The sequence below is a fragment of the Ambystoma mexicanum genome, chromosome 5p (assembly GCF_040938575.1).
Source record: "Ambystoma mexicanum isolate Mex_15411 chromosome 5p, UKY_AmexF1_1, whole genome shotgun sequence".
NCBI classification, from domain to species: Eukaryota; Metazoa; Chordata; class Amphibia; order Caudata; family Ambystomatidae; genus Ambystoma; species Ambystoma mexicanum.
This window is the reverse complement of record NC_090930.1, coordinates 563,590,670-563,662,758: the sequence shown is the minus strand read 5'-3', so window position 1 is coordinate 563,662,758 and position 72,089 is coordinate 563,590,670.

The following is a 72,089-nucleotide window of genomic DNA, read 5'->3' as shown; positions in this document are numbered from 1 at the left end:
ACCTGTAGAATTTCCTCGGTAGCTGGCGACCTCGACTTTCTCCAGCAGGACAAAGTGGTCGATGATGATGGAGAGGGAGCCCTCTGTCAAATGTTAGTAGGCAAAGGCGGAGCTATTGTGGCTCCGGTCGTCAAGCAGCATGGCGTCAAGGTGTCCCTGCTTCTGGGTGACACACGTCGACTGGCTTCCGGTGCTTCACTTCAGGATTCTCGGTGGACCCCTTCTACGGTCGACAGCCTTTTCGGGACTGGCTTGCAGGGTAACTCGATGAAGATCAGCATGTTTTGCACGATGGTCCCTCGTAGCTTGGGGAGAGGTCTCCTAATCAGGTCCTCTCTCGGATCAGCCCTCAACAGACTGAACAGCTTTTAGATTTTGTTGAAGGGAATACAGTAGCAACTCTTCTTCTTTCAGCTGGGTTTCAAGGATGAGCTTCAAGTTTCAACTTCAGCTTCTGAACAAATTGGTAAGTGAGAGGTCCCATGATATACACATCTGTCCATCATTCACTCTGGTTGAGTCAGGCTCAGTCAGCCAATCACACAGAAGGGCATACATACAGGCATGCAGCCAATCAGGCTCACAGGCATTCAGGCTATTAACTTCCACCCAGACACCCATAACAAGGAATGTGGATTTGGGCAAGCACCCAGCCTTTCAGCACCCCACACTGCATTAATGTTTCAGGCAGGGCTGTCTCATTCATTGTGTAACACACACAGAAACCAGACACTCATAACATAGAATGCATATTGGTCACACACACTATTCACTCAGGTCCCACCCCAAGGGTGTCCCCACAAGAGCTTTAAGCCAGTCTCGCCCGGACCTTCCCACAATACCATGTGTGGTTCTTCCACCCAACAGCCAGTCAGAGGAAGGGATGGAGTCAGGGCTCCCCAGACCCTCGGGAAAACAAGGTAACATGCAATAGAAACCAAGAGGCCCCAGGGGCCATCTTGCCTCCTACCAGGAATCCACTTATTTCTATGGCACGGCCTGGGTATCCCAAAATGTAGGATACTCAGAGCACCTGTGACATTCAGCATGGAGCTACCACCAGCCCATACCCTGCTCTGTGGGCAAAACACAGGTGCCCTAAAACATACACTAGGGGTACAGGGTTGTACCCCCACCCATGGGTGCATTAAGGGTATCCCAAGGGTCTCTGTTCACCATGACCAACAAGAGGAAGAGCTGCAGTGCAAGGAGTCCCACTGGACTCCTGTGCAGAAAACAAAACAGAACATATGATGATAAGAGAGTACCGGACAAGGACATGGGGGCTATGTCTCTCCAATGCATTTCCAGCATCACAATACCTCACTCCTAAATTGTGTAATATGTATCCCTGCGTGTAATATGTATCCCTGCCAAGTAAGAAATAGTCTGCCTCCCCTCTTCCACTGCAACCATAACTATTCACTCTGCCATCTTCCTTCCATCAGATTCCATTCATGCATCTCTGAATCTTTCTTGATTATATTGTTGGTTCAGTGGTGAATTCAGTGGTGAATTTTGTTGGTGAATGTAACATCTAATTGTAATAACCCATTTAGTGATAAACACAATGATTTATAGCAAAACCTTTTCCTGGATCTCAACCTCTGACCCGTCAATACCATCAAAATACTCTGCTTATCTCCTTCAGCCTTATTAACCTTCAAAATCCACCTGCACCTACCCCTTGAGATATGTAACCAGCAGATCGAGCCATCTATAAACCATGACTATATAGAATCACCTTCCCCTGCTGTCTATCCTGCCTCCTGCACCCTTCTCTGTTTTCATCTGTAGCTAGCTTCACTGCAAGCAAAACACTGCCCTGCCTTCCCCAGAACCACCTGCACCTCCTGAACGTCAGATAATTCCCCACACAGAAGCCACTCACTGTAATGAACCGATCCTTTTAAAAAGGATCTTCGACCTCCTTAATAAATAACCCTCTTATGTGTCAATGAGTCACTTCCCGCCATGCAGCACAATAGACCCAGCATGCACAGAAAGTACAGCTGTCATTTCCAGGGTGCCAATATTTATTGTCCATTTTGATTGCTTTGATGGTGTCACTTGGTAATGTGCCCCCAAGTACTTCTTGTAGTTACCATATACTACTAATTTCTTATGTATTTCACGACATAACCTATGCACGGAACTATTATGTGATATAGCCACAATTTAACATACACATACTTCAGAACATACAGCTACATTTTAATTCTATTGCACAAATGTATAACTGGAAATCTTCACTGATGCTCCATTGATACCTACGTTGATTTGTATTTTTTTTTTAATTTTGTCTAAACAGTTCCATTGAAATGATCTATGCATTACTGTAGAATTAAAGCTATTCTCTGTATGTAGACGTCATTGACAGTTTCTATCTAGACATCCCTTATTTAAATGAATTGTTCTGAATTTTTTTCAGGTGGCCATACTTTTGGTGTTCCAATGTCCTGTGATTGCAGCTGTTTTGCGAAGGAACACTACAGTAACACCATGTTCCATTCAGATAATTCAAAGAGGCCAGTTGCTTAGCAGCAGAAGCTTTTTTGTACAAATTATTAGGATGAAACCACGTCAAGATTGCATTAAAATTAAAAGTTCTAGATTTTCTTTTTTATCCGGTAATGAGAGCTGAGGTGTTTTGAAACGTTTATAATATCACTGCATCTTCGTCCTTAAAATATGAACGACCAGTTGAAAGTAAAAAAAGACACGTTTTAGAAACAGAATGCACATATGTGCAAAGACTAAACATGTTGCTGATACAAAACATGCATTGCTATGTATTCTTCCCAAGTCTTCCTCTATGACCTTCCAAATATGTTGAAATCTTGTAAATCATATAAGACAAATATTCATCCTAAAATTAGAAAAGCTGAATTATATAATTTCAGCTGACTATTTACTTTAAAAGAACCTAGACCACTGCCTGTAATTTAAAAATATATACTTGTTATCAATAGCACACCAAATGTTTCCACCAATAGTTGAACAACTATTCTGCTGTTACAGCTCTGCTCTGGAGGTGGTGCTGTTGGGGTTGTTAAATATAGTAATATAATAAAGGAATGCTGGCGCATTTACAATACTGGTGAATTGGGTCGGAATAGGAAATGCTATATGTAGCGCATCAGTGGCATAGAAGGAACTATGCTGGATGTGGGGAGCCCTGGATGTGTGCAAAAATATTCTTTTTGTCTGGGAGAATGTCTTAAATATGTATCTAAGAAAGTGCAGAAGTACAGGAGCACAAAGGTACACCGCCGGAAGGATAATGGAGCGGATGTCCCAAAACACAGGCAAGAGTTTCACCATCTGGGAATACCAGGCTTGACCATTCAAAAGGTGGGTTCATCTTGCGGTGCCAATGGAGTATTGAGTACCTCCTAAATTTTAACCCAACATGGGAATTCTTCAGGTCAGGGAAGAAGGGAGAGATGGAACAGATCAGAAAGTTGGGTAAGGCAGTCAAAGGAGTCTGCAGATGGAACCACATGTGGAGGAGCTGGCACTCTGGCCTGATGATTCCTTACCAAGCTCCATCCAGTTGGGCCCTCTACCAATTCCAAACTGATCTTACTACGGTAGACTGCGTAACACCAAAAGCAAACTTGGTCCTGACAGCCTTAGAATCCAATCTGGAAATGGGTGGCTCCCAGTCGTTCCATATTCAAGCATGACGAAGCGGCAAATACCTATGATCCTCCTGGGCAAGCGAGGATGATTTTGCTTGGTATCTTTTTTGCTATCTCCCTTTGTTTGGTGGCATGACACAATTTTGAAGGTGCCCTTTATATCCACTTCTTGCATCTATTGAGCATCTACTTTTTAAAATCAGATGAGCTAATAAGGAAATTAGCAATGGACTATGACTTAGACAACTCAAGTTGTCTACAAGAACCCCCCAAAATCCGTGATGTTGCAATCACATGTTTTAAAAGGGTTCAAGTGGCTTCTAATAGAGTGTAACATCTGTTGGAATACTAACAAAAATCAGCCATTTTCAAGGGTTAGTATCATGAAAGCACTTCACCACAGCAATGATGCCAATAACTGTTGAATTGAACATACTTCAAACACCTGGACTCATTAGTCCCTAATGCCCCCCGGCTCACCAATCCAAAAATATGTTTCTTGTGTCTGGCCAAAATGCATCTTCTAACAGCACCACAATTCATGAAATTCCCAGCAATACAAAAACTACTATGGCTTACCTGAGAGATGAGGTACACGCTCATGAGCCAGGACATATATGAGCAATATGTAGTCCATTCCCTATCAGTCTTTCTGGACTCTCTAACTGCCAAGAATGTGTTACTTTATCATTCTGTGATGGTGGCCTCACCCCTCCCACACTTTGGTCAAACCATATATGAGGTCCTATGAAGGTGTTCCTGAGTTTCAATCCCCTTCTGTGCTTAAGAAAAACACAGGTTTGGCAGAAAAAGTCACATAACCACAGCGCTTGTATGAATAAATATAAAGAGTGCACATAGGCTGCAGGTCCCTGAGAGGTGTGGGAGTACTGCCAAGTACAACCCACTGTTGTGGAAACAATTAGAGCACGGGTAATTCTCAGTCGCACTGCGCCCAAGAGTGCAATATAGGCATGTGTTGCAAGTAATTGAAGAGAGATGTGGTTGTGGTTATAAGTCCGATGGACTACTTCCTTTCACATCACTTTGGCTTTTCGTGCTGTGCTGAAATTATCGCAACTGCGAAGCCGCGAGAGAGTTTTCTGGCACTGCCCATTCACTTTATCTTAGGTCCCATCTCCCATTTACAGCCGCAGATGAAGAGTCGGTTTAGACTCGAAACACGTGTCAGGCTACTTTGCAAATAAATCCATCGGACTTATAACCACATCTCTCTTCAATTACTTGCAACACATACCTATATTGCAATCTTTGGTGCAGTGCAACTGAGAATTGCCCGTGCTCTACCCTTTCTGTACTTACTCTCCTACCTCCTCTCTTGCAATGTGATAACATTAGAGCAGGGGAAGGTGCCCAGATACCTTTGGGTTTGGTGCGCTATATAAGAAAATAAAACCAACAAACAAACAAATGAAAATTGACAGACTCCTCCCTAGGTCTGCACCTCCCATTCTAGGAATAAGCAATTGTTGTCTACCCATTCCACTGTGTTTCAAGTGTTCTTTAAGGAGAGATTGTGGACTAAAGGGCATTGGAGATGTTCTCCAACTATTCAAAGTCCTGGACGGCGATATGCAATCCTTGGGACCTCCTCCCTACCCCTTCCAAGCAGTGATGTGCTATTTTAAGGTTTCATGGGCTCCTTTAACCCATGGATGTGGCTCTGCCAACTGTTATGTTATGTGTGTGTAAGCTTAATTTCCCGTAGTGTTACAGTTATATTTGTTCTTTCACATTATTTCACAATTATGTGGTGTGCATTAATTAAGATCCTTGCTCAAAGCAACATGACATGTGAATCGGAAGCTTAAAACACAGCACCGTAAGGAAGACATCTGTGAAATATTCGGGTCATCTTCCAGAAGGACTAGACAAAGACAGAACCAGGAGGCTATAAAATAGACCCACATAAGCTCTTGTAAGATAACATCACCCACACATTTTAAATGTGAATCCTGTGTAGTATTGCAGATATCATTTTTTAAATTTAATTAAAAAATCAAAAACACCAGGGCTTCTTCTCCCTCGCCAGATGGCAATCCGATACAACTACAAAGAATCCAAAACGGGGCATTCGGATTACTAATAGACTGCAAATAGACACATGCCTCACCCCAGCTACACTACACTGTGTCCAGATTTAAAGAGATGTCCCTGCTCCCATTGTTATACTCCCTGGACATGGAGCCTTGGGCGGAAAGTATAAGTGAGGAGCCGAGTAGTAGAGGGATCATGGTCTCCAGAAAGGAATTTAAATTAGGTCTATTTACAGATGATGCACTATTCTATGTTACAGACCCTCGCATATCTTTCCCACAAATCAGGGAGGCGATCCAAAAATATAGCTGCATCTCGGGCTCTAAGGTCAATCTGGAGAAATCTAATCCATTCCCAATGGGAAACATTTCAGGATAAGATATGCAGTATCTGAAAACACCCACCCCCACTTTCAGCATACAGAAACTGGGGATCAGATACTTGGGAGTTTATAAACCCAAGGAATTATCAGATCTCTACAAGAGTAACTTCCTCCCTTAAGGGGACAGGATTTGACGGGACATAGCGAGGTGCGAAACAAGAGCCATGTCCTGGATGGCTTGATTGAACTTGTTATCTGTTAACCGACAGTTTTGACAATAATCGACTTGGACATCAATTTCTCACAAACCTGGGCAGACAGCGGTTCCCAGCGAAGACAGCCAGCAAGAATGTGAAAGACCTCCCGTGAGAATCCTGCCTTTCCCTCCTGGGGAAGAAAAACCTGGATAGCAGCAAGGCTCCAGGCTGGTCGGAAGATGGATGCAGTTCCTTAGACGAGTTGACACGCAAGGGCGATGCGCATTTTATCTACGAATGAGAGACAGAACAGGTAAGTGCAACTGATAGGATGTTTATGAAGTACAGAGTAGGACAGAATGGGGGAGAGCAATTTACTCTAACTTCTGAAGGGAGCCAGCTACACTGAGTGTGGAAACTCCGATACTCGGGAGAGTCAGCGAATTGTTTCCTGGACAGCTTGATCGATAGCGGTTCTAAAGATGACAGAAAGAATAGCAAAGTAGAAACTGCCTTCTAGTGAACTCGTGGAGGGAGTAATGGAGGGCGAGAAAGGCAAAACTCAATGTCGAAAATGGGCAGAGCTCAATAGCCTTCTTGATATAAATTACAAAGGGATAGGAATGAACCGGGACTTCTCGCAGAGGAAATGATGAAGGAGCAAGAGTATCTACATGAAGAAAAGGCCAAGGAGGGAATGGAGCGCCGATAAGAGCAGTAGCGGCGCATTTGCTTGAAGCTCTTCCTTCCTTATCAGAGGTCACGTGATCAGTCATGGACATTACTTGCAAACGTGAAACAACTAGACCGCTGCTTTCAGTATGGGACAATAGAGCGTCAGCCGTCTTTGAAGTAATGTTCCTAAACTTAGCACATAATCTCTTACGCTGACACAATGACCAACGTTGGTAATGTGTAACAGTATGTCCCCTCCTCAGGGGAGGTGAACCCGGTTTTCCTGGGTGAAGCTGGAAAAATGTTCTCACCAATTTGGGGGCATGAACCCCCGAAGATGGTTCCCATGTCCTTTCAGATGGAGAATCACCTTTCCAGTCTATTAAGAATTGAAGGCGACCTCTCTGATACCTTGAGTCACAGATGTTGGCTACTTCGTATTCAGGTCCGACTTCTGTAGTCACTGGCAGAGGACGAATCTTAGTTGTCCGTAAGAAGCGACCTTTAACTGATAACTTAATCTGAGAAACATGAAAAACGGGATGTTTTCGAGACCAGGATGGAGGTAATTCTAGTTCAACCGCCAATGTTCCCACTAGGGAAATCACCTTAAATGGACCAAAGTATCTGGGAGATAACTTGGAAGGAACTAAATGTCTGGGAAGGAACCGAGAAGCCAGCCAGACCAAATCCCCCTCTTTAAGTGCAGGTAATTCACGGCGATGACGTTCCGCATACCGTTTAGCTCTGTCCTGGGATGCTTTAAGAGATAGACGAGCAAGCTGATGAACTTTTTGAATGCCAAAGATGAGACTATCCACTCCCGGGCAGCGAGAGGAAGGTGGAGTGATTGATGGTAGAAAAGACAGGTGATATCCAAAGGAACAATAAAAGGGGGTAGTCTTTAGAGCTGAGTGTTGGGCATTGTTATAGGCAAATTGTGCCAGCTGGAGCAACTCTAACCAATCGTCTTGGGCTGCGGATACAAAACACCATAGGTACCCCTCCAAAGTTTGATTCAGGCGCTCTGTCTGCCCATTGGTCTGCGGGTGATAGCCTGAACTGAGCGACCTTTTAATTCCCAACTCGAGACAAATGTTCTTCCAAAATCGAGAGGTGTATTGAGGGCCTCTATCTGACACAATAGTGTCGGGAAGGCCAATTCGGGAAAAGATTTCCGAGATAAAGATCTTAGACATCTGCGCGGCCCCGGGAAGCTTGATTAGCGGTGTAAAGTGTGCCAGTTTGGTGAAGTAATCTATAGTTACCATAATAATGGTATATAGAGAAGAAGTAGGGAGATCGACTATGAAATCTGTCGAAATCACTTGCCAGGGCTTGTCAGGAATGCGCATACTTGATAATAGACCATAAGGCGGAACCCGAAGGTTCTTGGACTGCTGGCAAACTACACATGCGGATACGTAGTCATGCACGTCATATTTTAGCGTTGGCCACCAAAAATACAGTGAGATCAATTCCAGAGTGTTTTGATAACCCTGATGTCCCGCAGCTCTGGAGCCATGGCACATTTACAAAAACTCTTTTTGAAGAGAAGTAGTTGGGATTAAGACTTGTTCCTTGTAAAAATAATAACCTTGATTCAAGATAAGTGGGTGGGAGACTGCGAGATCCTCACATAACTGTATGTTCTGAGTAGTTTCTTGCTTAAGAGTGAGAAGGAAGTCAGTAACCATGGCCACAAACTTTGCTCTCAGGAATAAAGGTTCCGGAGTAAATCTGTGAGAAGGAGAATCCTTGCGAGAGAATGCGTCTGCTCGTAGGTTTCGATTTCCCAGTAGAAAGATAAATTCAATTCGAAACAGCAGGAAAAAATGGGCCCATTGTACTTGTCAACTATTAGTAGTGTAGGCTTGCTGTAGAACTTTGAGGTTTTGATTATCCGTTCGGACCTCCACCAGCAAGGTTGCACCCAATAAGAGATGTCTCGACTCCTCAAAGGCTCTCTTTATAGATAATAGTTCTTTTTCGAGGACTGAATAATTCTCTTCAGAAGGGCTGAAAGTCTTTGACAGATATGCCACTGGTTTCTCTTCTCCTTGATCGGTCTTTTGGAGAAGCACAGCATCCAAGGCATGATGAGAGGCGTCTGTCTCTACAACAAATGGTCGGGATTGGTCTGGGGTGGACAGCATTTCGGCTGATGTGAAGAGACGTTTCAACTTATCAAATGCCTCTTGTGCCGTATCACCCCAGAAAAATGGGACTCCCTTCTTTTGCAATCTGGTGAATGGTAGAACAGTTTCCGAAAAACATGGAATTAATTTGCGATAGAAATTTGCGAATCCCAAAAATCGCTGGATCTCTTTTACTGACGTTGGAGGTGGGCAGTCTAAAATGGACAATACCTTCTTTGGATCCATGGATATTCCTTGGGCAGACAATACAAACCCCAAATAAGTGACCTGCTCCTGATGGAATTCACACTTTTCAGCCTTACAGTACATCTGATTTACCTGAAGATGACCCAAAACTAGATTGACATGTCGGATGTTCTCTTCCTTGATCATGGAGAAGACCAAAATATCATCAAGATATATTATAACAAAATGGAGGAGAATGGCTGAAAATAGATGGTCCATAAAGCGTTGAAAAATAGCTGGTGCATTAACTAGGCCAAACGGCATGACATGATATTCGTAGTGCCCGAATGGAGTTCGGAACGCAGTGTTCCATTCATCTCCGGGAGCGATTCTGATGAGGTAATAGGCACCTCATAGATCCAGCTTAGTATAGAAGGACGCTCACCGAACAGCTACTAAAATGTCAGGGATCAACGGCATCAGGTATTTGTCAGGAATAGTAATCTTATTAAGACCACGGTAGTCAATGCACGGCCTAAGTTCCTCTGAGTCCTTCTTCGTTATGAAAAATAATGATGCCCCAGCTGGAGAGTTAGATTTGGTGATCAGGCCGTTCTGAATATTGGACTGAAGGTATTCTTTAAGGGCAGTCTTTTCTCTCTGAGACAACACATACATACAACCAAATGGGATTGGCTGATCTGGGAGAATATTAATATGGCAATCATCTCTTCGATGCGGGGGCAGAGTAGGGAACTCAGGAGTCGAAAACACAGCTAGGTATCATTGGTGGCAATTGGGGATTTTCCTAATATGACTGATAGAAGGAACTCTCTGATAGCTGTCTGTCTCAGAAGGAATTTGTACTCCCACGGACGTCTGGGACAGACAATGAGAGACACAGTATTCAGAACCCAAAAAGAGAGTGCCTGCGGTCCAATTGATAAACGGATTATGAGTCCTTAACCAGGGAAGACCTAAAATTACAGGAAAATGGGCAGTTCTTATAAGATCAAACACTAAATCCTCCTTATGCATAGCTATTATACATGTTACAGGAATAGTTTGTTCTCAAATCGGTCCAGAGCTCAAAGGAGTACCATCGACCCCATGAATAGGAGTGACTAGTGACTTGGCTATTGTGGCAATTCCCTTCTTAGATGCCCACTTATCGGCCAGAAAATGACCCGCAGCCCCGCAGTCAATCAGCGCAGGGATGCCTTGTAATACGGCATTTGGGAGGACTATTGTCAAGGAAAGTACAACCTTGGCTTGTTCAACAGGGTTCATGTCTAGGGATAATTCATTCTTATTTGGGGAACTCTGACGGAAAATGCCTATGGTGGTTCCCCCTATGGTAGGGACTTGGCATTTCCCGACACCTGGGAATGTTTTCCGACGAGGAGGAACCACAGGACAATCTCTTAGGATGTGTGAGGAAGAACCACAGTACATGCATAGACCTAAAGTCTTCCGCCTTTCTCTATCACTGCTAGTTAGAGGGCCCCTCATTGAACCTATTTGCATGGGCTCTTCCGTTAGTACCGGTTTGGTACTGTTGGAGATAAAGTCTGTATGAGGTTGGATCCCTTCCCCTTCTTCCTCTCGTGATGACGCTCCTGCAGCCGATAATCGATCTGCATCGTAAGGGTGATCATGCCAAATTGGCCAGTCGAGGAACCTTAGACACCTCATCTTTGAATTCTTCGAAAAGGCCTCGTCAAATTAAAGTAAGAAGCCCATCATCGGGCCATCCTGTTGTGGAGGACAATTTTTTGAAGAGGGTAATATAGGATGTGAGATCCTTGGAGCCCTGCTTCAAATCAAGTAGCTTCTCCTGGGTGGTTACCGATATTTCTTGTTGACTAAACATGGATTTCTGACTATTGGCAGGATAAGAATCAAGGATAGTGTTACCCGAAGTAACTAAAGAGGTTGCCCACGCCAAGGCCGGACCCGATAAATGGGATATCAGGAAGCCAACCTTATCTTTATCTGTTGGGAAGAATTGGGACTTGAAAGTAAATTGTATCATGCAGCTATCACGAAACTCCTTCAGTTTGTGAGGATCACAGTCAAATTTGCCAGTTTATAATGTTGACGGGGGAGTTCCTGTAAATGCACGGGCTACTTGCAGCCTTAACTGAGCATTATCTTGTTTTAAAGTTTGCATTTCTAAGGACATAGACTGCATAGCAGCCCTGAGTTGTTGCATCTGTTGCTCCATTGTGAACGCTGTCTGCCCTGGCAAACTCTATAAAGATTGGGGCGTCGCTATCTGTTATCTGTTAACCGACAGTTTTGACAATAATCAACTTGGTTATCAATTTCTCACTAACCTGGACAGACAGTGGTTCCGAACGAAGACAGCCGGCAAGAATGTGAAAGACCTCCCATCAGAATCCTGCCTTTCCCTCCCTGTAAGTGACCATCAGGGAGGAGGAAGGCACAATCCCCAGGGAAATCCTCCTGGGGAAAAAAACCTGGATAGCAGCAAGGCTCCGGGCTGGTCGTAAGATGGATGCAGTTCCTTAGACGAGTTGAAATGCAAGGGCGATGAGCATTTTATCTACGAAGGAGAGACAGAACAGGTAAGTGCAACTGATAGGATGTTTATGAAGTACAGAGTAGGACAGAATAGGGGGAGAGCAACTTACTCTAACTTCTGAAGGGAGCCAACTACACTGCGTGTGGAAACTCTGAAACTCGGGAGAGTCAGTGAATTGTTTCCTGGACAGCTTGATCGATAGTGGTTCTAAAGATGACAGAAAGAATAGCAAAGTAGAAACTGCCTTCTAGTGAACTCGTGGAGGGAGTAATGGAGGGCGAGAAAGGCAAAACTCAATGTCGAAAATGGGCAGAGCTCAATAGCGTTCTTGATAGAAATTACAAAGGGATAGGAATGAATCGGGACTTCTCGCAGAGGAAATGATGAAGGAGCGAGAGTCTCTGCACGAAAAAAAGGCCAAGGAGGGAATGGAGCGCTGATAAGAGCAGTAGCGACGCATTTGCTTGAAGCTCTTCCTTCCTTCTCAGAGGACACATGATCAGTCACGGACATTACTTGTGAACGTGTAACAACTAGACCGCTGCTTCCTGTATGGGACAATAGAGCATCGGCCGTCTTTGAAGTAATGTTCCTAAACGCAGCACATAATCTCTTACGCTGCCACAACGACCAACGTTGGTAATGTGTAACAGAACTCCTTCAAGCTGAACCTACTCCCCAGATTAGTATTCCTTTCTCAAATGTTGCCAGTCAGGCTCCGACCACATTTTTTACAGACATTTTGCAAGGCCTTTATTAACTTTCTTTGGGCTAGGAAAAAGCAGAGAATAGCATATGATGCACTTACGCATCTTAGGAAAGTGAGGGAGTGTGCTTCCCAGACTCAACAACTTTCTATAAAGCTGCACAACTATGAACATTAGTAGACCATCTGGACCCACAATCCACCAAACCATAGGTCCACCTGGATAATGCAGTTTTAGACCCCATACCTGTAAGGGAGTGAATATGGGTCCCACAGAACATAATATTGAGATGAATACTGGTGCTGGTGGTATTGTGGTATATTTGGGAGCAGGGTCTGGTAAATGTTGCCTGACGTCCTGTCCTCACCACTAAGCTGGATATGGGCTCCACCTCTGAGAGACCTTATCCATGAACCCCTGGTGATGGTATGAGATGGGGCTGGTGATGGTGGGCAAGTGTGGGCAGGTGGGAAGTTTAAGCAGAACAACTTTGCAATAGGCTGCTGAACAGTACCCTGACAGTGTTTCCCTATATCCATTTGAAAGGGGTGGTATTGGCCCATAAAAGGTGCAGGGGGATTTGCGCAGAGTGCTAACCTCTTTCGGGAAACGTATGTTATCCAAACATGACACCAGAGGCCTGATTGCCTGCTTATAATTCAAGATATTAACAGCAGAGCCTAGGGTCCCTTTGCAGGTACCCACCCAATGGGGCAGAGAGACGGGGAGGAATTCTCAGAGGAAATCTGGGCCCAGGTTTGCTTTAAGGCATATCTGACCTCAACTTCCTTACAATATAGGTGCCCAATATAGGTGCCAGGAACTGAAAATACTTCATCACTGGCATTACCCCCTCCACCTACAAGTATTGGCTAAAATGTCCCCAGATGTAAGGGCCAATTGTTGGAGATGCAGACAAGGGGCCACTGACTATTGGCATGATATGATAAGGCATCTATTATGCACCTATACACAAGTGTTTCAAGCCGCAATGAGGCAAGGGAGGAGAAACAGAGGGAAGACAGACAATGATCCTACTATTCCAGGTGTCATTCAGATCGTGCAAGTGCATGGGAAGGGGGAAGGGGAAACGTGCGCGGGGGAAGGGGAGGGGACAGTGCAGTACATGGGACAATAGAATAAATGACAATAAGTAAAGTACGGCCAGCAGGTGGCAAGTGCAGGGGTAAAGGGTAAGTGCAGGTATCAGGTGTCAAGTGATGGTAGTGGGACTGTAGGGATACAGAAAACAGTCCCCAAGTGTGGGGGTTGCCAGGAGGGCAGTGCAGGTGTGTGACTGGTGGGGAGGAGACCTGGGCCAGGTAACCAGTGCAGTTTCAGTTTCAGCGTGGAAATCAGCAGGGGAGAGGAGGAGAAAAGGCAGAAGCAAAGAGAAAGGTGTTGAGGTGCTTCCAGCACCAGAGATGGTTCTCCTCAAGTTTCAGGGGGCAAGGAGGCTGTTCCAGGGGAGACCCCAGCTGAAAAGAGAGATCTACCGCTAACTTGTTGCTTGGAGAAGCGACTGACCCCAAGGGAGTTTGAGGTGGATCAGCAAAGAGCTTGAGAAGGAAGAGAGTTGAATGTATTGAGGCCCCATGCCCCAGAAGGCCTTGTGGACAATGCAGAGGGTTTTGAACTTAATCCTGGCAGCCACTGGGAGCCAGTGCACTGATTTCAGTCCTGGAGAGATACGATCCCTGGGCTTGAGGCCAAGGACAAGTCTGGCAGTCCTGTTCTGGATGAGTTGCAGAGGGCGTAGAGTAGAAGCAGGCAGACTTAGAAAGAGGCTGTTGCAATAGTCCAGCCTAGAGAGAACCGGAGCTCTGGAGACAGTGAGCTTCTGGGGGAAGGAGAGGAACAGAAGAATACCTCTGAGGAGGTTCAGCTAGTAGTGTGACATCAGAGATGTGAGGATCGAAGGAGAGTGTGGAGTTGAAGATGACCCCGAGGTTTTATAGCCTCACAGGTGGGAGTGAGCCAGTGAGTGACAGGAAAGGAGGGTGTGTGCCGATAAGGAGAATCTCAGTCTTACTGGCATTAAGGCAGATATCATTGGCGGCACACCACTCCTGGATGGTGGACAGACAGCCAGAGATTAGAGAGAAGAAGGGGTGGCTGAGGGTAGCCTGAATATGAGCTGAGTGTCATCTGTATAGCACTGGAAGTTGGGGCAGAGCGCAGCAAAGAGGTGGGCAAGAAGGGCCAAGTATTGGTTGAACAGGCAGAGAGAGAGGTTAGACACCTGGGGAACACCACAGGTAGAGATAGAGATAGAGGAGAGGAAGGACCCAAGTTGAACCTGGTTGGTCATTCAGAGAGAAAATAAGTCAGCCATGCCAGGGCCTGACCAGTGATCCCCTAGTTATCAGGGAGACGGTTGAGCAGGATGGCATGGTTGACCATGTCGAAGGCAGAATAGAGATCAAGTAAGATGAGGACACAGGGGGTGTTGGAATCAAGGTTGGAGAGCAGGTCTTCATGGATGTTCAGGAGAGCAGTTTCCGTGCTTCTGGCAGCTATGAAGCCAGACTTATGATCATGGAGACAACCAACAGGTTCAGTGTGAAGATTGAGCCTGGAGATGGCCAGCTTTTCCTAGAGTTTGCCCAGGAAAGGAGTGATGGAGATTGGGCAATAGTTAGCCAGGCAGGATGGGTCGGAAGAGGGTTTCTTAAGAAGAGGGTACACAAGGGAATGCTTCAGGGGGGGAGGGAAGACTCCAGTGGTGATGGAGTGGTTGCAGAAGTCGGCCAGGGCAGGAGCCACAGAGTCAATATGGTCCTTAATGGTTTTGGAGGAACAGTGAAGAACCTGTTTTGACGAGACTTTCATAGATCAGACTTGTCTAGAAACCTCATCTGGGGAGAACAGGAGAAAGGCAGAGAAGGAGGAAGGAGAGGAGACCGAAGAAGGGCCAGAAGAAGAGCAGAGATTAGAGGGAGGAAGGGGAGAGGCAGAGAGAGAGGACAGTGTGTCCTGAGTTTTAGAGATAAAATGAGAAGCCAGTGCCGTGCAGAGGGCCTGGGAAGGGAAAGCAGAGGTAGAGACTGCAGCAGGATTGGCCAGTTCCCTGCAGATTTTAAAGAGTTCAGCCGAGTTTTTGGATGCCGCAGAGACGCAGGCTTGGATGTGAGCTCTCTTCTTAGTGTGGACAGAGAGCTGGTATTGCCTTTGGAGCAGTCAGCAGGCCAGTTTGTCCGGGGTTGTACATGAAGCACGCCATTTCCTCTCAGCCACCCTGCACTTGTGTTTAAGGGTGACAAGGTCTGAGTCATACCAGGGGTTGCACTTGGCTTTGGGCTTCAGGCGGATCTCATGACATGGGCAAGAACATTGAAAGTGTCAGATATAGCAGAGTGGAGCATGGAAAGGGCTGTGTCGGGGTGTGAGTCAGCCAACGAGGGGGGAGGGGTGAGAAACTGGTGGCAATAGCCTCAACTGACACGTGCTTCATGGGTCAGATGACCAAGAAGGTGGGAGACAGTGATGGAGTTGGCTTTGCCTGAGGGATTGAGAGGGTGAGCTGGGAGGAAAGGATAAAGTGATCACTCCAGGAAAGAGGAGTGGTGAGAGGGATGGAAAGGGGGAGGTCTGAGGAGATCAGAACATCCAGAGTATGCCCTGCAGAGTGAGTCGGGCCAGAGGGGAGAATAGAGAGTGATATAGAGTCGCAAATGTCTCAAAAGAGTCCTGAGGATGGACAGGAAGCATCCATGTGGATGTTGAAGTCTCCAAGAAGGACAAGAAGGAGGAGTTGAGTGGTTGAGACCAGGAGAGAAGAGGAGAGGTCCACCCACTCAGAGATGAAGGAGGAGATCTGACCAGGTGGCCAATAGATAGCAGCCACAGTAAGGGAATAGCGAAGAGAGGGAGAGCCTGCAGATGAGGCATTCTAAAGAGGAGTAGGCCTGCGTAGGAATGACAGGTGCAGGAATCCACTCAGGGAAGATCAGGATTACACCCTCTCCGGAACGGTTGGACCTGGATGCAGAGAGGATCTTGTAGTCGTCAGGGAGGAGAGTGTCAAAGATTGTGACAGAGCTGGCCGTGAACCATGTCTCGGTGAGACCGAGGACATTGAGGTAAAGTTCCTCCAGAAGGCGGCAGATGTCAGAGGAGTCTTTGACAGCTGAGCGAGAGTTAAGAGTGGCAATATGGAGAAGGTTGTCATCCTTGAAAGACTTCCAGGGAGGGGTACAAATCAAAGGTACGCCCTGCAGAGGTGTAGAAGAAGCCTGAGGGGGGGCAGAAAGGGAAGGAGGAAAGGACAAGGTAGCCCAGGAGGAGGCAGCATGGGGAGGCGAAGAAGTCGTGGAAGGTGGAGAGGGGACAGCAGGAGAAAAAAGGAAATTGTTTAAGCGCGGGAAGCGTCTATCGAAGAGGAGAAGGTTGGCCCGAGGGCCTTGGACCAAGACGGTGCCATTCACATAAATATTGATGGTGGTCTTAGAGGAGTGGAAGGAGGCCAGGAGGGTCTCCCACCGGGTGCCACCCTTAATGGGAGAAGAGAAAAGAGAGAGCACAGAGACCATATGTCAGGTCCATAGGTCTGGTGAGGGAACGACAAAGAGGATGTCTGTAAAAGTTTGTCTGGAGGAGGCACTGGTATAGGTTTCACCAATAGGGAGGCCTGGGTTGGAGACCAGGATGTCCTTTTTAAACTTCTTCCTACCAGATTTAGTGAGGAGAGCAGGATAGTCGATAGAGAAGCAGTTAGAGAAAATAGGGGAGACAGAGAGCACCATAGAGTAGGTAGGGAGATGAGAGAATAGGACGGGAGAGGCAAGGGGAGAACACTAGGCAAGGACACTGGGCAGGGTGCAAGTAGACGAGACAGAGAGGCGACACACGTTGAACAGTTGGACAATTGAACAAGATAACAGATACTCAGATTTAAAAGACTATCACAATGCACTTTTAAAGACAGGAGAAAAAGACCCACCTAAGTTTGAGAGTCCTAATAGAGGGGGAAAAGGCCTAGGTTTCACAATGCAATCTTAAATACCTTCACAGTGCAATTTTACAGACAGGAGAAAAAGACACACCTAAGTTTGAGTGTGAGTGTCTGATAGGTGGACAGGGGTAGCAGGGTATTTTGTGGGTCAATCCTGGTGGAGGCTGGCCACTGGAGTCCCCTGTGGGCACCTGCAGACACCAGATGGAGCTGCCTCAATGGAGCCGCCCTTTGGCTAGGGGCCCTTAGCCGCATGGGCTGTCAGGCAGGGGGCTGACCAGGGAGGGTCAGTAAGGGTCACCAAGTCCACCAATCACGGGAGTGGGGCGTGAAGGGATCAAGGAAGTGGAAGCAACGGAGGGAGCAAGGGAGGAGGAGGGCAAAAAACAACAACAGCGCTGGGAACCGCAAGAGTTCTGGTGGAATATTAAAACCAAAATCAACCCACGGGGTGCACAAGCAAACACTACAGCAATTAAATGAAAAGGAGACCCAGGAAGGGCTCCTGCAGTGCTGTGCTTACCTCAGTGGTGGGAGTGTGAATTTGTTGTGAATTTCTGGACTGGAAGGATGTCCTATACTGGTCAGGGAGCTAGATGGAATCTCCTGCCTGCTCACCATATGTTTCTAATATTTGGAGTCAGTGAGGAGGAGGGGGCGCGATTGGCCACATGGCATGTAACCTACTGGTGAAAGCAAGAAGCTGTGTAGCTAGAAAGTGGAAAAGCGCAACAGCACCCACAAGTAAGGAGTGAGTAAGGAAAGCTTTGGAGATGTACAAAATGGAGAGCTTCACCCACATGCTGAATGAATCCAAACAGAACATAGAGGAACTATTGCTGCCCTTCTTGGGGAAAAATCGGACGTCAGATAAGATGCTGCAAAAATGAGTTTGCTTGTTTCGTTCGAACAGTACTAGTCTTTTCTTTTTCTTTGGTTTCTAAAGGAGGCAGGAGTTCGGGAGAGGGGTTGAGCAACCGTGTCGTAGAGACAGAAGAAATCTGTTGGTTACATGGGTCCTCTCCTCTTTGCACTTTTTACACTCTTTACACTCGACGCCTCTGCTCTTCAGTCACTAATCTCTTCTGTTGGATTCTTGTACCAACTCTTTGTGGATGACTCTCACATCTTCTTTTCTTGAACTCTCCATTGATCTCTCTATCAAAATGTCAAACTGTCTCTGCCATTGAATATGTAATGGCTTTGCACTCTTTGATGTTAATCTCTACCAAAGCAAAGGTACTCTTCTTCCCTGTCAAATACACTCATCTCTTCCCCTGCCTATCCAGTTCCCACCTGGATAGTGAATTCGAGCTAGTTGGGGCAATTGGCGGTGCAGTTAATGGTGAGTCTAAGTACTTGTAGTAATGACAGTGTTCCTGTGTAGGGTCTTGAGTTAAATACCATAATTGAGGCAATTTCTGGGGGTTTGCTAGATTAATTCCCGTATTCCTCTGTCCTCTAAATTTCAGAAATGATGTCTATGTGACACAGTGTAAATGGTGCTGATTCATGTATCTACCATTCAGTTACCTGGTATTCTGCAGGTAACTGATCGCTTTATATTTTGCATGTCTGGCGCACAATGTTGATGGGGGTTATTAATTAATGTGTTCTACAGAGTTGTTTTTTAAATGTTTTTAGAGGTGAAGTGAGGCCCTGAGAAAGACGAGATGCGTGTGGTGTTTGTCGAAACTTGTGTGTGCACCATCAGTGCCTTGTCAATTTGATGCCATACATAGGAGCATTGGTGTTGCCAGTTACAATAAGCCTCGAATATCAGAAGCTTATTATTGGTAGTAGGTTGCTACCTTTGGATGATAGTTGCCCATAAAATAATTTTGGTAATGACTGTGTGTGAGTGCTCCATCCTCTCGACTGCACCTCCATACCAGCCATATCATGCAACATATATATGCATTCCACTGATATTTGCACTGCATGGACCTATTTAGCACTTTTTGCAATTTAGGTTTTAGACGTGCTTGCTACAATTATGCAGCTTTATTTTTGAATATGTGATGTTTTCCTTATTGTACCAATGAAATATTGTTCCAATGGTATTTTTGAAAAGATATCACTGTTTACATGATTGTGCATCATGACATATTGGATTTAAGAACGAGGGACTTGCTGTCTCAGTGAAAAAATAACTGTTAATGATGTGTATGTATTTTTCCTATGAAGAGTGCTTGCTATACTAATATCCAGTTCCCAGCTGACACTCTCCCCTACTCGTCTTCAGCTAGAAACCTTGGTGTTATCTATGACAATTCTCACACCTTCTCTACTTTCATCTCAAAAACTGCAATGATGGCTCGTGTCAACTTACTGAATATTAGGAAAATCAGGGACCTCCTTCCTTTCAACATCACCAAGCATCTCTTAACCACTGTTGTATTCTCCAAACTCTACTACTGTGCCAGCATCCTCTTTTGTCTCCCCAAATATGCTTTCTGTCCTCTCAACAAGATCATTAACTTTGCTACAATGCCCCCTCACTTCACACCTACTTCATCGTACCATCACAAGTTTGGATGTCTGACGATGTAAGCCAGGACCAGATTAAAATGTCTGCTCTTGGTTCACAAATCTACCCACAGAAAGCCACCACTGTATCTATCTTCATCTATCCAACTCTACAAGCCTTCTCATAATCTCTGATCTGCTTCCTTGGCTACGCTTATGGTACCTCACCCTCCCTGTGCTTCCTCTCGCTTCCAGTCTTTCTCTCCTCTTGCTCCACTTAACGGAATTCTCTTGCCCTTGACATCCAAGAAACAATCCACAACAATGTGTTTAAAACCAAACTAAAAGCCTACCTCCTTGCTTCCGAGTTACCCTCTTTACCACCACTCATCTGCCTTCCAGCTAACACTTTTCCCTCACCTCTACTCTGCCCCTCACTTTCTACTGCCTCCACCGTAGCACTGCATCCATCATGGTCACATCCATAACACAGTTGACCGTACCACGTACCTGCATTTAGAAAGTCTATTGTCATGTATTGTCCCCGGTGACTGATACATTTGTTCCTCACAACAAACCAGTCAGAATGGCGCTCAGCCTCACCCCATTGTAAGAAGCTCACTACTTCCCATTAAATCTGATTTATTTTGTATTGTATGTTCTTTTGTAATGAGAAGAGCATAGTTCCTCCCTGTAAAAAATAAATAAATATAATAAACTTGGAATGAGCGAACCCTTTCTTTTTGAAACTATGCTAAAATGTCAATAAAATATGATTTACAAAAAAAAGAGGATCCGCTTCAAAACCCTATGCATCTCTCACCACTCCTACATTGGCAATGCAACAAAATCCCCAAGGGCACAGTTCAGAAACACCCATGCAATAGACTCACTAACCTCTTCTTCCTGACGTAATGTCCCCTTCAAAGCTCAAATGCCACATGACCAAAAAGAAACAACGGTCATTGAAAACATCCTACAAATCATCTACCCACTTCAAGAGCAAGCACATAATACCCTGAATACTCTCCCACCTTTTACCTTTACCTTTAAATCTACCCCTCACCTCCACTACTCTTACCCATATGTTGTATATTTCTCCATCACTGGTGGGTGTTATTAGGATTCCTGTGATGCTGCCCGACATGTTTGCTTCCCCATTGTGATTGTTGGGATTTTCTTCAGGGGCTGTGTGTGATAAGTTGAAAATGCATGGTGCCTATAACAACAAATGCATACATGTATTGCTAAAAGAAAGGAGGGGAGCTCTTTTGCAATATATATATATATATATATATATATATATATATATAATACAAAAGATAGATATATATATATATAATCTGGGTAAGACCTCTGTTAATTACAATATTACCTTGCAGGGCTTTCTTTCCAAAATACACTACAATGTTCATCTGGCGAAGATTAATCTATCAGTAAATGATATAATATGATATGATATGGCATTTGTAACGCGCCTATACACAAGTCAAACGCCATCAATTATTTAAGATGCCAGGGACCTGTCAAAAACAACACAGATAGACATGTGTTGAATCACTATGGTGTTACTGTGAGCTTGCCAGTGCCTACTGGTGTTACGGCACTCGGTGTCCGGTCAATTGGTCGACAACAAACTGGTTGACTGCAATTTGGTCGACACCATTTGATCGAATGCCAAATGGTCGAATTCTTTTTTTTTTTTTTATATGTGTTTTGTGGGTTTTCGTGTGGGGAAAAAAAAAAGAAAAAAAAGGGGGTTGGGGGGGGGATCCCCCCCCAAAAATAAACCAAAAAAGGGGTAAAAAAAAAAAAAAAAAAATTCGACCATTTGGCATTCGACCAAATGGTGTCGACCAATTGTCCTGTCGACCAAATGTTTTCGACCAATTGACTGGTAACCACGGCACTCCTATAAATGAGCGGATGCACTACTGACTTACCAGACACATTGTAGTTGTGAATGCCTGAAGTAAAACCAATCGATAACTGCTACTATGAAATGTTTATTTCATGAATTCAAAACAGTATTCATGTTTATCATTAGGGAGGGGACTGGCTATTTTTAAAGTCACTCATGAAAATTGGATGCATTTCTCCCTTGACAGTGAATTGCGTCATTGGGCCTCATTACACGGAAGGCGGTGAACCATGGCGCTACTAGCGCCATGGTTCATGCCGGTAAAATATCAGCACGGCCTTGGTGGAAAGGGGAATTACCGCCCCATTCCAAGGTTTGCGGAGCGGTAATTCCCCCTTCCACCATTGCCCTTCCCCATTCCCATTTTTGCCCCATAGGGCTCTATGGGAATAAGGGGAAGGCGCTAATTACGGTACCGCAAATTGCGGTACCGTAATTAGCTCCACTGGTCCCTTTGCGGGTTGGATTTTAACGCCTGCAAAAAGCAGGTGTTAAATTCCCCTACCCGCAAAGGGACCTCGTAGTAAGGCTGTAAGGATTTACCGGTACCGGTAAAATATCGCTACCGGTAAACTCTTACCGCCTACCGTGTAATGAGGCCCATTGTGTGCTGTTCTGCAGTCCATGTTTACAAGCTGCTGATAGAATGCATGGGCCAGCTATCACTCAAATAGGGGATCACAAGGTCTTCCTCGCAACTTAACTACTCCACAACCATAGAAAGTAGAGCATTCCATAGAGGTGGGATGTAGCTTGGATCACTTATGATATGATATGGCATTTATAACGCGCCTATACACAAGTGTTTCAAGGCGTGACGTGGCAATGGAGGGGGTACAACGGGTAGACAGACACAACTATCTTACTAGGCCAGGTGACATTGAGATCACGCAAATGCAGGGGAGAGCGGTTGGGAAATGTGCGAGGGGAAGGGGGAAAGGGCAGTGCAGTACATGGGATCAAACAATAAAAGAAGTGCGGCCGGCAGGTGGCAAGGGTAAGTGCCGACAGCAAGGGACCAAAGTACAGGTAGGGGGACTGTAGGGGTACAGATACAGACTCAAGTGCAAGGGTTGCAAGGGGGCAGTGCAGGTGTGCAACCGGCACAGAGGAGACCTGGGCTGAGATCAGAGGGTAGCCGGGTGACCAATGCAGTTTCAGTTTCAGCCAGGAATTCAGCAGGGGAGAGGAAGAGAGAAAGCAGAAGCAAAGAGGAAAGTCTCGAGGAGCTTCCGGAACCAGAGATGCTTCTCCTCAAGTTTCAGAGAGTCAGGGAGGGCTGTTCCAGAGGGAGGCCCCAGCCGAAGAAAGAGATCTACCACCAACTCATTGCTTGGAGAAGCGACTGACCCTGAGGGAATTGGAGGCGGTGGAGCAAAGAGCTCGAGTAGGAAGATATTTAAGAAGAGAGAGTTGGAGGTATTGAGGCCCTAGAAGGCCTAATCGATAATGAAGAGGATCTTGAATGTAATCTTTGCAGCCACTGGGAGCCAGTGCAGGAGAGATACGATCCCTGGGGTTGAGGCCAAGGACAAGTGTCGCAGTCCTGTTTTGGATGACCCTCTGAGAGTCTTAGAGGTTCAATTCATATTACCATAGGGACATCCCGAGTTTAAATTTTAGACATATTAACCAGTCATGCACCGCTTTTCTAATGAGGTATATACATTCACCATTAACCTTGCATCCCACTGGGTCTTTAGAAACCCTCCATATAAATCTTGCACTTGGCTCAGGAACCTTACTATTATTACGTGATTTCAATATTACATTTGAAATACCTAGTGTGCATTTTTTGTACTCCAAGTGTAACTTACTATATCTTGCATCTCATGTCGGTGGATTCGTCCTTACTACTGGTCACATCTTAGATCTTATTTTTATTATTTTGTATTTTTTAATGTGCATTTCTAAGGCGCTTATACAAGTAAATTGTTTACAAGGCACCAACAGGGCAACAGGGAGGGAACACGGGAATTAAAAGCAATTATAGCAATGAGAGATAGAGGTGGACCTTCTAGGCCTTGTGAGCATTCAAAACATGCAAGTGCAGAGAGAGAGAGTGGGTTACGGAGTAGGGGTAAGTGCCAGGTGTACCAAAGAGGGAAATAATACAGAGTAAGCAGCTGTTAACTGACTAGGTGAGAGTGGTCAGCTGCCAATAAATAAGTGCAGGCCTGTGGTGGCATAGACCAGTGGGTGCCAAGCAAGTGCTGGGAGCCGGCGGGGCTGAAGGCGGTTGGGTGTGGGAGGTCACGACCAGGAGTACACAAAAGGGCCCTGTTCACCAATCTCAGCAACTGTGGGGTTTAGTGAAGAAGGGAGGAAGGGAAGGAGGAGAGGAATAGGAAGGTCTTGTGGAGCTTCCGGAATTTGAGAAGATCTGGCTCAAGACGAAGAGTAAAGGGAAGGGTGTTCCATAGGAGAGAGCCTGCAGAGGAAAGAGATCACCCAAAAGCTTGCTGTTTAGCAAACCACTTGAATCACAGAGAGTTGATGCCAGAGGAACGTAAATATCTGGTCGGAGAGTATTTCATGAGAACCAGTTGTAGATAGTGTGGTCCCCGGCCCCAGACAGCCTTATGGATGATGCAGACAGTTTTGAATTTTATCCTTGCAGCAACCAGGAGCTAGTGGAGAGATTTTAGGGCTATAGAGAGGTGGACCCTTGGCTTGAGGCCAAGGATAAGTCTTGCAGCCCTATTCAGGATTAGCCGGAGGAGTTGTAGAGAATAAGAGAGTATATTAAGGAAAAGGCTGTTGCAATAGTCCAGCCTAGATAGAACCATAGACACATTGAGCTTCTGGGGGAAGTGAGGAAAGGACAAATTCCTTTGAGGAGGTGGAGGTGAAAGTGGGCCTTCTTGCAAAGGTCCTGAATGTGAGGGAGGAAGGAAAGATGACTCCAAGGTTTCTGGCTTCAGATGAAGGAGAAGGGGGGGAGCCCACAGAATATGGCCAGAGGGAGCAGAAGAGGGAGGGAAAGAAAGAGGGAACAGGAATCCCTATAGGAAGGATCTCAGTATTGCTGGTGTTGAGGCAGAGATTATTGGAAGTACACCAGGACTTGATAAGTGATTTAGTATTGGCAATCTCCATTTGTGCCCTCAGGTTAGGTCATATCACTTACTTCTTTCTTTCAATCAATCGAAACAACAGTTTCCACATCCCAGCACATCCGTATTTTTGGGGATTCCTCACTTTGTTTCTCTGAAAAGTTAACTAGTGTAACTTTGTATCACTTTCTTACGGTGACAGCCACTGATGGCCCCATCATCTGTAACTCCCTACTTTCAAGGTACAATTCTTAAACGAAACTGATCTATGGCACTCTAGCACCCAGAAAGCTATTTAAAACTATAATTAGAAATGATCCAATTTAATTCGTATGTTTTTCATTCCTTTCTCATCTCTCCAAAATATCTGTGTCTGCTATCTTGAATATATATTCAATGTCTCCTTTGTTGAAGGTGTCTCTTCTCCATGATTTAATCAAGAAAAAAAACTGCTCTGTGCTAAGGAACCTGGAATGCTTCTGTTTTCACTGGCAATATGCAGGTGTTATGCCATCCAACCCAACTCAATACATTGTTTGAATCACTTGCCACAAGCAATTGTTATGTTTCATTGTGTACTGCACATTGCTTGATAAACATGAGTCTGGTTTCTGACCAAGCCGCAGGACTAATCCCTGCCACTTTGCAATAATTTGATTCTGGCGTTTCAAGGGGAGGAAGGTACTTAGTCCATATTTTAGATCTCTCTGGTGAATTTAATATGGTAGACAACATTGTGATTTTGGACCACCTTGTCTAGTTGAACTAACCTCCTCCTGGGCTATTAGCAGGTTCAATTCCTTTGAATCTAGTAAAGCCCAAAAGATCTTCTTGGTCTCCCACCTCTTTTTACTCATTTTATTGACCCCTCTTCTCACAACTAAATAAATCTGAGAGTCTGTACCGCTACTATGTCAGCAATGCATAGCAGTATGTCCAAATACCCACTTCCTTGTCCAAACATCTTTTGTCACCCTTCAGGACACTTTCAAAAGTTAGATGGGTCATAATTGGCTTCAACTCAATCGATCTAAGACAAAGATTTAGTTGAAAGCCCCCCTCGGCACAAATGCTACAGAATCTTTCTTCCTTTTGTCCCCTTCTTTACTTTCTTCACTTCTTGTCACCCTCCTTGAGAATGACAAGAAATCTCAGATTTTATATTCGCAATGTCATGACATCATGACTCTGCTCCGTCACATAATTAAAGAAGACCTACAATGTTTATGTGATGAGGAATGCATTCATTCTTCCTGTGTCCCACTTAAAACGAATCCTGCTTGGTGTCCTAAAAAACTCTTGTTTCAATGGGTTTTTAATGAAGGTTTAAAGGAATCATTTTGGGAAGATCATTTGGAATCCCCGAGACCCTGATTACATCTATAAAGTGAGTTCAAGCCTGTTCTATTTTGTGGTTACATTTGTTCTGAGATCATTGAAGAGTAGAAAATGTCAGATACTTCTTAGCCCTGTATATTTCATTCCAACGAGTTAGTTAGTATAATAGATTATTGTCTTATTGATATGAAATAATGGGTGTTAGTAATACCTAATAAGCTGCAACAGAGAATTTTTTTGAAGAGATGGGGGAGAGACTATCCTTCCCGAGGGCCTTGTGACACCTCCCTTAAGAAATATATGTATCCCAGTAGAGGAGCTATATGTCGCAATGAGGCCCTTGAAGCCCAATGAGGCACCTGTAATAGTTTCCATCTTGGGGAAATGTTTGGTTCCCACCCCTATATTTCACCCCGGTATTGGCAAAACCAGTGAATGCTAGCTTTTCTTCTTGTAGGTTGCTCTGGTCTTGGATGGGTGCCCAAATTATTTCTATCTATAAAAAGTCCATGCTTGTGCCTCAGAATGCATTAGGTCTTTCTCATTGATGAATGCTGCTCCCAAACTCTATGGGAAGGTTATAATGGACAGGGTCAAGGATTTGTTGGATAAACAAAATATGATCGCAGATGTGAAAGCGGTTTTTAGAGAGGAGATCAGTACTGACGATCAATGTTAATGGCTGATCCAAACCAAGAAGAAATATGCAGACTTGATAAAGAGGTAATTGTATGTCTCTTTATCAATGAAAAGCTGGTTTTCGATTCATTTGATAGACATCTGTTGTGGACTGTATTAGGCAAGCTAGGAATGTGCCTCTCATTCCTCAGGGTAATTCACTTGTTAAATGACGGGAATTCTGATGTGGTCCAGTATGACCCAGCAGGTGAAGTAACTCCCGACCTTCCTCTGGAAGCCGAAGTCAGGCAGGGCTTTTTATTCCCCCTCACTCTTTTCTCTTAGTTCAATAATGTCCTGAAGGGTGCTTTAGAGATTTTGGGGCAGACTTCCACTTTAGGTGTGGGCAATCAGGCCCGGTTTTACATTCTGTTGACTTTGCTGTCCTCGTTGCTAGGACTGACAATGCTCTGAGCGAGGGTGTACAGCATTTGTGGCTTGGGTAAAACTGAAGGGATGATCATAAAAGTCACTAAAACTAAGTGTATGCAATTGGGGGAAAATCAGTGTTTGGGTACCAGGAGACAATAGGGGAAGAGGTGGTAGAGAAAGTACCAGCCTTTCTTTATCCGGGGATACGTTTCATAGCCTAGAGTAGCTGGAGCAACCAACTTCACTCATCTGTTTTGCTTATAAATCACATAGAAGTGGTTATATGTCACTTTATTATGTGGTTCCAAGCAAGGTCAAGCTGATACCCAAGTGGATTCAAATATGACCAAAGCATTGGCTTCATCACTTTAAAGAGCTGCCTGTAGGGGAATTATTTCACTGCTGGCCTGCTAGTGGCAGAGACTAACGTTTTGAGAACGTTACTTACTTTGGGGGATAGTACTCCAAAGATTCCACTTATGCAAGAGCTATCATTATACCCAATTATGGAAGTGGCTAGAGCACAGCCCTTGATTTAATGGGTTAGGTTGTGGTTAAGTCTGAAGGTAGAAACTATCAGAAGCATGTCATGGAAGTAAGAGCTGTGCAGGGAGAAATACAACTCCAGCGGTTTAGACATTTAGAAGTAGGGTTGACCGAGAAGGAAAGTGGGCTCCTTAGAGAAACCTATTTGCATTACTATATGGGGTAGTTAATTAATACAATGCTAATGTCTCCTGTGGGTAGGGTATATCTGATTATCGTTCTTAGAGGTAACTACTACTTCAGTAGCAAGATACTTTATGTAGGTGAACCAATGCATAATACAACTATATACAATGTCAAATCATATCTCAGCAGCCTGTTTGTCCTTTCCCCATCTCTCTATTAAGGATAAGACATTTTATGGTGATAACTGTATTCATAATACTACTACCGCTGCCCTAGGCAATATACTGATAGAAATGTTAGCGGAGTGCATGTATAAGCAACAGTTGAGCTATTTGAGCATGATAGAGTTTTCACATTGGATATCGCCCACCTCATATTGAGGCGCACAGCTTTGAGGGTGGATAGAGATCAGGCTTAACATTGAAACCGAAGTGGATAGGCACACTGAGAATGTAATCGAATGCTAATAAAATGGCCCTCAGAGGCACATTGAGTGCAAGAGAAATAATAGTGAGATGGAGGCTGGGCTTCAATAAATGGAAGGAGGCATCTACTTTTGAATACTTTTGACCTATTTATTTTGCATATTCAATCGAGGGAAATACTCAATATGATTTTAACTGAGAAGAAAGCCTTTTTATAATCAGGCCATGATGTGTTTAATTATGTGGTAATTATAAGGTAAAGGTGGGTCAAAGGTCCTTGGTCAATGATAGGTATTCTACCCACAATGTGAATTAAGGGGTTAATTTACAAAGTTCCAAGTGCACCATAAGTGATCATTTGTGTGAGGTGCATTTTTTGGAACCTACTGTTGACACTCTAGAAAGGGTTTGATCATGGCTTTAGTGCACACTTGCCAAGTTAGAGGGTATCTTCAGGGCTCACAACCGAGATCAGTTTGATCTTATGGAATTTAAGGGGCCATTCACATTTAAAAATAAAATGAAAAACAACTCGAAAATTCTACAAGCGGTGTGGCTCCATGAAATTCCATATTTACATGGCTACCTTATCTTCCTGAAGGAGGCAATCAAATCCCCACATCGTCGCCCATTAGGTAGCCTGCTATTTGCTGTTGGAAATGTTTCAGCAGCCAAAAATGCATAAATGGGAACTATGCACTGAGAGTGCTAGCTGTCTTTTTGAGTTAGGTATTAGATGGTTAAACAGGACATATTTTAGTTACAAACATTTACTGGCATCTAAACATAATAAATTAAAAGGAAATTATGAAGGCGTAGGAAATGTTTTTTCTAAAGTACCTCTGACTGGAAAGTGATGGCAGGAGATCAGACTTGCTTCTACCCAGACAACATTGAAGTGGATACTTTTGATTTCCATAATGACAAAACCTTGCCTGGAGCGACAACCACTCTAAGAAATAAATATAATTTAAGAAGTTATTGTCGGGTGCATTTTCAAAAGCATTTTTTAATACATGGCACATTTATAAACAAATTGATCAAATCAAGGGTCAACGTCCGGGTCAACCTACATGGATATGTGGTAGATATCTTTCTACTATTGAGTTTATATTTGGGTTGTCTCAACTTTGTATTCAATGTGATGAGTTATGGATAATTCTACTGAATAGAGCGACCATCCTTGTCTTATCATGCAGCTCAACTACAGTCTACCCAAGCCAGACAGGGATTTGAGGCTCGCCAAGCTTCAGATATTGATCATCTATGTCATCTTTCAACATAGGAAAATTGAATCTTATCATAGAAAAGTGCTAATAGGATAGTACTTTTCTCAATCAATCAATTTTCTTTATTCGACTTGAGTCACACAAGCTGCAGTGTAAAATGCAAAATGCATAAAATAGTATGCTTTAAAGAAGAAAAATACAAGCATTGGACCAAGATTAAATTCTAAAAGAAAATGTTTCATCATGACTAATTGGAACTAAGTTATTTCTGCTTGGGATTATATTAGACACTACCACAGCTAGACATCTACTTACTTATGCTATCGATTGCTTATGATAGTGAGATAATACTGAGGAAATGAGAAAAACATGCAGTTATTCTACCCTTTTGTGTCAAGATATTCTTTGTTAAAATGTACAATTTATCAAAAAATTGGTTCAAGATTAAAAACAATCTCCTACCATACAACACAGCCAATTTATGATGGGTATTATCAGTAAGCAACGTGACTTTTGCAAAAGTGTAATTGGTTTGGAATGGAAATCCATTACCTCCCTTAAAAATCCTATATCAGAACCACAATGAGTCAAATCCTTTGGGATCTTTATAGCCGGGATAATGCAAGGTAGGTAATGCTAAATGTATTCGCTGGCATTTACTCATGAATTGAGGGGACCAATTCCTAGCAGAAGATATTAAGATTAAAAAAAGGAAATTGAAATATTCTCGTGCATCTGGCCCAGATGGTTTATCCAATTTAATGTTTAATGAGAACCCTGATTTGTGGATAAATATCATGACTAAACCATTTAATAGAATTGTGGTGACATGTGTATTGTCTCCTACCTAGCATCAATGCCATATAGTGCCTATTTCCAAGAAGGCGAAAGGCCCAATACCCATTCTTATATGCGGTCGCCCTTCTTGCTTCCAGTAGGAAAAAAGAATCCCCAATTCTAAAGTGGGACATCTTTCTAAAAATTAGACTGGTTTCCATGAAGGTCAGGCAGCAACTATCAATGGATTTATGTTATGCTTACTTTAAAAGCAGACCTGGTCGGAGTTTGGGTCATCTGTAAGTGAATCTTGTGTGGATCTGTCAGCTGCTTTTCGCAAGGTACATCGAGATAGGTGTGATAGAAATGGTCCTCATGGTGAATATCAGGTGCAGGGTTAAAAAAATGTATCATGCTGATGTATTGTGACAGTACAGTCCAAATTTGGGACACAGGACCTCTATCTTGAGTTGTTTCTGCTACCCATGGACTACAAAAAGGTGATGTTTTGGTCATCTTGTATTAATCTGACCTGGAAGGAGCGTTTGAAGGGATTTCCTGCTTCCCTCCAACATTGGGTTTACCTTGAGAATGGATGGCTTGCAATTGCTGATAATATTTCTATATTCAATTCCACCTCTGTTGGTCTGTAGCAGTGTCTGACAGCTTTAGATGTATAGATAAGGGGAAATACAAATCAATGCTAGGAAAGCCATAGTTACTAATGTGTTCAGTACAAGGGAGCTAAATAGATATTACTGGTCCTATTGGTCTTGACATGGTTGATCATTTCATTCATTTGGGCTTTCTGATTTATAGTAAGGACAGCCAAACTGGGCTCTTAAATAGACTCAAGGGGACACTGGGTCTATTGACTACTCAAATGAAAAAGATCAAAGATAAATATTGTTGCTTAGCTATAATACCACTAATTACATTTTACAGTTTGAAGGCTGTTCCGGACATGATCTATGATCTTGAGGTTTGTCATTTTCTAAAATGGGAATGTTTAAAACAGTTATACAGTGGAAGAGAGTCTTGAATCTAGCTTCTTCTCTGCCTACTGTTGTGGTGCGCTATAAATTAGATTTGTTGTTTCTTAAGGTGAGATAAAATCAATAAAACTTGTAATCTTTAGAATTATTCTGCACCACCAAAATATCCCCTCTATGAAGAGCTACAGGTTTTATGGATAAATAAGTCAGTAAAGGTTTCAACAAATGTTACCAGTGAATGAGAGTGCATGATCATAACCTTAGGAAGTTATAATTGAATGTTGATTCGAAATCAATCAGTTGTCAAACAAAAGTTTCAGTTTTCATGATTGGATTCAGACTAAAACACGAAATGTGGTTTGTAAAATGTGCAAATGATATGTAGTTCTGAATATAAAATAGAATGTGTTAGCCAATTATGTGTGTGCCTTTGCTAGCAATCTGTACCCATATGTTTGTATGTGTTTTTGCTTGAATCAACTTTGTTCTTTTCACCTAATGGGTTCTCGTGAAAAGATTCCTAGAGAAGTTTGCGTTTGTAGATTGTGTAAAACACTCAATGAACTGGAGACTTTAAGACATCTAATCATACCGTAAGTAGTAACGAATCATCGTGCCGGGGAACATATGCAAGATGTGTTCATTCCCGTATAGAGATATTTAGAATATGTTTTGGTTTTGCTTGATGAATGGATAGCAATTATTCCAAGTAATAGCTCTTGCTTAGTTAACTCATGAATCATATGTGGTTTGATTAAAACTGTTTTGATCAGCAGTGTTTCGTCCATAATGGGCGACGGGGTGTCGACCCACCCACTTTGTGGGCAAGCCAGGCCTGCTCAGAGAAAACACTAAGCACATCCTCAGCTTCAGGAAGCAGCCAAGTTAGCGCTACTGGCCTAGCTTTAACTGAATTGTCAAATGGAAACATGGCTTCACTTTAAAGGAATGGTTTGGTCAAAAAATGTTATTGCCCCTACGGGTCGGCCATGTGTTTTTAAACCTAAGTCGCTCGATTTTAGAAAAATTTCCTATGGACCTTACCCGAGTTTTCGTCCATTAAACGCACGCGAAAACAGGCATCAGGGAGCTGCCATTTTGTGATAATCCTATCATTTCCCCCATTGCCCTGGCTGACCTGCTTTTGCGGTACTAAATCATATCCCCCGCCCCTGAGCCTGTCATCAGCAGACGTGTACCGCCCATTTCACAACGCCAAAGCACGTCTCGTGTCAACATTTGCTGCACTTCAGCTAATGACGTGTCGCCCTGGAAACTTTCCTCAATAAGTATAAAGAGACTGTTTCACAACACACAGCAGCAGATTTTCAATTCCATTCCTCTCTCTGTGTTACTTTGAGTATTCTGTGACTTGTTTCTGTGTTCTGGTCAGCTACCTTCGTTGCTTGTAGCCCGTGTGAACAGATACCAGTACCACTGCTTTAAATTATTTTAGTTTGTTTAACACACAATGGCTACAATAATGCCCTACATGTACGAGCCCGAGAATACCGAGGAGGAACTACTAGAAAGGGAAACACGCGAAAACAATGGTCTTCCAAAGGCAGTTGGGAGGACGATTCAACAGCTGAAGAGCCTGGACCTAGTCACATGGACGGTGTTTCCACCTGGTGCACATGCAATCGGTACGAGCTAATGCCAACCGAGGACGAGAACTGCTGCTGCTGTGAAAACTCGGGATGCGTGGCCTACATTTCGGAAGGCGAGCCACGACCGCAATGCATCACCGAGCTGCCAGACTTCAGGGCAGCCTCTCTCACACAGTCCGTGTTGAGGATAATGATGGTGCTTATGCACAAACTTCACGCAACTGTTCGTCCTCGTAATCCGAGTAACTAGTAAGTATACTCTGCTTGTCATGCCACTCCTATTTCATGGTCTTCTACTATATCCAAAATTACATATACACATCATTGTAACGCATGAAATTCGTTCAATAGTGTGCAGTGTCTAGATAGCATTTGTCCGAGCAGAATGCCATTAGTTACAAGAATTGTCATTGACAACAAATGTTTATTAAACTTATCTTGGTCATTTAAAAAAAGTTTCTTTCATTCCTTTTCACAGGTGGTACCGGCTGGTGGCCTATCATTGCTTTACATGGTGGCTCCACGGGAGGCTTGGACACCGCGTTTGAATAGTGATAACCGCCTGTGCAGTTCGTGCCATAAGAGAAACGTTCCTCAGTGACAGCGGTCAGTACAGGGGATTTTCTCTCGCTGTGCTGCAATCTGACCTGTACAATGTTTAAAGTCTTGTATTTTTGTGTCATCAAAATAAGATACAAAATAAAACACCACATATATTTTAACAACGGTTGTTTCGATTTTTTAAATGAATCAAGTGTGTCTCCATTCAAGGATGGACGTCAGACATCTGTGCTCGGAATGGGTGAAGGTCAGGTCGCTGTGAAGCAGGTTGGTCACTATCTAAGCTAACATAATATATTCTCAATAATGCATGCACTAAATAACACTTGTTCAAAGTCTTTCAGTCGGTTATGTCTCTATAAAAGTCAAACATATATCTATACTATCAATTAACATTGGATTATACAGGCCTTAGGTTAAGGGTCTTGACCACTATAATACACTGTTTGAAGTGTGGGTCTGTGCTCACAAGAATCTCCGGTATGTTATTGATAGGCAACGATATACTGCAGTGGGGGTCTAAGGTTAGTTGGGGATCTGCTAGGTGGGTATCAGGGTGTGGTCAGTGGTCTGGCACATGAAGAGAATACCTTGCAGGGACACAGGGTCAGAATGGCAGTAAGTTTCCACTGGCGAGGGTGCGTGGGCAAGGACACGATTGTGGAGATGAACGAGCAATGTGCTTATTAGTTCAGGCTGGTTCACATGCAGGACTGTGATCTCAGAGGAAGAGTGATGTGTTACATTTATTAGCTGTTGGAAATACCTCTGGAGTTTTCCAGTCAGAGTGGGTACGAGGCTGGGGGCCATGTGCTCTGCGCAGTGAGGCCTGGTCACCAAGATGGAGTGGAAAGGTGGTACAAAAATGGATGCCCCGTGTCCTGCTCAGTGGTTCCATCTACGCAAATGTCATCCAAAGTTAAAATCACATAAGGGCAAGGTGCGAACCCACTACTGGAGGCACTTTGTACGAGTTTCTACTGAGAAGTAAAGGATGAGAGGGGCCTGATGGCCCCTCGCTCCCACACACTTGCCTGCACGCCCCAGGCCCATCCATCCCACCCCCTCTATCAAAGGTGGTTCGCACCCAGGTATGAGCGCTGGCATGGGGGGTTGTCACAGGCGCAAACGGCCAAGGTGCCAAACAGCATGTACACTTCAAAAGGTATCCCACGCCCGGGGGCTATCGCTCACATGGCCTCCTCAGACCCCGTGTCTCCAGGCAGGCCTCCCCTGAGGCAGGCCGCCCCCCTGCAATCCACATAAGTGTGTCTCCATTCAGCAGTCTTCCTGTGCCTTATCTGCACACCCCAGGCCCATCCATCCCACCCCCCTCTATCAAAGGCGGTTCGCACCCAGGGATGAGCGCTGGCATGGGTGGCTGTCAAGGGCGCAAACGGCCAGGGTGCCAAATAGCATGTACACTTCAAACGGTATCCCACGCCCGGGGGCCATCGCTCACATGGCCTCCTCAGACCCCATGTCTATAGACAGGCCTCCACTGAGGCAGGCCGCCCCCCTGCAATCCATATAATACCACGACATACACACGTCATTCATTCACAAACACACCCCTCTTTCTAATACTTTATAAACCACTTGATATGTCTCATGAGAAAATCTTTGTGCTTTGCAAGTCAACTACTGAACCTTCTACCTGAGAAGCACTGAGATCTATGCTAATCTGCTCGTCATCGTGCTATCTGTGACCGCTTCGAGCAAACTCGTCAGTGTGCTACCTGTGGCCATCTACCTGTTCTCCTGCAACATACTGCTCGGCCTGCTGAATCCAACTGTTTGTTGGTCAAGGTAAGGCCATGTATCCTAGTTATATTTCAGTCATTTTTACATTTCTATCTATTTGCGATTACAGTACCCAATAGAGCTATGGTCATTGGTCTCATTGCTATTGACTTCAGTTTCAATTGTTATGCTATCAATAGATCTATTTATTTTCATCTGTGTCAATTGTCATCGAATTGCATCCTTTGGGGGTCCAGTCTATAATGTAAGCATGTTTCCTTTTCGTGCAAGACAGAACATCCAAGGGATGAGTCACATGTTCAGAGTTTAGTCACATAATTTAAACATTTCTGTAACTTATGCAAATACTAAGCCGCACATGATGAACTGGTATAGTTCCCGCAACCAAAACAAACCTTGCATTGAGCATGGTATGGTTCATTTACTTTTTTATGACATTTTTATTCATCAAGGTTTTATAATAATCTTGATATTTACTTTTCAGAATTTTCAACAATGCCTGCCTGTTCGATTAGCGGTTGCCCTTCGAAGACCCATGCTAAATCTGAAGGCACTACAATGCATGTATTCCCGAAAACTGTTGATCGAATAAGAGAATGGGTCAGAGGACAAGAGGGGTGATCGATACCGCATCTGCAGCCGGCACTTTCCCTCGAACATGTACACCACATCTTGGGTAACAAAGAAGAATAAACGGCTATCGACACGAAAATTGCTCGCAAACGCAATTCCCACTCCATTCGTCCACATTCCGCCACTGGTGAGTCAAGTGTCCGTTTTTGCCTTTAGGCCTTGCCGTAGTGTGTAGGTAGCCAAATGGATTCATTGATATTTTAGGTGTTGTTTCCAATTTGTAATACTTTCGACATTGATATGAGTGTATAGCTTTTTGAATAATGACATTTATCAATATATTATTTTTAGATTTCATAACCCACAAACGAAATCTATATATGGGCACAGGGAACTGTGCTATATTGCGCATTACTCAAGTATTCTGTCTCCTTACATTGAAATTTTAAATATTGGCATTTCATTATCAAAACATAATTTACCTTTACAACTTCTTGACTATCGCTTGAATCTGAAGCAAGAACATTCTACTTCCGTGACGTGCTCGCAGTTATCAACCACTTCTAGCGCGTATCAGGTAATCATACTTGGCTATTTCGCTACAGACTTGTTTTATGCATGTCAAGTAATAGTTTTTATGTATCGTGTGATTATTTTACCAATTGTTTGGTTAGTGCTTTCCAATTGATATACAATTTAGTTGTCATCCCCTGGTGTTATCCATAGTGTTATCCATACTAATGCAAGTACTGTCTTTCAGGGAGATGCTGAAGCATCCACCACATTGACAACAGCCCTAGATGTTCTTCAGCAGCACGAGGTATGGATACTGACAGCTCCATCGACCGTGATCATCAGGACTGGAACACTTGTCGTTTGATTGTTCTACACCATGTTTTATTCGTGGTTAGCCATTGATATGTACCTGTGCGGTCGACCCCAAGTGTGTGTTATGTTTTCAATATTGTAATCCTTACTAATGCAAATACTATGTTTCAGGTAGTTGTTGAAGCGTCAACCCACGCACTTGATGCACAGCCTGACATTCAAGTAATTCCAGGGGAAGTGGGACCATGCGGATACGAATCAGCGCAACAGCTTTCGGAAGTGCGCACCACATTGAAAACAGCCCTAGATATTCTTCAGCAGCACGAGGTATGGATACTGACAGCTCCATCGAGCGTGATCATATAACGTGATTCCATTTGCTATACTTTCTTCCCTATTAACGCAAGTACTGTGTTTCAGGGAGACGATGGAGTTTCCACTACAATCACAAGATCCCATTTAGATGATGCAGATGTAAAGAAATCGGAGAAATAAGTCGATTAAATCTGATCATATTTAAATATTCCTTGATTCTTTTAGACAATGCAACATTTGTGGTTATCTCTTTAGATGTACCTGTGCCGTCGACCCCAAGTGTGTGTTATGTTTACAATATTGAAAACTATACTAACGCAAGTACTGTGTTTCAGGGAGTTGCTGATGCCTCCTCTTCAATACAATCATTCGTGGCAGTCCATGCAGAGCCAGAGGTATGGATACTGACAGCTCCATCGAACTAGGTCATCAGAGCTCGAATACTTGTCGTTTGATTGTTCCACACAATGTTTAAATCGTGTTTGGCTATTGAGATGTACATGTGTGTTCGTCCTCACGTGTGTTTTATGCTAACAATATTTTGATACACAGTAATGAAAATACTATGTTTCAGGGAGTCGATGGAGCCTCATTCCGTGCTGTCTATGCGGATAAAGAAAATATAGTTGTTGCAGCGCAAGAGGAAGGGGAGACATGTGGATACGTATCGGAGCAACAGCGTGCAGATGTTGAAGGTTGAGTCGAAAAAGTTGCAAAGAAAAGAAACAAAAATAAGGTTAGTTACAAACAGTTCATAACTTTAGAATTTTCTTTGTGCTGGGGACTATTTTATGTTTTTTTTCCAGTCAATTGTACTATACTTTATCTTGTGTTTAAACTGAACATCCCTTTTCCAATCTGTCCTCTGGTTACCCGTGGGTCTACGAACTATACATACATAGACAGTGAAGCGAATGAGAGATTTTGCTTGCCAGACCATTTACACTAAGGAGTTTATGGATGAACTATTAATTCAGACACAGCGTGTTGAGACTCGGGATGCTCATGTCCAATGTACGGAAAATGAAATGAATGTGTCCGGAGAATTGAGCAAAGTTGTATTGGACCATTGCTACAGTACGACCGCACCACCGCAAACAACATGATACTGGATGTATTGAAGATAGCTCTGAAGTAGTCGCAGATCAATTCACACAATCTACACCCGCCAAAAAATTGCCAACAAAAAAGCTGTTGACATTGTTGTGTTCTCCCATCAATGTTGAAGTAGCAGATGTTGAAATGACAGAGAATGAACCAGCAGCAGCATTCACCAACGCATCAGAACTTGATAGCAGTGATATTTCTTTCAAATGTGGTGATATGTCCTCAACGTTACAGGCCGAAACAACTTTGACGCAGGATGACAGTCTAATGAAAGAGGGCGAATACATAGTATTCGACAGTTGTTTGATGGATATTATAAGTATGCTGAAATGTGGGCATTCCGTCAGAAGGAAAGTATGTGGGAAGCCATTGATTCATGTGACTCGTCAAAATCAAGGCAGTAACGACACAATACATGCCGCCTGTACATTACATCATACGTTTTCATGGTCTGCACAACCGATGCTGGGGAAACTGCCAGCAGGCAATCTACTGTGTGCAGCTGCATTACTGTTTAGTGGCTCCAGTTTTAGAAAGGTAGAGGCTTTCTTTCAGTTTGTGGGACTCCATTTCATTTAAAAAACGCAGTACTACAAATACCAACATGATTATCTGTTTCCGGCCATTAGTGATGCTTGGAAAATTGAACAATTGTCTCTAGCAAGTACATTCGAAGGCAAACGATTCAGGCTAGCCGGCGATGGACAGTGCGACAGCCCTGGATTTTCTACCAAGTACTGCACCTACCACTTTCAGGACATGGATAGTAAGAAAATTGTGAGTTCAGTGGTCGTGCAGGTAACACAATGTACATCCTCAGTGGCCATGGAGAAACTAGGATTTATAAAATCAGTGGAATATCTGCAATCGAGGGGAATGCACATCGACCTCATAGCCACGAACAGACATGTTTCAATTGCCAAGACAATGAGAGAGCAGTTCCCACATATTAAACATCAATTTGACGTATGGCATCTTGCTAAATCAATCAATAAGAAAATCTCGGCTGCAGGGGAAAAAAAAGGTTTGGAAAGTATTTCAGAGTGGTCCCAGTGTATCAGCAACCATCTTTGGTGGAGCTCCAAAACTTGTGAAGGGTCAGTGGAAATACTACTTGAAAAATGGCGGTCACTGATGCACCACTGTACCAACGTGCACCGCTGGTCAGAAAACCTACATTTCCACCAATGTGAACATGGCCCTTTGTCCCCAGTGGAGGCACGGAAGAAGAAGTGGTTGAATCCATCTTCACCGACACACAAAGCCAGTGAGGAGATTTGAGGAGGCTGACAGAATTCTGTCACACAGGAGGTTTGGAGGTGTTCCACAATATGTGCCTAAAGTACAGGCCAAAGCGCTTGCATTTCAGCATACAGGGCGTGAGACATAGGACTCTGCTAGCGGTCTTGGCCCATACCGAGAATCTTGGCCGTGAACAATCTAGGACTAAGGGTAATGTAAGGATGCCCCGCTACACTAAGGCTTTTCAAAAAGAAGTAAGCAATGGGTGATCAAACCAGTCTATGAAGAAATGGAGTTCGACTTTGTCAAAAGCCTTATTGTTGCTGTATTAGAGAAGCACAGATATGGAATTTTGAACGTTTCTGTGCAGAGCACTGATCCATTGCCACCCAACATTGCCACTGTGCCATGTTCATCCAAAGGAGAGCTGGTTGTGAAGTATAAATCCGGGTTTTAATAATTGTAATACGATTGTCTTTTTGTAAATAAATGTTATTGTACAGTGGGCATACAAAGTACGCTAACCCTAACCCTTACCTTCACCATCCTGGGTGCCGAACAACCTGGGTGTCATCTTTGAATTCTCTCTCTATTCACCTCATATTGCTGACCTTGTCTATATGTGTATGTATATATTTTTGTTGATGTAACTAATTTTCGCAATCTCTTGTAAATGCTGCGCACTGTTAACCGAGGGGAGGCTTGCATATTGCAAATGATAAAACAAACAAACAATAAATCTCACTTTCAACTCAACTCCTCGGGTACTTTATACTTTCCCTGAGCTTCCCCAAAAAATTAAAAGTCTCAATGGTTATGGTTCTTTGGGGCTCCAAAGCTCACAGAGAACGAGGACAAAATTGGGGGCCTTAGAATGCGCCAAGCGAGCCGTTGCAGATGGGAGAGAAGCCCGTTCGCATTTGCACATTGAGGCGCATTACATATATGGATTTGAAACTTCAAGTTCTCACAGATGGCTTTACTACAGGATGTTGCAAAGAAAGAATGTATGCTCATTTCTAGTGAAGGTCAGCGGCTTTGATTTTCAGCTCGCGCCCTGAGGAGGCCCACAAGTCGCACTGGAAGTATAAGGTTCTATTGTTTTTTGACCTTGAGAGACAGGGACCATGCCGAAAGAACTTCATTTGAAGGGGGGTGGTGCAATAATGTAAGAGACGATGAGGCAGAAAATTCTGAAACTAGACCGAGTTTCATGTTAGTTCAGTATACGAAAAATCGTTGTCAAGAGCTCAGTGGGATTTAAGGACTGCATTACGCAGAGACACAATGGAAATTGCAAATATAATGTAAGTAACTCTTTAGACGATTTTATACTGGAATGAAGAATTAATGAATGGATGCATGAATAAAGGAATGAATGAAGAGCTTGGAAAACGTTTGTGGGATCGTCCTTGTAGCGGGCACATGGGCATGCAGTTCCCCATTCCACACGCATGTAGAAATACAGTTGTTTCTCACTGTGTGCTAACCTCAATTTATTTCATTACTTTTCGCATTGATTTTAGAGCAGAACATACTCCATTGCACTATCCTTGAAAGCAAATAGTTTCAGCTCGGCCGTAATAAATAAAATGAATAATATTAATAAAGATCGGCTGGCGAGACTAATTATATATGTTATGTTTTCAAAACAGGTATATCCTTCCCTTTTGCTACTGCCACCAGTTTCAGACACCGGCAGATGTTTTTTTAACCGCCAGCTGCAGCTTAATGTAAACAACTGCACAATTCTGATGATTTTATGGGACGATCGCCAAGGGCCCATATGCCCTTACACGGTACTAGCGGCTAGAAGCAACATATCAACCTTTACGCTGACCTAGTGCCTACTTGATGGAACAGCTTTGCGGTTCGACGTGCAACAAAAGTGCTTCTTTTAACGAAAACCAACACCCTGTGTACCATAAAGGAACAGCGCGTGACTCACGATAAACTTTTACGGATTTGCGGATAGAAATAAAAGAAAATAAATGGCCTTCGGAGTTCATATGGCAATTGCTGAATATTCTATAAACATTTAATGTCAAATAAATGTACTTTACCAAATGTACCGTGTTGCTATTTGATTTTAAAGTACAGTGTCATATTCCGAATTGTGGCACGCTGCGCTGTGAGTTGATCTGTGTTGGTTTCCGGGTTCTGTGTGAAGTCGCGTAGAGGACGGCTGGGCGCGTTTGCCTACGCAGCACAGAAACGTCACGGAGAGAGGCAGGGAATATGAATGTTTTGATAATGTCAGGCTCAGGGGCGGGGGATATGATTTAGTGCCGCAAAAGCAGGTCAGCCAGGGCGATGGGGGAAATGATAGGATTATCACAAAATGTCAGCGCCCTGGTGCCTGTTTTCACGTGCGTTTAATGGACGAAAACTCGGGTAAGGTCCATAGGAAATTTTTCTAAAATCGAGCGACTTAGGCTTAAAAACACATGGCCGACCTGTAGGGGCAATAAAACATTTTGACCGAACCATTCCTTTAACAGTTCAGTAGTACCCCTACACTTGCTCAATGAGCCATGCAAGGCTGGGAAATGTTGCCTCCTAGGCCTGACATGGCCCTTTGGGAATTCAGGCTGGGTTGCGGCAGGCATAAGTGTGCAAGGGGCACTCTTGCACCTCCTCTCACATAAAGGGCCAGAAAGGTGTTATGAACAAAGCCCTCTGCTTCCACCAGGTATATGCAGCAGGAACCTTTGCTCCAGCCTTGGCCGCCATTTGTAATCACTTTTTCACCACTGGAACCTTCCCCTCTCCTCAAGCACTCCTTCTGCACCCCCTTCTTAAGAAGTCTTCTGCCTATCCTTCCTCTCCGGCAAACTATCGCCAGATTTACATCACTCCTTTCCTGGGAAAACTCCTGGAAAAGCAGGCTGTCTCCCATACACAGAATCTGCTGGTTGTCTCCATGAACACCAGTCTGGCTTCATAGCAGCCAGAAGCATGGAAACTGCTCTCCTGAACACCTGTGAAGACTCCAGTCTTGACTCTAACCTTACTTCTCTCCTCATTCTCCTTGATCTATCCTCTGCTTTTGACACGGTCAACCACGCCTTCATGCTCAATCGTCTCCGAGACAACCTGGGTATCTCTGGTCAGGCCCTTGCCTGGTTGCCCTCCTTTCTCTCTGATCAACCCTCCCAGTTCCAACCTGGGACTTTCCTCTCTTCTATCTCTCTCTCTACTTCTCTGCTTGTGGTGTTTCCCAGTGGTCTAACCTCTCTCCATTGCTACTTAACAACTACCTTACACCTCGGATCCACCGCATCTATACCTTCTACTCTAACTTTCAGTGTTAATACGGATGACACCCAGCTCTCCGTCAGGCTCCCCTCAGCCTCTACTGCTCCTTCTCTCATACCAGACTGCCTGTCCACTATTCAGGTATGGTCTGCCTCCAACAATCTCTGCCTTAATGCCAGTAAGACTGAGATCCTCCTCATTGGGACTCCTGCTCCTGCCTTCCCTCTCTCACTATGGCCACCCAACCTGGGCCATCTACCTACTCCTTCCAGTGAGGCTAAGAACCTTGAGGTCAAGTTATACTACACCATCTCCTTCTCTCCTCACATCTCTGTTGTGTCTAAAAAGTCACACTATCAGCTGCACCTCATCAGTGGTATTCTTCCTTTTCTCACTTTCCCCCGAAGCTCACTGTCTCCAGAGCCCTGGTCCTCTCTAGGCTGGACTACTGCAGCAGACTCTTTCTAAATCTGCCTGCCTCTACTCTTCGCCCTCTACACCTTATCCAGAACAGGATTGCAAGACCTGTCCTTGGCCTCAAGCCCAGGGCTCATATTCCGCTATCCATGAAATCTCTCCACTGGCTCCCTGTGGCAGCGAGAGTCAAGTTCAAGACCCTCTGCATCGTCCACCAGGCTTTCTGGGCCCACAATACATCCAGCGTTCTCTTCCTTAGCATCTTCCTTCTTGAGCCTTCTGCTCATCCACCTCCAACTCTCTGAGGGTCAGATGCTTCTCCAGGCCGATAGTGAAGGGTAGATCTCTGTCCTTGCTGGGCCTCCCTCTGGAACAGCCTCCCTGCCTCTCTCAAACTTGAGCAGGACCACCTAAGGTTCCGAAAGCAAGTCAAACATTAGTTTTCGCTTCCGCTTTCTCTTTCCCTCTCCCTTGCTGATGTCCCTGTCTGTGTCACATAATGGTTACCTGGCCACCCACTGATTTTACGGGACCAGACTTCTGTATGACTGGTTGCCTCTGACTGCCTCTGGGCCTCCCAACCACTTAAGGAACTGTATCTGCAACCCTACATTCCTCTGACTATCTGCACCTATGAGCCACCTCCTGGCAGCACTTACTATTTACTTTGGACTCTCTCCTCACCCTCTACCCTGTCACCTCTCCCCCTTCTGTCCCCCCACACGTGTGCCATCTGAAGGACACAAGGCCTAGTCATATCTTTGGTTTGTCCTCCTCCTGTCCGCCCTTCCTTGTCTTGTCATGCCTAGAAACACTTGTGTACAGGCACGTTATAAATGACTCATATCATAATCTGCAAACCTTCTCTGCTTCCTGGCTCCTGTTGCATGCGTCACGATATCCAAGGGCCTTCATCAGAAGGTCGAGAGGACCGGTGTATGGAGAAAGCAGCTGGTAAGAACATTTTTAAAAATTCTATTTTTGTGTGTGTGTATGCAAGTGTTTGTGTTTGTTATTGGGTACATGAGCAAGCAAGAGTATGCTGTTTGGGTTCACATGTTTTTGTGAGAGCATTTTAATGCGGCATGATATGATATGATGTGGCATTTATAACGTGTCTATACACAAGTGTTTTAAGGTGCGACGAGGCAAGGGAAGGGGAACAGAGGGAAGACAGACAACTATCTTACTAGGCCAAGTGTCATTCAGATCGCGCAAGTGCAAAGGAAGGGGGAGGAAGAAAGTGAAGGGGGGGAAAGTGCAGTGCATGGGATAATAGACTAACAAGATAAATAAAAGAACAGCCAGCAGGTGGCAAGTGCAGGGTGAGTGCAGACATAAGTGCTGGTGGGGGGCACGAGTGCAAGGGGGACCCTGATTTAATGAAGATTGAATGCTGCATTAATGCTGTGTGTAAATGGAGAGTGAATGAAGAATTAATGATGCTGTATGAATGCTGTTGCATGTGTTTGAATGTGAGAATGTGAACATTATTGAAGAATGAATGTTACAATATTAATGCTAGTGTGTGTGTGTGTGTGTGTGTTTGTGTGTGTGTGTGTGTTTGTGTCTGTGTGAATGTGAGAGCCAATGAAGAATGATTGATGATGCCTTATGAATGCTGTTGCATATTTGTGAATGTACCGTTCACTTAATGGTAATCTTCATTACTACCAGTCGTACTCTTCATCATCCCAGAACTTACTTGTGAGGCATCATTACCTCACAAGTAAGTACTGGGACATGATAGATGGATGTGGCAGTAATGATGGGATTACTTGATGTTGTATGAATGCTGTTGCTTATGTGTGAATGTGGGGTTCACTTACCAATAATCTTCATTACCCCTAGTCATAATCTTCTTCATCCAGTACTTACCTGTGTGGTACATAAGTACTGGGATAAGGAAGAGGGACATGGTGGTAATGTGAGTGTGAATATAAAATGAATGATGGAGAGTGAACGAAGAGGGAAAGATGCTGTATAGATGCTGCTGCGTAAAAATGTGTGAATGTGAGATTGTTTGAAGAATTAATGATGCTGTATGAATGCTGATGCTTGCATATGAATTCTGAAATAACATACCAGTAATCTTCATTACTCCTAGTCCTACTCTTCTACATCCCAGTACTTATTTTTGAAGTACCCTTACCTCACAAATAAGTAATGGGTCGAGGTAGGGGTATGTGGAGGTAATGCTGTAATTACTTACAGGTAATCTGGATTGCTCCTAGACATAGCCTTCCTGGTACTAGTACTTAGATGTGCGGTAAGTTTATCTCACAAGTAAAAACTAACAAAGAGGGACATGGAAGTAATGTGATAATGAATGAAGAATGATCTCCAGAGAGCAATACTGAGAGACCTACGATCCACCAGAAGTAAGCAAATGTGCATTCTGGACTCTGCAAATGCAGGAAGGGAAAAAGAATCAGAAGGCGGGCCTTCTCTGTCTTGGCACTGAGACTCTGGAACTTCCTCCCCATCAACATCCGACTTGCCCCCTAGCCTCTACATTTCAGTAAGGAGCTAAAGATCCTCCTCTTCAAGGAATGGGTCCTCCGAGACACCTAGGTCCACACACCCTCCACACACCACCCTATCTGAGACTGGGTGATCTGATCCCTCACTGTTTCCTAACCTAGTTACTTGTAGATCCTTTGCTGACAATTGCCCTCTTCCCTCTGTTGTTAGATCCCCAATTCCTTGTTTCCCTGCTTCCTATGATTGTAAAGGGCTCTGTTGCTCCCCAAAAACTGGTCTGCGCTTAATAAATAGCCTCATAAAAATAATGAGAATACTAATAAGGAATGATGCTGTGTGAATGCTAATGGAAGTGTGAATGTGAGAGTGAATGAAGAATGAATGCTGAATGAATGCTGATGCGTGTGTGAATGTGAGAGTGAATGAAGAATGAATACTGCTGATGTTTGCGTGTGAATGTGAGAGGGAAAGAAGAATGAATTCCATATGAATGCTGATGCTTTTGTGCAAATGAAGAGTAAATAATTATTGATGCTGTATGAATGCCGATGTGTGTGTATGAATGGAGAGTAAACGAAGAATGAATGATGCTGTATGAATGCTGATGCATGTCTGTGTGACTATGAGAGGAAATGATACTTTCTGTTTAAAAGATCATTGATAAATATGGATGTGTGTGCCAGCTGGGCATAAGGCCACTTATTGGAGTGAGGAGGAGGATGATAGGAGGGCAGCCAGTAGGACTTTCGTTATTATAAGTGAGGTGAACATGTGTTCAAACTGGACACATAAAACTAGTGTGTCCATGTTGGTCTAATATTCACAGTGGCATGTTAGACAGTATAATGTGAGTTCCTACTGGTACTTGCCCACATTTGTGGGGTCATTATGGACATGTAGCTTATTTTCATACTGTGGCATGTCATTTGGTACTGGCAAAGCCAACAGCAGTATGCTTGTATATGGTAATACTGGCATATATTGGTGAGGTGTACGTGGATATGTATGGGCACAGATAACTTAAAAATATTTTTAAACTTGCATATATTGTGTGCAAAGGCATCATGAAAATGATGTGGAAAATGCTCCTGTGTAATGTTGATGACTTGCATCTATTGGATTTTGCAATGTGTTACCCTACAAAACCTATTGTAAACTGTTGCTTTTTACTGAATTTTTACAGAAGGTGTGCTGAAAATGCTTGATTTTAACTCAATATGTTCTCAGTGGGAGAACCCCTGAACCCCACTGCTTGGTTCAGTCTGCTTCGCTACACTCGGTCTCTCCTGCATATTCAGGGAAAACATTTGTGCCCTTCTAATTAAAAAAAATAATCAGCAGTTACTGATTTTGTTAGAAATGTATAATTGTCATTAATTGTTATTAAAATGTATTTTTATTTAAATATGTTTTATGCTTGTGATTCCAATTAAATAAAAATGTGAAGGGTTTTAGATGTAAAAATGCCTTTGAATATATGCAATGCCGCCTGGCTCTTTGTCTAGACTGTAAATCTGATGGATTGTTTTGTAATGATCTCACAAATAAAGGTGATGTATAACTAAAGAATAAAATTTAAAGATGCATTGAAAATTCTGAATTGTGAAATGGTCCGGAATTCTAAATTGTATCTCTGGGTCTGTCAACAATTTCCTCTTATGTATCATTTCTTTGGCTGTCTCTGGGAACTTTCACTCCAAGTCCTAGGGTCTACTTATTTTCTTAGTTATCAGGTAACTGAAGGTCCCAGAGACTTTGGCCCTCATTACGACCCTGGCGCAAAGTGAAAAACGATGGCGGTAAACGATTACCGCCATCGTCTCCGGCTACGGCCGATTACGACCCGTGACCGTAAACTACAATGTCATTAGCGGCATCATAGCTAACGCTGCCGCTGACTGCGCCAAGGGCGCGCGCACGCGAACATCCACACCGTACTTAGCGCCATGGCGGAAAGGTACGCAAATGCCGACCCAAGCGGACATGCCCCTAACGCCATCACCCAGCCCGTTAAGTACCTTACCGCCATGGTGCTAATTACGCCATCGCGAGCCAACCGTAAAGGGCCATGTAAAGTGAATGCAGCTGCCACAGGTGCACAGAAACAGCACAGGTGAAGGCAATACAGACTCAGGAAGTACAAAAAGAGCACACCCCACCCCTTCCCACACCCAGTCACACTCCACAACGATACCAATAGGACTAGCAATGTTGGGGCTGGAGGACCTGATAGCAATGCGAGTGCTACAACAGCAACTACAACAACAACAACAACAACAACAGGCTGCACAGAGGAGACGCAGGAGGAGAAGGAGGGCAAGGCAGGCCCATCAAGCCCCACCAGCACAGCCAGTGCCACCACGCAGGCAGCCCCCAATCCCACACATCAGAGCCAGCCCATTCAACCTCACCGCTGAGCAGATCCACACCCTGTACCGACTGGACCGGGACACCATCACCACCATTGTGGACATGATACACAACAACATCGTCAGCATGATTGAAACACCCACTGCCACCCCCCCCTACTGAAGGTAGTGTCCGTGCTCCACTTCCTGGCCACAGGACCTACCAGCACACAGTGGGGCACTTGCATGGCATATCACAACCATTATTCTCGCGTACACTGATGCAAGTGCTCGATGCCCTCCTCAAGCACACAGATGACCACATCTCATTACCACGGTCTACCCAGGAGATTGCCAACACCAAAGTGGGTTTCCATGCACTGGCCGGCATACCTGGTTGCATTGGTGCCATTGACTTCACCCATGTTTAATTGGTGGTCCCACATGCCATGGAGGTACCATACCGCAACCGTAAACATTTCCACTCAATCAACGTGCAAATGGTCTGTGACTCCAACAGGATCATCACACATTGTTCTGCCAGATACCCCGGATCAACCCATGATTCAATGGTCCTTCGGAACTCCACAATACCACGCTACATGGAGCGACATGCAGGCCCAAGATCCTACCTACTCGGTGAGTCTAATGTCATGAGCATGGAAATGCAAAGTGGGTGTTGAATGACGTACCAATGCATATTCCATCTGGCAGATACAGGGGGGTGATGCATACGTCACATGGGTGCAACTAGCACTAGCCAGATCATTCCCTGTGGCAGCACTGACGTCAACAGAGTAGTGTACACATTATGCCTGACCTAATCATCCCAACATGTGAATGAAAGTGTATCCCAAAAACGACACAATCATCTGCAAGTGCATTGTGCAAATTGTGACCGCATTGACCCTAAAGAAAACCACCAACATGCACGTCACCATGCACCAACTACTGAAAGGCCTGTCCCCCACAACTGCGCACAGAGGAGGCACATGACAGACAGGAACATCAATGCACCACTACAAGACCCACAAACTGTCCCCATTGACACCAGTAATGCTCACTGGGGTCATAATGAGCCAGACATCAATGTTGCTATCATGTGAGCTTAAAGCTCACAGGACACGTGCAAGGTCACATGAATGACGGCCTGAACAGACACAGTGGATGGCCATTCACAAGGCAATCGTCCCCCCTGCATCGTGTTTTTGCATGCAAAACAGTACATGAGAGCCATGAATACATACTGGTTGCACAGTGTAAATCCATTAGCACAACTCTAATTGGTGCACAGTAACAGTCGGAATCAAGGCATGGTTGTGCGTCATGTTCACAAATCAATCTTGTTCCTGACACATTCATTTCTCACATTTTACAGGTGATGCGGGCTATCCTCTGAAGAGGTGGCTCCTCACACCAGTGCGGAACCCATCGAACCAGCATGAGGAGGACTACAACCGTGCTCATGCACGTACCCGTGTGGTGATAGAGCAGGCTTTTGGCCTACTGAAGGCACGTTTCCGCTGCCTCAGCAGGTCTGGCGGGGCACTCCTGTACCGCCATGAGAAGGTTGCAAAGATCGTCATGGCATGTGTCATGCTACACAATATGTGCATCAGACGAAACGTGCCTCTGCCCCCTGACGCAGAACTACAACCACCTGATGATGGGGATGATGATGATGGGGATGGGGCAGCACCTCAGGGAGGCAGCGATGCACAGGAGGGGCATATAATGCGTCAGAATGTCATTGACCGATACTTCTAGCACACACAGCGTGTGTGTAACATATGGATGGCACTTGGGGCACTGTGTGTGTCTGGTATGTCAACACTGTGGACTGTAAAACAATAAAGCACACATACGCAATGAGCAATGTCCACACATTTCTTTTGTGAGAAATGAAAAAGTGTATTGTTCTTCTGAATAGGTATAACAGAACCCCTCCCCCCCCCTGAACACTCCAACACATCCAATTCCCCCCTCCCCCTCCCCCCTGAACACTCCAACACACCCAATTCCCCCCTCCCCCTCCCCCTGAACACTCCAACACACCCAATTCCCCCCCCCCCTGAACACTCCAACACACCCAATTCCCCCCTCCCCCTGCCCCCTGAACACCCTGCAAACATATGACAGTGCCCGTGGTGAAGTGTGTATAGTTTTGCACACTATTGACTGCCCCCTCTCCCGGAACCTGGGGCCCCCCTGCCTGTGCTCCTCAGGGTCCTGGATGACCTGCGGACAGGAGAGGCTTGTGCTGAACTTGCAGCTGAGGATGTACCGGGCTGCTCAGTACGGCATGTGTCCACAATTGTCTGGATGAGCTGGCTCATCATCTGCCGCACTGCAGCAAGTTCGGTGCATATGTCCCTGCTGGCAGTTTGGATGGCAGACCTGATGCCATCAGCACTCCTCTCCATGGCTGCACTGGCACTTCCACATTCTGCAACATGCTGCGTGAGGAGTGTGCCCAGTACTTCCTGCCTGTTGGCAATCTGCTCCAGCGACAGCTGGAAATCTGGCCCAATGGAGGGTGCCAATGGGGGACCAATGGGACTACTCCCATCTTCCCCAACTCCCACTGGGCTTGGAGTTGCTGGCCATGAATTATCAGGCGATTGGCCCTGGGTGTCATCTCCATGATGGCTGATTGGGGATAGGTGTGGTGAGTGAAGTTGCGTGTTGTGGGCAAGTCCAGTGTCATCCTCCACATCACTATCGGAGCAGGCAGCGATGGCTGCAGTCTCCCCAACAGTACTGCTCCCTGCTGACACATTGCCCTCAGTGGGCAACAGTGGGTGTTGTTGGGCTGCAGGCGCTGTCACGACCCCTTCCTCGGGGGACTTTGCTGCCCTGGCCTCTTCAGCCTGGCGTGGTTTCGGCCTGGGTCCAGCAGAGGTGAATGCATGGTTCCCTTCTCCCACTTTCCTGGCCTTCTTGGCTGGGGTGCTGGTGCTGTCGTCCCTGCCAGTGTCCGATTGCGAGCCTGTGGTGGAGCAGAGGAGGGTGACTGTTATTGATGGTTCAGCGGACATTTAGCAGGCATTGTGAAGAGTGTAATGGATAGATGGTGGAGTTAGTAGCCCGTGACATACAGGTTGCCTCCCTTTAGGTTCGGTTTTGCATGCAGGTGTGTGTCTGCCTACTGTACAGTGTACATGCTGCATGTGCGCAGGGTGTGGCTCATCTGCTGATGTGTTGCGTCTGCCACATTGTGATTGTCACGTGCAAGTGTATCAGGGTGTCTTGCAGGGCTGGATATGAGGCACCTACCTGTGTCTCCAGATGTCGGGGCGCCTCTCTCCATCTCGCTGACACCTTTGATGCACTCAATGCCAATCAGAGAGGCACATGTCTCCTCCCATGGCTGCATCTTCAGTGGGGAGTGTGCTCCCCCGCCAGTTCCCAGGGCCAGGTTACGGTTGGCAGACATAATGCCCCGGACCCTGATCCGCAGGTCGTCCCACCTCTTGCGGCACTGTTTGGAGGTGCGTGGGGTGGTTCCAACAGCACTGACACGTTGTGCCACAAGTTCCCACACCTCCTTTTTGCGGCCTATGGCTGGCCGGGTCATCTCTGTGGAGAAGACAACATCGGCCTTCTCCTGGAGCGTGTCTGCAAGCATTTGCAGTTCCTCACGACTGTAGCGCTCCTGCCGCTGCCTGTCACATGCCTTCTTCACAACTTTCGGCATGGTTGGGTGAGGAAATGGGTGGGTTATGGGAATGACAGGGTTTGAGGGTTGGTTGTGGTGTGGTTGGGTAGGATGGCAATGGATTGTGTTTTTTAAGATGGCCGCTGTGCTGTTTCCCGTTCCGCCGCGATTACGCTATTTCCGGTTCCGCCTAATTGCGGTCACCGCTAATTACGGTGACCGCTGACTACGGTCGGCGCAATGATGGGTGGCGGTAGGTCACCCTGCGCTGTTAACGAGGCCGGTAAGGGCTATTTACGGCATGGCGTAGTTTACGTTACCGCCATGGCGTAATGCTCGTGCGCGATGGGTCGTAATATGGAGCTCTTATCGCCATCGGACCATGGCGTTAACGCTCATTACGTCATGGCGGTAATTTCGATTACTTACCGCCTGGGTCGTAATGAGGGCCTTTGACTTCAAGTACCAACCTACACATTCTCTTTCCTGTACATTTCTTAAGTGTCCTCAGAGACAATGGTCCTCATTACGAGTTTGGAGGTAGCCATGCCCTTAATAAGGGTATGGCTACCCCCAAACTCGGGTCTGGCACTGGGTCCCATGAAAGGGGAAGTACTGGGCCATTTGACCTTTGGGGGCCTGGTAATTTCCCTTGCGCGGGACTCGGTGCCGGTACGTCCCCATTCCCATTTGAGCTCCCACAGGGCTCAATGGGAATGGGGAGGATAGTAGCAGCGGTACCATTCATAACGGTACCGTTGCTACCATCCTGTTCTGCTTGTGGGTGCCGCTCTGCATGCATGGTCTGACTAGGCGTGCAGAGCAGCACCCGCGAGCAGAACATGTAATGTGGCGGCAAGGTAACAACGGCGCTGGTAGCACTACTGGCCCCATTGTTGTCTTACTGCCACAGTTATGATGAGGCCCATTGACTTTAAGCACTTACATGGAATCGTGCTCTTAAGAATGATTTTCTTAGATGCCTACTGAGACTTTGACTTCACATCCCAACATGCACTCTTGTTCTTAAATATCAACATCTTAAATGTGTGATGGACTTCATATCCAAAGTCCAACATGCAATATACTTGTTTTTATTTGTTTTTTCTGATTCATTATTGACCAAGAACATTTGTCTCTTCAAGCCACAAAATGCACAATTGCTCTTCACTATCAATTTTACACTGTCTGGGGTGCTTCAACTTCATTTCCCAACATTCATGTGATCACCTTGTCAAAATAACCTAGGCATATTTCTGCCTAGTTCCAATGTTAAGTGCTTTTCTCTTGTGCACTATTGCACTGTGAATGGGTTATACTTCCACTACCAGCAGTCAGCATTTTTTCTTCTGTTCACTTTGTCTATATGCTCTAGTAAGAGGTTTCCATATGGATACAGGTATTAGCGGCTTGCCTACTGTTAGCTTTCTTACTGGTTTCAGGAAATCCTACCTTGTAAAATCAACACCAGTCCGTACAAATGGATTCCTCCAGATCACAAAGTCTACCCATCACCTCTGGAGTCCTGCAAGAATTCATCCTCTCCCATGCAATCTTGAATCTTTATGTGCAACTGCTCAGAACCCTCCTCGCTCCTCATAACATCCACATCCAACAATAGGTAGATGACATGCAGCTCTACTTCAAGATATCCTCCATCAAAGACATCCACAAGCTCAAATCTTGTTTCACATTGATCCAGTCATGCATGTCCAGGGCCTGCCTCAAACTCAACCACTCCAAGACTGAATTCTTGCTGCTGACCAACAACACTGCACACCCTGACATCAAAGCCTGGCTCTCTGCTATAAACCTTCACAGACCAGCTGGCCACCTGCGCCAAGTCCTTTGGGATTGTCATCGACAGACACGTCTCATTCAAACACCACATCGCAAGGAAGACACACACAACTTGGTGCCTCTCTTCTGTAGAAAACCATGCCCTTCATCACAGAAAACAACTTCAGATCTGCTGTCCAAGACTTAGCCCTCTCCAACCTGGATGGTGGCCAATCCTTTATGGAAGGCCTACCAGTGACTCCACTGCAACTTCTATGATGTGGTGTGCATACCACAGCACAACTAATCAAAGGACTCTGCAAATTCGACCACATCACCCCTACCCTCATCGTATTGCTCTGGATCCCGCTACATGCCCGCATCATCATCAAATCCTGCTGCATCATCGACAAGGTTGTCACTCTGAAGTCCGAAAACTACTTCACTGAGAAATATCCAGAGGTCTACAATCCACCAGATGTAAGAACATGCTGACAGACTTGAAATCCGCTGGTGTAGGTAGGAAAGAACCAGAAATCAGGCCTTCTCGGTCTACCCTTCAAGTATCTGGAACCTCCACTCCATCAACATCAGACTCATCCCCTCGCTTTTAGAGTTCAGGACCCTCCTCTTCAAGAAATGGCTCCTCACTAACACCTAGGTCAACAAACCCTCTATTCCCCAACCAACTTGAGACTGGTTGATCTGCGGCCCACTTTTTCCTCCCCTGGTTGCACGCAGGTCCCTTGCTATCAATTTCCCACCCTCTCCTTCCTCTGTTGTTAGCTTTTCTTCACCATGTTCTTCTATCTATGATCTAGGTTGGTGCTTAATAATAATAATAATAATAATAATAATAATAATAATAATAGCTCCACCTCCAAGTCTCATCATATTACTCTTTTCATCCACTCTTGCAATGCACTCCATAAAGCCTTGGCATGTCTTCCTTCTCATCCACTTTATCACAATCATATCTGGTGCTAGCCTCAAAAGCCCCTCCTCCACCTCATGGTAGTTTTGGTATGTATTCTTCTCCCTTGTATTTGTGGGTGTTCCGCAACCTCCTCCTTGTGTTTTGTGGAACTTATTTCCACTTTCCTGTGTTCCTCTCTCTTGTCCCATTCTTCTAGGTTGGTGTTTATCTGATGGCTATTGTCGGTCTGTTCATCAAGCATACTTTCATCACCCCTAACTTTCAAACAGTGGCTGTGGTGCTGCTTTCTCCAGGTATAGCTTCTCTGCCTTCCCTCATACTTCCACATATTGAAACAGCCTGTAAATGACATCGGCTGGCTCAGCACTGCTAGGTTTACTGTCTGAGATGCTCAACCACTTTCCCCTCTGCTTCTCATGCTGCAGCTTAGTCAGGTCCCTCCTCCTCCTCGCCACCCACCAAGCTTTTTCCACCTTTACTTTGCCACACATTGCCATGGGTTATACCATGGTCGCAGTCTAGTAAAGGCTGCTTTATCACATTGTGGTGTTGTGGGTTAGGAAAACACTGACCTCTATAATGCAATATATGCATTGTGAGTAGATATTATATCCAGGAACATCGCAGGTCATAAAGCCAAAATGCACAATCTGGTGTGACTTGCTTTCCTTGATCAATTCCAGGTGCTTTGCTTCTGTAGTCCCCTTGTGAACATTAATGCTAGGTGTACCTAATGGTATTTGAATGATGAACATTCGACTCTTTAAGTGTGGATGAGAGAAAATGAGTACAGTTTGAGAGAATATAAACATTGATGTTGTGTGTTGTGTAATATGTGGATAGATGTTGTTGCTAATATATATATATATTTTTTTTTAAATGAATGATATTTGATGTTTAATGAAATTTGCAACTGTTATGCTATTGTACTCCACTCCAGATAGAAGTGTGATGCAACTGTAATATTTAACATAGTCTTTTTCTAAAATAATTAAAGATTATTAAGTTTTCATACCTGTATCTGCAAGTGGGTTTATGGTTGTTGTAATGCCAGCTTATTGAAGCCAGGTTATGCCAACTACTTCAAACCGACTATCCCTGGCCCAAGAGGCAGACAAAGTGGTGGCTTACTGGTATGGATAGACATAAGTCTAAATGAGCGAACTGAGGAAGTAGAAACCTCCACAAAGGACTTACAGTGCCTAAAGCTAACTTTTCCCAGATCTCACTTCTTTTCAACCTATATTTATACACAGGTACCTCAGGTAATACATCTTCAGTGCTAGGTGAAGACCTGATATGGGTTTTCCGGATCTTGATGACCCCCTCTGAATGCAGCTACCCCCAAGCAAAAGAGATTGCTATCCCTCGCTTTTTACTGTGTATGCCTGCCTGTAACACACGTCTACCCGAAGATCATCAAGTGCAGCCGATTTTCAGAAAAGGGGAGTTATTGAGCCATATAGATGTCATCTGCCTTGATGTGAAATATTGGGAAGATGGGAAATCCTGTGAGGTTATTCCCCACCCAGAAAGGGACCCTGACCCAGTATGTGTGAAATTAGGCAGGTATCTTTTTATCAATCTGTTAACCCCTGCCTAAAAGATTAGCATTAATCTTTCTCTCACGAAAACCGCAGGTAGATCAGGTGGGAGGATTTTGAGTTGTCGGAAATACCCCTCCTGTTCTTTGAGGCCCTTTTCCCTATATTTACATCTGCCCTAAAACAAGAGGCGGTTTCCCCGATGTGAATGGAAGCTCCATTTCTCCATGACTGCAGAGCTCACGCTTTGGTTACCAAACGTTTTGTAGTCATTTAGCCTATAGCGCAGTCTTGCAATTCATGGTATGACCCAGATTGCCACCTGGCTAAGCGGGCCCTCCTTAGGGAACTAAAAACCATCAGACACTCTGACCAGATTCCTTTACTCAGAAGAACATATAAGCACCTAATCAACCCAAATAAGGGGTGCAGAGGAAATAAAATGGGATGTCCGCTTAGATACCTCAGTGAATAACAACTCCCACCCCTTCTGCAAACTCATCTCAGAAATACTGTTGGGGTCACTATCAAATCAAAAAGTAGAATTCTTTATCCCTCGGGATGTCTGGTTCCGACACTTCAGTTCTCAAATTATCCCTCTCTTAGCAACAAATGGTCCCTTGGTCCCTCTAGTATTTACTACCGAAGACACACACATTGAGCTTAGGGTAAAGGTAAGGCTCCCAGAGTTTATTGGATCCCTATTGACCTTTTCAAGGAAGATGATATTTGAGCTCCAATTTTGGTCCACTTCGTCAACTGCCTGAAAACAATTGATTATGTCCCCTACAGCTGGCTGCAGGCTTAGATTGTTTTTTGTTTTTTTTTTTTAACGAAAAAGGTGACATCCAAGTTCCAATCAACTACAGGCCCATCAGTCTGATAGATGGGCTTTCCAAGGTAGATGGAAAGTGCTTCGATCCCACTTGGAGGACTAGGTGGAGGAAGAAAGTATCATCTCCAAGCAGGTTTAAAACAGTGTTCTGCACAATTTAGAAAGATTGTTGACTATTTTGTATTTTTGGCAAGTATGTGGTTTTAAAAAACAGAACGCCTTTTCTTGGTCTTTGTTGATTTTAAATCTGTGTATGATTCTATTGACATAATTATTTCATGGAACATCCTATATTTTTTATTTTATTTATTTATTTATATTTAAATAGTGCGCAGACAGCCCAGGGGCATTGTGGCGTTTTTACTTGCAGGATTTTAGTTACAGAGGCTACATAATTGGTAGCAGTCGTTGGCACATTATGATTGCTACAAGCAGATTAGTCATTACAGCTCAGGCATCTTTGGTTATTACATTACAGACATTTGATTGGCAAACATGGTGCTGCGAGATACCTTATGTGAAGAGGATGGTATATGATATTAGAATCCCTCAAGAAAAGTTAAGAAAACTCTATGAAAATAATTCTACCTCAGTTAAAGTTGGCCAAGGTGCAGAAAGAACAAAAACCTTTCCAGTGGAAAATGTAATGTGTCAGGGATGCATGCCTCCTCCCTTTTGTTTCTAATATGTTACTGATTTAATTTTGAGAATCTCAAATATAAACTCAGATGCTCCCACCATAGCAAAATGTAAAGTGGGTATTTTAATGAACTCACTGTTTTAATCTCATCGTCTAAGATTGGAATTTGAAAACAGCCGTCTGTTCCAAAAGACTTCTGTAATGAAAGAAGACTTGTTATAAACCTCTCCAAGACAGAAGTTATGGTATGCAATGTCTCACATAAAATGAAAACCAACATTTGCATTGAAGGCGAATGGCTCGAGAGTGTTAGATTCTAGGACAATGTGAAATAGTCCTTCCAATTAGGTAAAAGCGACCTCACCCTCGAAAGATGCTCTGGTTCAACACACACAATCAACTCACCATCCGGTCATCACCTTCCATTGACGGTGCTAGAAGTGTATGCGGCACAGGCATGGTCTGCTGCCTTACATGGCAGCAGGATCTGGGGGTATGAGGCTGTCTTCTCTCAAACTATTAGAGAAAACATTTTTAAAGTAATCTCTTAGCCTCCCCACAAGCACTCCAATGATCTCATTAATGATCGAAACTGGAGCTCCTCCGCTCAGATTCCTAACCATGACCAGATCCTTTCGCTTTTGGTTACGTCTGAAAAAAATTCAACTCCACCTACTATGACATTTTAAAATATGTAACTGAATCCCGCATTGGTAAATTATGGTCATGCTAGAGGCACCGGCACAGCGTCAAAGTCAGAATTGGAATGCTCCACGTACTGGATTGAAGTACACAGATTACGGATGAAACAGTAGAAGTTACATCAAAATTAGAAGTCCTGCTTTCAGAAGTAATGATTCTCGATTCAACTGCTTTAACTAGCTTCCTGTTGTAGGGTTCCCCGTGCCTCGGGGAACCTTCATGCACGCATGCACTCACACACACACACGCAGTAAAGGAGGACACGGGACGTGCTGGTGGTCTGTACGCGTCCCGGCGGGAACTGCCGCACGGGCACGGTTTATTGGAACTGCGCATGCGTGGCCGGAACGAGGCCCACGCATGCGCGATAGTGGTGCTGGGACGTCACATCCCTTCTTTTTTCTAACAACAGAACAAAACAAACCTTGAGTGTATGGAACCCTTATAGTGAAACAAAACAGTAACATGACCATAATAAACGGTGACCACAAGTGTAAGTCACTCCTCGCTCAGTCCCCTGAGTCCAAGACATAGTCTTTAAGATGAGCTGGAGGTCTCCTGCTCCCACGAACAGGATATCTCGATGTGACCGTAGGCAAGGGGCGGTCCGCCTCTGGTGCGGGTCCAGGATCCGATGACGGGACGCCCTCCTGGGCCTCAGATGTTCCTTCCTGGCCCGAAGGGTCATTCAAGACCTGAGTTTCAGCCGGGACATCCACTTTCTTGAAAAAGGATCGATTGCGGGTAACGGTACCCCGTTCACTGGCTGCGGTCACCATCGTGCCCTTCACATGAGTCGCTTTCCATGGGCGTGGTTCAAACGGTAAGGGCAACTTTCCTTCCGGATGTCGATTCTTGACTAGTACTGAGTCCCCAACTCTCACTTCCTTTTCGTGTAATCCTCTGCGTTCACTCTCCTTCCGGTTGCGCACCGCTCGTTCTTCACGAACTTTATCATTGTCTATGACCCCCGGCCTCCTGTCCTCCGTTTCTGGTAACATCCCCCTCGGGCACCGCCCGAAGAGCACCTCAGCTGGGGCAACCCCTTTGGACTGATGGGGAGTTGAGCGATACACTCGAAGAAATTACACAACTCTTTTGACAAGATCCTCACCTCTGCTGGCCGAGATCCGCATTACCTTGTTGAGCGTTCTCATCATCCTTTCGGCTTCGCCATTGGCTCGCGGCCATAGCGGGGAGACTCTTCTATGTTGTATCCCCCTCTCTCGTAGATACTGCGCAAACTGGCTGCCAGTAAACGGTGGTCCATTGTCTGAGCAAATGGTATCCGGGAATCCATGCGCAGCGAACATTTTGTCCAACGCCGCTGTGGTGAACTCAGTCGCCGTTGACTCAACCACCTCTACCTCCGGGTACCGTGACCATTGATCGACAGCCACCAAAAAGTACATGCCTCGACCTGTCGAACCAAAGTCCACATGGACCGTACCCCATGGCTTCTCACTACGTTCCATCGAGCTAATGGGTGGAGCTTTGTCACCCGGTGTCGCTGCCTGGCAGACCGGACATCTCTTCACAAAGCTTTCAACTCTCGCCTCCAGATCGGGAAACCAGACTTTGGGCCTTAACCTAGCCTTCGTCTTGACGACACCCTGTGTCCAATGTGTGCCAGCTCCAGCACACGCTGCCTTAGCTCCCTCGGGATGACGATCTGCTGGCCCCTGAGAATCAGTCCATCGTCGGAAATCGACAACTCATCTCTCACCCTCCAGAGCGCTTGTAAGTCCTTCTGTGCTTCCTCCTGGCGCCTTGAGTTGTTCCGCAGCACTTCTCTCCAGTCCCCGCTTCTCACCGCTGCTTTGATGATGCCGAAGACTTCATCATTGGGGGACTCCGTCGCTACGGTGAGTCTCGATAGCGCCATGGGAAGTGCACCTTCTACCACTTGACATAGCAGACCCTTGCAGTCCACTTCCCCATTGTCTACTTCTGCGTTCTCTTTGTTAGGGAGACGCGACAAATAGTCTGCGGGGTTATTGGTCCCAGGCCTATATACAAGCTTTACCCCATATTCCATTAAGGCCAGCATCCACCTCTCGATTTGGGGCGGCGGCTTCGATGATGCGCCCACCAGTATCGGCAGCAACGGCTTGTGGTCGGTGACCACCACAACCTGCTTGCCCAAAATGTACAGGCGAAAGTGCCGACAGCCCCATAGGATGGCCAGTGCTTCCCTTTCTATCTGTGAGTATCTCATCGCTGTACTAGAAAGTGCTTTGCTGGCATAGGCAATGGGTCTCATCTCGCCACGCTCATCCGGTTGCAGCAACACCGCACCTACACCAACGGGGCTTGCATCTACTACCACTTCTGACTCGATGGCCGGGTTGAAGTACGCCATGGTGTCTGCATCCGACAAAGCATTCTTGAGGGCCTGAAATGCCTCTTGTTCTCGGGACTCCCATTTCCACACCGCGTTGTTTCTTGTCAGAGCCCTGAGAGGTTCCGCCATCGAAGCTAGTCCCCTGATAAAACGCCCACAATACGTCACCATCCCCAAGAAGCTCCTTACCTCCGTGGGGGATCGTGGTGCCGCTGCCTCCTTTATATCTCTGACCTTTGCCGGGTCTGGTGACACTCCTGCAGCCTGAAAGATGAAGATGAAAAACCCTATCCGGTCTTTAAAAAATTCACATTTTTGGCGATGTAAAGTGAGACCCAGTTCTTTCAACCTCCTTAGAGTACCTTCCAACCTTCTTAGGTGTTCCGCCTCAGAGTTTGCGAACACTAAGATGTCGTCACTCATGTTTATAACGCCTTGAAGGCCGGCTAGCGCTCCCCTAATAGTGTTCTGAAAAACTTCAGCCGCCGACGAGATGCCGAAGCTCAGGCGCTTAAATTGGTAGAGGCCTTCATGGGTTGTGAAGGTTGTAATAAATCTGGAGTCCGGGTGGAGTTCCAGTTGGTGATAGCCGGCCCGTTGATCCAGCTTTGAGAACACACGTGCCCCTTGAAGTTCCCCCACAATGTCGTCCAGTGTTGGCGTTAAATGTCTCTCCCTCTTAATTGCGGCATTAGGGAGGCGCATATCAACGCAGATCCTTACTGCTCCTGGCTGCTTTGGTTTGGGAGCGACCACTATAGGTGAAACCCAGGGTGTGGGTCCCTCCACCCTTTCAATAATATCCATGCTGATGAGCGACCTCAGCTCTTCCTCGACCTTCTCCCTGAGATGAAACGGGATCCGCCTATGCTTGAGGGCAACTGGTCTGATGGTGTCGTCAATGTGTAGCCTTATCGGGGGCGCCTTCAACTTCCCCACCCCTTCAAAGATGCCCGCATACTTGTCGAGCAGGCTCTCAATGTCTACTTGATACACCTCCAATGCAAAATGCACCAAGTCGAGGGCTTCTGACGCTGCACAGCTGAGTAAGGAATGGGGACTCACGTCCGTGACAAAAAATCGTGCCCTAATGATTCGGTCTCCCTTGGCGACTGGCATGACAAACACCCCCTTGATGGGGAGTGGGGCATCCCCTCCAAAGGTGAATATTTTTGCAGCCGGACTGTCTAGTGGGGGAGGGCCTGGCAACTTCTGATAATGGTCCTCGGCCAACACACATACTGAGGCGCCTGTATCAATTAAGACCTGTGTCGGCACACCTTGAATGTCCACCATGCATTTGGGCTGTCTCTTCTTTCTAGCCCCAGAGGCCAGGTTTGAGATGAAGAACACCTCTTCATCGTCCTCCTCTTCCTCTTCGGCCAGCTGCAGCCGCTGCATTTCTTGTTCAAGTGCCGCAATGCTCCTTTGCCTTCTGGATCCACTACCACTACTCCTTGCTGGGCCCCTCGGCACAGAAATGGGAGCTGGAGCACAACACATCCGGGCATAGTGCCCCGGCTTGCCGCACCAGCCGCAAGACCTCGACACGGCTGGGCATTCTTCTGCGTGGGGTAGGTCGTACCCACAAGACGGACATATTGACCCCGACTCGGGAGGATGACGAGTCTCTTGTCTTCTTTGCCCCCACTTGTCCTTTATTCCGGGTCGTTTACTTACGGCAAATGCATCTTCGGACATGCCTGGATGCCTTGCAGCGTCCATTTTGGCGCCTCTCAATTCCGCCAGCTCATATATTCTGCCACTGTCCAGGATTTGCATCAGAGTCCACCCCGGTTCCCTCAGCACTTGCCTTCTTAACTTTCCGGAGCTACAGACCTGGATGACTTGGTTCCGTATCATTGACTCATCATTGTCCCACCGACACGTGGTGGCCATCAACCTCAACCTGGCGTAGAACTGATCAAGGGATTCTCCTTCTCTCTGCTTCTCGCCACAAAACAGAAACCTCTCGTAGTCAACATTTGAGAGAGGTATGAAATGGTTCTCTAGCGCAGTCTTGACAGTGCTGTACGTAACCACCTGTAGGTTGCATGATTCGACCATACATAAGACGTCTAGCCCCGCAGAGTATAGCAGTGTGGCCCTCTTCGCATCATCATCGGTGATGCCGGTTGCTGTAAAGTACATCTCGAGTTTCTTAATCCAAAGCAACCACCTAGGCCCCAATTTGGATGGGGGACCAGACACATCAAACTCTTGCATTGGTAACAGAGACTCTTGTTGTGGCATCATTGTACCTGTCGCAGTTCCTACCTCCCCATCGCTGTCTGCCATGGTTTCAGGTCGCAGAGGCACCTCCTGGTGTAACAGAGGCCGCAAACCTTACTTGGGGGGCTCTCTTGTGTTGTGGAAGCTGCTGCCAGATGGTTGCCCACTGTGTCTTGTCTTGGGTTCCTTTCCTGGAAGTGTCAGTTGTACGGAGAAAAAGGTCGTCCACGGGTTATAGGGAACAACCAAGGTTCCAAAAATTGATTGTAGTATTTGTGCAGCGGTGCACGAGCACCTTTTCAGGCCGCTACTGCTGCACAAGCATCACGGGATTATTCGCGTCGGGTCCGTGTCTCGCTACGACACGTAGCACTGCCGATTCTACACTTGCCGTGCGTTCGTGCAAACGTTGCCGTGGCGATATTCCCCCTCGTCGCCAGCTGTTGTAGGGTCCCCCATGCCTCGGGGAACCTTCATGCACGCATGCACTCACACACACACACGCAGTGAAGGAGGACACTGGACGCGCTGGTGGTCTGTACGCGTCCCGGCGGGAACTGCCGCACGGGCGCGGTTTATTGGAACTGCGCATGCGTGGCCGGGAACAAGGCCCACGCATCCGCGATAGTGGCGCTGGGACATCACACTTCCCATGCTATGTATGTAGCATTCAAACTTAGTTCAGACCCCGAGCCCTACCTCAACTGCATGTTCCCCAGTTCCTTTGGAGCACTTCATTATGTATTTAGGCTGAATGTTTTTCCAGTAGCTCAGGTATCTTGTAAAGAGTCTCAGAGCTCCTCAGAATGTTGCCATTCATGCCCCACCACAGAAGAATCTGATATGTATTCTCTGCTATTACACAAGACATGTGCAAAACTGTGGGCAAGATGGCTCCTCACGATCTTTCTAAAATATCATGCCTTTCTCTGCAGCAGATGTGAATACCCTTTGAAAAATGACCGAACATGAGAATGTTATATTTACAGTTTTTCGTTTTCTGAATAAGGCCTAGCGGATCCGTTCAAATGCATTGACCGAGACAGATGTAGTTTAAATATGTCCCACGTTATCCCTGTACTCTTATTTTAATGCCATGATTATATGGCTGTACATTGTTTATGACCATGCACACTCATTTCTACATTTCACCATTTTATTGTCTCACATTTTTCTATCAAATTGTTCTTTTTATTTTACTTTTATGGGTTGTGCCAGAAATAAAGTCAGTTGATTGATTGTTTGTATAATAGCCACCTCTCCCACAGCCCGGCCTCACAGCCTTAACACAAAAGTGGCCAGGAAAGAAGAAGAGTGAAACAGAACATTCCTTCTGGCATGGAGTGATCTGACAACCCAGCTCCATACCTGGCTTTCATAGTGGCTTCACACAAGGTCCTATGCCCTAATGCATTTAGCTGTGCGCTTCAGCATCTAGGGGCTTGGATGGTAGGACCAGTTCTGCTCCAACATGCTCATATCCTGTCACAGCTCAATTGCCCACAACTACAGTCCAGGTCACCGTTATCCATCCACTATGGTTTAATAAATGTCCCTTTTCTGGCACCATGTCAGATAAACATGAGGGAAGAGTGCCTCAACAAAGTCCTTCACTGATGCCAGTAGAAATGGGTGGATGATGCTTGGCACATCGTATTTATATTTGCTGACTGTAGCCATTTAGTTGGAGTTAGACTTAAGTGGTTGAGGGAGAATCTATAGTAAAAACATTGATTGGCAACATCACAGTTCACAGCATGTTCTACTTGGGGTGGCTGCAGGTGAGTGGGAGAAAAAAATCCCACCATCTTCTTCCTTTGAATAGTGATCTTGAATGACAGAGGAAGAAAGTGTGAATACAGGTGGCAGAAATAGAGCTCTCCACTAAAAACTAAGGCCTGATGTAGTGAAGGATGGATACATCTGGAATGGCAAACCTTGGCCTATTTCTGAAATGTCTGAATTAGATGGAATTGATCGACTTGAACCTTAGCTATCCCATTGTATATATTCCTTAGAAACTCATGAAATATAAATGGTTCTGGACATGGTATATGATGTCCTCGAATGATGCTGGCATGCCCAGTAAGTAAAACGGCAGACAAGAGTTATTGTGTTGGCATAGGTGCGCCTCCTGCGGGAAACCTGGGTATCCAGCATTACAGAGCACCCTAGTTGTAAATATTTACTGTCCTGGTGACCAGGGCATCCATGCTCACCATCTGAGATGGGTACTCGCTAAGCAATGGATTCTAACAAGCTAAGGGCATTACTGATGCTGGCAAGGCATCTGGGTTTGGTGTCACATTTTGTCAATGATTATTTTCCATAGCAGGCACTCAACACAAATCTATTGTTACGCTGTTCTTGGAGCAATTCCAAAAATAACTGACTAAGATCTCACATGTAAAGGATACACAATGATGGTCATTGTGGGTACTTTAGTACCCATATTGCAGGTTCACCTTGTAAAGACAACACTGATGAGAATTATGAATATTCAACCTGGGCTAGCCTGCCTCCAGCCACACTTAATATGAAACTAGACATAGGATGGGGACAGCTAGATTACATGCCAATGGCTGCTGGGTTGTGCTTGCTCAAGAGGTGTACACCTTCTGATTACACCCGACACCCACATATGTGGCTAGGTGTGCTGCCACACCAATGTATTCATTTTTGATCCAGGTGCATGGCTGGGTCATAATGAAGCATATGAAAGAAGATTTGTCTGACTGAATCTGCCACAACTCCATGATATTATTTAAGTCATGATCAGTTACATGGGGAAAGATCCGCTGCACTCAGCCCTAGTGGAGTAAATGTCACCAAAGGAAGTCACCAAGTGAAATGGTTACTATCAGAGCATGAGGTTATCATGGACCTTCTGATTATCCAAAATCCAGAAATGAAATGGAAACAGGCTCGAGAGACCTTCAATTCCAGTATGGCCACTGGGGGCGGACATATTATGGGGCAGTATACCACAGATAAACCAATGGGCCTTGCTATGGTTTGAAAGTAAATCTAGAGACAACAAACAGCAATGAACACAGATCTTTAGGGGGTAGAAGAGCATATCTTTGGTATGAAGGTGAGAATCAGAGAGGATTTCACTGTTTAATGGACTTCAACAAAGTATGCAAACTTTGGCCATGAAAGGTGTACAGGGATGGGTGGGTGACTGTCCTTTAATGTCATCATTGCAGGCAGGTTTTAGGGTTGGCACCTCTACTATCGAGCACTAAGACCCTCTGCATTTTCACAGCACCATGTGTGCCCTGGCAAAGGTGGGACTCCTTTAAATGGAATTTATCGGTCTCAGTGGTCAGGCTCTGGAAACTAATTGCAAGGCTCAGGATCTTTACTAATGAGCTCAGCCTGGTAATAAACAAGAAGAGCAAGGTGAGGATGGTAGAGCTAGAATCAAAGTCAAACAAGGCAATCATTGTGTGTGGGGAGGGAAACGCCCTTGAACACCTAGAGTTGTACGGATTATTAGTATGTCAGACTGGGCTCCACCTCCTGCATGGAGGCTCACACAAGCAGTCAATGGAGTCCTCCAGCAGGACAAGCACTGGTGAGTGCCAGTATCAAAGGAAGTATTTGTGGGCTAGTATATCAGAGTTGGAAGTTGCTTCTACCATTTATTGTGGCAAACTTAGGGGTATATGCCACCACCCTAGTCGGGTGGGGTTTGGGGGTGCAGAAACATGTTCTAGTGCACATTTGTGGCATATTGCTAGGAGCCCCATTATCTAGAACGGAGCAAGATCTGGGACTCAGATTACCATCAGACTCAATTCTGAAGAGATAAATGTTGATGGGGATGGACCTGTGGACACACCACCGGAGCACTCTTTACCTACATTCCCTGGCTGATGGGTTGGAACCAGAGAAATAGGCAGGGTGCCCAGCTTTATTTTACCAGTATGTGTGGGAAACCCCAGGACATGCCTGAGGATGATTCTTCGCAGCCAAACACAGTGCTTATGCAAAGGCTGCAATAATCCCCATCTGTTTAAGCTATTTTGGAAATAAAGGTAATTTGGTGCTTGTACAATATTTAACCCAGATAGTAAACAAGAGATTTGTCTCCACGAGCAAGCCGGGCACTGGGAGTGTGAGGGCATGGAATACTGCCCCTGCATGTGCAAGTAGTACTCGCACCTTAGATCATGTTGGGTCAAGCTGGTCGCCCTTCAAGCTTCCGCACAACACTTAGAGCAGGCGCTGTGTTTCCTGAAAGCAACTGGGGATTTTCAAGTGGTTTTTGCTGTAGCAAACCTTTCTGTACAAGGCCCGGCAACAACGAAGGCATGCTGTCATTAGAAACTGAGAACCACAAGGAGCAAAACCAACATTTCGCCCTTGATATTTCTTTTTTGTATTGTTTTCTTATAAAGCTGCTTAAAACCTGAGTTCGGCTTCTAAGCGCTGATGCGAGCCTTTGTTGTTCTGCCAGATGTTGCTCCCATGTACAGCACGTTGCCAGTGTACTATCTTCTGTCCACAGAGTAGTGTTCGTATTTCATCATCTTTGTGTAATTGTATTCAAACGGTGTGCCTTCGTTATCCTTTTATCACGGTGTGATGTATTCCCAATGTCTGGTATGCATAAAGTACAGAATTGGGAGTATGAGTGCTTCCCGTAAAGCGTGTAATGTGTTTTATTTTTTATTATTTTTTTTTTATGATGACCGTTAAAGTACTCTATCTAATATGTTTAGTGAGAGCAAGTGAGCGCGCTCACTTTCAAGCTTTCGAAAGTTTTTCATGCCAGCGGAATAGGCAGCAATGTTATCAAGATAGTTATATGTCCAGGATGCAGACATTTTACCAAACAATACATGTGTGAGTGAACTGACAACTCATGCTTGGTAGAGCCTCAGGCATGTCCACTTATGTTCCCGATTCTCATAATCCGTGTACTCTTCCCCAATATCATAAAACGACTGGCAACATATACGCACTTAAAAAAAATGTATATTTGTGATTTGAACAATGTTCCCGAATGTTCCCATGGGTGGCTTGGAAGATGCTGCGATAAAGCGGAACCTGCGCGGGAAAAGCTTTGGTGGGAGAGAACTGTCAGAAAGCGATTTCTGCTCTGTCTGATTATTATTAGATGCAGCCAGTGCTTGCTGATTTCATCAGAGTTATGATTGATTTGTTCTACAGGGAACCGAAAATGAAATAATGTTCTCCACAAGCCGAGAGAAACCGAATGTTTAATTTATTATCCTCTCATCATCTCATTGCTGTCATGCTATCCTACTTAATGGTCACCTTCCTAATCCCTTAATTTGTTCTTCTGTGATTCCATTGCTGTAAATTATTCTCCTTTCAGTGTGAAAGCCAAACACAATAAAGAGAGGGTGATAATGAGGCACATCTGTCAATCCAGTCAACATCTTTGAACACCCGCCACAGCGACCAAAGCACTGCAACCGGTGTTCTCGTGTAATCGTCATTGTGATGTTTAGAGACGTCCCTGTTCGAGTGCAGTCTGTTCGGTCAGTTGTTTGTAGAGCGCTTTTGAGCCAATGAGATTGCTTCAAAGCGTTGCGGAGGAAAGTATGGGTATCCAGCTGGAGGCTGCACATAGGTCAATTGAGGGTGATGTTTGGGCTATGCTCGATCTGTAGGAAGCTATGCGGGTGTGCAGTGGTTTGGGGGCCATGTGAGTTCCACTGAGACAATGGGAGGGTCTACTTGCACAGCTGTTGGAGGGTGAGAGGAAATCCTGTTTAGGTTGCGTGACCATGTGTTGGAACCTACGTCGACAACTATTCGATAATGTTACATAATAATAATGATAAGGATAATGTTACTTTTGGTTGTTACACACACACACTTGGGGCATCATTATAAGGTTGAAGGTAACCATGCCGCTTTTAGCGGCATAATTGCCTCCATACCGCAATCCGGGCTTTGGTTCCTCGAATGAGGAATTACCGGGCCATCGCAACCTTGGCAGACCCGCTAATTCCCGTCCGAGGAACCCGGACCCGGTCCGTCCCCATTCCCATTCGAGCCCCCATAGGGCTCAATGGGAATGGGGATGGAGCTAACAACGGGCTCGTTAATGACAGGCCCGTTGTTAGCTCCCTGGTCCCCTCGTGGGACCCGGTAAGGACGCCTGGTTTTTCCAGGCGCCCATTGAGGGGCCCGCGAGGAGACCTCGTAATAGGGCGGAACGGGTTTACCAGCACCGGCACCTTTACCAGTGCTGGTAAATCCATTCCGCCAACCTTATAGTGAGGCCCTTTGCCACGAATCAACTGGGAAATATCAGTGATTGTGTAGCAAACACTGTACAATAAGTGTCAGGCTTACTGTTTCCCTCAAACTCCATTGCTTCACTTCACACCCAGTACCAATGGCCGCGATTTATCTTGTTCTTAGTATTTCTGCATCCAAACTATGCATGGTACACTGTGCCGGCCAAGATCCTACGAACATACAGTGGACTTTTCCCCCACAGTCTCACATGGGCTGTGGTTTCTGGGAGAAGGTATACTCAATGGCTAAAACAAGAGATGTCATGAGTGTGTTGAAATGCACCCTCTTTTGCCAAGGCAGGGGGAAATGATGCCAGGCATATTTAAGGTCTCACCCTATCTAGCCCAAGTTGTGTGTTCAATGACACTGTGAACAGGGTTTAAGGTCGTCTAGGCCAAGGCTGAGACAGGAATTTCGTTTGGATAGCAATCAGAATTGGGGTCAGAAGCCCCACTATGTCAGTACTATTTATTATTTATTTCATGTATTTTGGGTATGTGTTGAGTGTGGACCTCGATTCCAGAAGTATCGGAGCCCTGTACAATAATGGTTTTATAATGATGCAAGCAGGGGGGGGCACAAGTTACGCCAAAGCTATGTTAAATTGCAATTAAGCAATAGGAGAAGTAATGAGGGTGAGGTGGGGTTGGCCAGCAGGTGGCATCAGGTGTATCTATAGTGCCTGAAGAAGGTGCACCTTGAAGAGGAGGTTCATATTGTAGGAGAGCTTGCTATCAATTGCCAATCCGACGCAATTGGTGCATGATAACAACAGAAGGGTGATTCACTCTAGGTTCATGGCAGACAGCAAAGGGCCTCATTATGAGGCCAGCGGTAAGGGGTTAACGGCACCGGTAAGGATGCCGGTGCCCTTAACCACCTACCGCCGCATTCTGAGATCCCTTAGCGGGTCCCACTAAGGCCGGCTAGTTTTACCAGCCGCCCATAGCGGGAGCCGCTAAGGGACCAGGGAGCTAATAACGGGCCCGCTATTTGCAGGCCCGTTATTAGCTCCTTCACCATTCCCATTGAGCCCTATGGGGGCTCGAATGGGAATGGGGAATGGTTTTCAAAATGGGGACTTACCAGGTCCTCCAAGGTTGGAATGACCCGGTAAGTCCCAATTCCGACTACCTAGGCCCAGACACGGGTTTGGAGGCCCGAAGTCTGGATGGCAGTGTCTTCATTGTGAATTGTGAGGAAGAAGAATTCTGTATTTGTACAGTTGAGTTTGCACTGGACATGTTGGTTTCTAAAAGGGTGAGGCAGACTTTGCACGAAAGTGTGTTTTTGAGGTTAAGACATTTTGAGGCAGTCAAGTGTTATCTGCATATTGGTAAATGTGAATGCAGTGTCTGGCAAGAAAGAATCCCAGTAGCTCGGTGCAGAGATTGAAGGTCAAGAGTGAGAAGATGGATCCTTGTTGGAAACTACTGGTGACAGGTAGTAGTGTGATACAGAGTTATTCATCTGGACAAAATGGTGGCAGTTATCTAGGTATAAGTTAAAATAAACTGGAGTGCAGTCTTACCGATTTAGCTGCAGTTGTTTAGTAGGTCAATGTGGGCTAATGAGGCACTGTGTTGAATGCTGAGGGGCGTTTGAGGAATACCAGAAAGTAAGGATGTACATCAGTGAGGGTGCAAAACATAGGGCATCATTACACGGAAGGCGGTAAACCATGGTGCTATTAGCACCATGGTTGCCGCCGGTACCATACTGGCACCACCATGGAGAAAAGGGGAATTACCACCCGATTCCAAGGTTGGCCGGGAGGTAATTCCCCCCTTTCTCCATGGCCCTTCCCCATTCCAATTTTTTCCCCATAGGGCATAATGGGAATGGGGAAGGAGCTAATTACGGTACTGCAAATTGCGGTACCGTAATTAGCACCAAGATCCCTTTGCGGGACCCAACTTTAACGGCTTGTCTACACCAGGTGTTACGGTCGGTCCCGCAAAAGGACCTCGTAGTAAGGCGGTAAGGGTTAACGGTCACCGGTACCCTTACTGGTGACTGTTAACCCTTACCGCCTTCCGTGTAATGAGGCCCATAATCTCCCACTTTGATGGTGTCAAACTCTTTGCTACATATATACCAGAATGGTGCATCTCTAGGAGGTTCTTGTTGCTGATGTGTGCTTGTAATTGAATGGCTGCAACTCTTTCAGGAATATTGCAAAGGAAAGTGTGTGCTTTGAATATACTTGCTGAAGCGGTTGCGGTTCAGTGTTGTTTTGGTTAGGAGTTTGAGCACCCACTTTGCACAAGCCTGTGTCCATTCAGCAGTTATGAGAGAGAATATTCAGTAGCAATTCCAATTAGCACATGAGGTCATTATTGTACTCTTTGTCAATCATAATGCTTTCAGCATAGTCCGTAACCACTAGTATTGATTGCATTACAGATATTCTGACTTCAGAAGTAAACAAGGGAACACTAGAATGCAATTTCCTAGCAACATGTCTTTCAATAAGAAAATAATGTTTCCCTTTATTTTGAGTGAGACTGGCCACATCCAATTTAACACAACCACGTGTAAACTAAAACCCGCATTCATTCTTTCACTTTCTTTTAAGGAAACCATTCACCTTTATTACACCTATTGCATTTTCATGCGAAGATCCCTCCAGCTCAACCAAGTTTAAAATTAAAATGCTTGCCCACTGAAGACAAACCTGTTGCGTAATTAATACAAATAAACGTACATTTAATTTACTTAACTGTATTTCAGCGGGGTTGGCATGTCAGTAATGGGCAACACAATATTAACCCCACCACCCATTCTGGACGAGCCAAGCCTGCTGAGAGAAACCACCAGGTACTCCCACATCTTCAGTAAGCAGCTCAGGATGTGCCTCTGGGCAGTTTGTGTACCCCAGTGTGTACCCCAGTGAGCCTGTCTAATGCTCCTGCACCTCCCATACATTTAGATGACATGTGGCATCGAGCAGAGTGTTGTGGCTCCCACATGCATGTGCAAGAACCAGGCAAATCTCCCAGCTTCTTGGTTCCTATTAGAGCTGGGTAGGAGCCAGAGCACCAGAGAGAAATCATGAGAGCATGAAGCAGAGTGAATTCTGGACCCAGGCTGCATTTAACGAAAGGAAAGCTGGTGATGTGAGTGTGAATGTTTTTGAATGAATGTGTCTGTTGTTTGGGTGCATGTAGGAATGAGATGTTGTATGGATGAGCGGGTGAAAGAGAGTGTATGAATATTGTATGGGTGCATGAGTGAATGTGTATGCATGATGTATTAATGTGCG